This window comes from Apodemus sylvaticus, chromosome 12, assembly GCF_947179515.1.
Source record: "Apodemus sylvaticus chromosome 12, mApoSyl1.1, whole genome shotgun sequence".
Classification (NCBI taxonomy): Eukaryota; Metazoa; Chordata; class Mammalia; order Rodentia; family Muridae; genus Apodemus; species Apodemus sylvaticus.
The window spans coordinates 74,431,157-74,503,245 of NC_067483.1; the positions used below are offsets into that span (position 1 = coordinate 74,431,157).

The window sequence follows — 72,089 nt, forward strand, 5'->3', positions numbered from 1 at the left end:
AACCAATGTCTCCCTGTGGGCCCTCCTAGAGGTCTATAGGTCCAAACATGCTTAGACTGTTGTGGCAGATTGAGTAGGTTTGGCCTCCGTAGACTCAACGCTTGGCCAACAGGAAGTGACAATATTAGGAAGCGTAATCTTTTTTGGAGTAGGAGTGGTCTATTTGAAGGAAGTGTGTCACTGTAAGGGCAGGCTTTGAGGTCTCCAATGATCAAGCTCTGCCCAATGTGGGACACAGTTCCCTTCTACTGCCAGCCACAATTACCTGTTTTTATTTATAAGAACTGCCATGATTATAGTCTCTCTTCACAGCAATAAAACCCTAAGACAACTCTCCTCTGTGTATGCTACACTACGAGTCAGCAAGGGTCTGACTTGGAGAAGCATCCTATCTTGGAGATTCTCTGAGCAGTATATTCAGGTGACTACTACATTGTACAGTTGGAGATGAATACCATTTTTGTGAGAGAGAAAAAACCACCCTGATTTTGATGACCTACGGGAGTCTCTGGCTGATGTGGTCTTCAAGGCCTCTGTTAGGAACCTACAGAACAGTGAGACTGAACCACGGGTGATCCCATTCTTGCAGAAGCAGCTCAACCTCTAATTTTCTCAAACTGAAAGAGGTTTAAGGAGTCTTCCAATTGCCCAAGTGCCTCAGAGAGCAGATGCAGGAGCCCATTAAAGGAAGAAGAAAAAATGGAGTCTCCACCCTGGCAATGGGCAAAGAGATACCTTATTTGATGATGTTCCATTTTTCTTTTATTTATTAGATATTTTCTTTATTTACATTTCAAATTCTGTCCCTTTTCCTGGACTCCCCTCCAAAAACATACTATCCCATCCCCCCTTCCCCATACTCACCAACCCACCCACTCCTTCTTCCCTGTCCTGGCATTCCCATATACTGGGGCATCCATGACCAAGGGCCTCTCCTCCCTTTGATGACCAACAAGGCCATCCTCTGCTTGAGTTTAGTTTGGTCTGTGAATTGTATCTTGGGTATTCCAAACTTCTGAGCTAATATTCACTTCTCAGTGAGTGTATACCATGAGTTCTTTTGTGATTGGATTACTTCACTCAGGATGATATTTTCTAGTTCCATCCATTTGCCTAAGAATTTCATGAATTCACTTTTTTAAATAACTGAGTAGTATTCCATTGTGTAAATATATCACATTTTCTGTATCTGTTCCTCTGTTGAGGGACATCTGAGTTCCTTCCAGCTTCTAGCTATTATAAATAAGGCTGCTATGAACATAGTGGAGCATGTGTCTTTATTTTTTTTTCTGGATATATGCCCAGGAATGATATAGCTGGGTCCTCTGGTAGTACTATGTCTAATTTTCTGAGGAACTGCCAAACTGATTTCCAGAGCAGTTGTACCAGCTTATAATCCCACCAGCAATGGAGGAGTGTTCCTCTTTCTCTATATCCTCACCAGCATCTGTTGTCCCCTGAGTTTTTGGCCTTAGTCATTCTGACTTGTGTGAGGTGGAATCTCAGAGTTGTTTTGATTTGCATTTCCCTGGTGGTTAAGGATGCTGAACATTTCTTTAGGTGTTTCTCAGCCATCTGGTATTCCTCAGTTGAGAATTCTATTTTAGCTCTGTACCCCATATTTTAATAAGGTTATTTGGTTTTCTGGAGTCTAACTTCTTGAGTTCTTTGTATAAATTGGATATTAACCCTCTATCGGATGTAGGGTTGGTAATGATCTTTTCCCAATCTGTTGGTTGCCATTTTGTCCTCCTATTGACAGTGTCCTGTGCCTTAGAGAAATTTTGTTAATTTTATGAGGTCCCATTTGTCAATTCTTGATCTTAAACCATAAGCTATTGGTGTTCTGTTTAGGAATTTTTTTTCCCTGTGCCCATGTGCTCGAGGCTCTTCCCCACTTCCGTTTCTATTAGTTTCAGGGTGTCTAGTTTTATGTGGAAGTCCTTGATCCACTTGGACTTGAGCTTTGTGTAAGGAGATAAAAATGAATCAATTTGCATTCTTCTGCATGCTAACTGCCGGTTGAACCAGCACCATTTGTTGGAAAGGCTATCTTTTTCCACTGGATGGTTTTAGCTCCTTTGTGAAAGATCAAATGACCATATGTGTGTGTGTGTTCATTTCTGGGTCTTCAATTTTATTCCATTGATCTACCTGCCTGTCACTGTACCAATACCATGCAATTTTTATCACTATTGCTCTATAGTACAGCTTGAAGTATGGGATGCTGATTCCCCCAGTTCTTTAATTGTTGAGAATAGTTTTAGCTACCCTGGGTTTTTTGTTATTCCAGATGAATTTGATAATTGCTCTTTCTAACTCTATAAAGAAATGAGTTGGAATTTTGATGGGAATTGCATTGAATCTGTAGATTGCTTTTGGCAAGATGGCCATTTTTTACTAAATTAATCCTGCCAATCCATGAGCATTAGAGATCTTTCCATCTTCTGAGATCTCCTTCAATTTCTTTCGTCAGAGACTTGAAGTTCTTGTCATATAGATCTTTCACTTGTTTGGTTAGAGTCACACCAAGATACTTTATATGGTTTGTGACTATTGTGAAAAGTGTTGTTTCCCTAATTTCTTTTTCAGCCTGTTTACCCTTTGAGTATAGGAAGTCTACTGACTTGTTTGAGTTAATTTTATATCCGGCCACTTTGCAGAAGTTTTTTAATCAACTGTAGGCGGTCTCTGGTGGAGTTTTGGGGTCACCTAAGTATACAATCATATCATCTGCAAATAGTAATAGTTTGACTTCTCCCGTTTCAATTTGTATCCCTTTGACCTCCTTTTGTTGTCTGATTGCTCTAGCTAGAACTTCAAGTACTACATTGAATAGATATGGAGAGAAAGGGCAGCCTTGTCTAGTCCTTGATTTTAGTGGAATTGTTTCAAGTTTCTCTCCATTTAGTTTGATCTTGGCTACTGGTTTGCTGTATATTGCTTTTAATATGTTTCTGTATGGGCCTTGAATTCCTGATCTTTCCAAGATTTTTAACATGAATGGATGCTGAATTTTTCAAATCCTTTTTCAGCATCTAATGAAATGAGTGTGTGATTTTTTTCTTTGAGTTTGTTTATGTAGTGGATTACATTTATGGATTTCCATATATTGAACCATCCCTGCATCCCTAGGATGAAGTCTACTTGATCATGGTGAATGATCATTTTGATATGTTCTTGGATTTGGTTGTCAAGAATTTTATTGAGTATGTTTGCATCAATATTCATAAGGGAAATTGGTCTGAAGTTCTCTTTCTTTTTTAGATCTTTTTGTGGTTTTGGAATCAGTGTAATTGTGGCTTCATAGAACAAGTTGGGTAGTGTTCCTTCCATTTCTATATTGTGGAATAGTTTGAAGAGTATTGGCATAAGGTCTTCTTTGAAGGTCTGATAGAATTCTGCACTAAAATCATCTGGTCCGTGCATTTTTAGGTTGGGAGACTATTAATGACTGCTTCTATTTCTTTAGGTGTAATGGAACTGTTTAGATGGTTTATCTCATCTGGATTTAACTTTGGTATTTGGCATCTGTCTAGAAAATTGTCCATTTCATCCAGATTTTCCAAATGTGTTGAATATAGACTTTTGTAGTAGGATCTGATGATGTTTTTTGAATTTCCCCTGTTACTGTTGTTTTATCTACCTTTTCATTTTTGATTGTGTTAATTTGGATACTGTCTCTGTGCCCTCTGGTTAGCCTCGCTAAGGGTTTATCTATTTTATTGATTTTCTCAAAGAACCAGCTCCTGGTTTTGTTGACTCTTCATATAGTTCTTTTTGTTTCTACTTGGTTGACTTCAGCCCTGAATTTGATTATTTCCTGTCATCTACTCCTCTTGGGTGTATTAGCTTCTTTTTGTTCTAGAGCTTTCAGATATGCTGTTAAACTGCTGGTGTGTACTCTCTCCAGTTTCTTTTTGGAGGCACTCAGAGCTATGAGTTTTCCTCTTAGCACTGCTTTCATTGTGACCCATAAGTTTGGGTATGTTGGGCCTTCATTTTCATTAAATTCTAAAAAGTCTTTCTTTTCTTATTTCTTCCTTGACCAAGGAATCATTGAGTAGAGCATAGTTTAGCTTCCATGTATATGTGGGCTTTCTGTTGTTTTTATTGCTACTGAAGATCAGCCTTAATCTGTAGTGATCTAATAGGAGGCATGGGATTATGTCAATCTTTTTATATCTGTTGAGGTCTGTTTTGTGACCAATTATATAGTCAATTTTCAAGAAGGTACCATGAGATGTTGAGAAGAAGGTATATATTTTTTTTTAATTTAGGATGAAATGTTCTATAGATATCTGTTAAATCCATTTGGTCCATAACTTCTGTTAGTTTCACTGTGTCTCTGTTTAGTTTGTGTTTCACTAATCTGTCCATTGATGAGAGTTGGGTGTTGAAGTCCCCCAAAATTATTGTGTGAGTTGCAATGTGTGCCTTGAGCTTTAATAAAGTTTCTTTTTTTCTTTTTTTCTTTTTTTTTTTTTTGGATTTGGTTTTTTCACGACAGGGTTTCTCTGTATAGCCCTGGCTGTCCTGGAACTCACTCTGTAGACCAGGCTGGCCTCGAACTCAGAAATCTATCTGCCTCTGCCTCCCAGAGTTCTGGGATTACAGGTGTGCGCCACCACTGCCCGGCAATAGATGGGTGCCCTTGTATTTGGAGCATAGATGTTCAGAACTGAGAGTTATTCTTAGTAGATCTTTCCTTTGTTGAGTATGAAATGTCCTGTGTCTTTTTTTGATGACTTTTGGTTGAAAGTCGATTTTTATCTGATATTAGAATGGCTACTCCAGCTTGTTTCCTGGGACAATTTGCTTGGAAATTTGTTTTCCAGCTCTTTACTCTGAGATAGTGTTTGTGTTTGACACTGAGGTGCATTTCCTGCATGCAGCAAAATGCTGGGTCCTGTTTTTGTATCCTGTCTGTTAGTATATGTCTTTTTATTGGGGAATTGAGTCCATTGGTGTTACAAGATATTAAGGAATAGTGATTGTAGCTTCCTGTTATTTTTTATGTTATTTTTATGTTTGTGTGGTTATCTTCTTTTGGATTTGTTGAAAGAAGATTACTTTCTTGCTTTTTCTAGGGTGTAGTTTCTCTCCTTGTGTTGGTGTTTTCCATCTATTATCCTTTGTAGGGCTGTATTTGCCCAAAGATAGTGTGTAAATTTGATTTTGTCATGGAATATCTTGGTTTCTCCATCTATGGTAATTGAGAGTTTTGCTGGGTATTATAATCTGGGCTGGCATTTGTGTTCTCTGATGGTCTGTATGAGATCTGCCCAGGATCTTCTAGCTTTAATAGTCTCTGGTGAGGAGTCTGGTGTAATTCTGGTAAGTCTACCTTTATATGTTACTTGACCTTTTTCCCTTACTGCTTTAAATATTCTTTCTTTGTTTAGTACATTTGCTGTTTTGATTTTTATGTGACAGGAAGAATTTCTTTTCTGGTCCAATCTATTTGGAGTTCTGTAGGCTTCTTGTATGTTCATGGGCATCTCTTTCTTTAGGTTAGGAAAGTTTTCTTCTATAATTTTCTTGAAGATATTTACTGGTCCTTTAAGCTGGAAAGCTTCACTCTCTTCTATACCTCTAATCCTGGTATCGTGTTCTGGATTTCCTGGATGTTTTGGGCTAGAAGCTTTTTGCATTTTGTATTTTCTATGACTGTTGTGTCAATGTTTTCTATGGTATCTTCTGCACCTAAGATTCTCACTTCTATCTCTTGTATTCTGTTGGTGATGCTTACATCTATGACTCTTGATTTCTTTCTTAGGTTTTCTATGTCCAGGGTTCTCTCTCTTTGTGATTTCTTTATTGTTTCTACTTCCATTTTTAGATCCAGGATGGTTTTGTTCATTTCATTCACCTGTTTGTTTGTGTTTTCCTGTAATTCTTTAAGGTTATTTTTATGTTTCCTCTTTAAGGGCTTCTACCTGTTTACCCGTGTTCTCCTGTATTTCTTTAAAGGGAGTTATTTATGTCCTTGAAGTCCTCGATCAGTATCAGGAGATGTGATTTTTAATCTAAATCTTGCTTTTCTGGTGTGTTGGGGTATCCAGGACTTGCTGTTGTGAGAGAACTGGGTTCAAATGATGCCATGCCACCTTGGTTTCTGTTGGTTATGTTCTTACATTTGCCTTTCACCATCTGGTTATCTCTGGTGTTGACTGGTCTTGCTGTTTCTGACTGTGGCTTGACAATCCTGCAAGCCCATGCATCAGTATTCCTGGGGGACCAGTTCTCTCTGTGTACACAGGTGTATTGGCACTCCTGGGAGACCAGCTCCCTTGTGGTGATATTTGTGTATGTAGCTCTGTGGCCCAGGATCAACTCTGGGTGCAGATGGAAATCAGAAGACTCCTGTCTCCTGTTGCCCCTGGGTTCTTCTGTCCTGAGGGTTTCGGGCCGGTTCCTCTGAGCAGCAAGGTTGGTCCTACCTGCACTCTCAGGCCTGTCTACACTCCTGGGAGGCTGCTATCTCCCAACACCACCTGGGTATGCAGCCCTGTGGCTGGAGGATGGTCTATAGATGATCAAAGATCTATGTTCCACCATGCCACTCGATGCAGGTAGGAAAAAACTCCCACAGACCTACTCTCTGCCCATGGTGTGGGATGGGGTGGGCCATAGACACATAGAGCCCCTCTTACCACCATGCAGCACAGCATGGGAAGAGGAAGAATGGCAGAGACCTTTGGACCACTGTGCCACCCAGAGACCTGCCCTCTGGCACACAGCACCGACGGGCTGTAGACACCTGCTTGCTGCCACACCACATAGCACAGACTGAGGTTGTTACCCAGGGACCTGCCAGCCTCATGACCAGCCTGTAGCGGGAGCCACCATAATGTGAGACTATGGCATAGACAAACAGAAAAGAAAGAGAAGTGGAGAAGCTTGAGTGTTATGAAGAGAGATGGAACTGGAAACTTGAGGAGGAGAGGAGTAGCCTCTTGTGAATGTCCAGCCCTGCTACCTGGGGCCATGGTGAACTTCCAGCCCAAGCTGCCACTGAGAGCCATGTCTGGGTCTGTGGCTTTGCAGTGGCAGGGGTCTGATGTGATTCTCTATTGGTAATACGAGCAGATGTCCATGGCTTATATTACCAGTAAAGAACAAGGGGATGTCCCTGATCAGGATAGCCATGGGGGAATCACGTGGATGGCCAGGGGCTATGCAAAACAGACCTTGCCCACACAGGATGCTACACTCTAGAGAGCTGGCCCATCTCTCACCTGCCTGCCACGTGACTGCTGTGAAGTGGCATGTGTGCAGGGGTCATGCCCTTCCCCTCACCCCCTTACCACCAGAGGTAGTTGGGAGAGTTGGCACAAGGGCAGGAGAGCAGGAGAGCTAGGCCTGCCACCCTTACTGCCTGTAGTGCTCATAAAGGTGGACCTCAGGCCTTGTAACACAATGGAGCTATCCCTAATGGCTAAGGCATGGGTGAGCCAACCCCAGGGGTGTGAGAGTGTGAGAGCTAGCCCTGCCCCATCACTAGCTGCAGCCTTGGGAAAGTGGGCCCTTGGTAGGGCAGCACAGTAGAGCTGGCTCTGGAACATGGGTGCAGGTAAGCCAGCCCAAGGGCAAGAGAGGAGGAGAGCTGACCCTGTCATCTGCTGATAGCGGCATTAGTTGGCCTCTCTGGAGCAGTGCTGAAGAGCTTGCCCTCGTGGTGTTAGATAAAGGGTCAACAGGGTGATGAGCTCAGCTAGATCCAGGTCCAGATCCAGAGCTCTGAGTTGGTCCACCCCAAAATATATACCATCTGCAAATGGTTGGGACTCACGAAAGGGCCAGTCTTACTGATCCAAAGCTGTAGGGTCCCTATGACACTGGGGAGCAATAGGATTAACTGGGAGGACTCCAGGATCAGGGGCAGGGTGGGGTGCGATGAGGATCCAACATTGATGGTGTCACAGAAGCCATCAATGCAATGAGTACTTGCAATGTTTGCAGACAGAGGGATATTCTGTGGGACACACTGTGACATACTACAGCTTCCACGATGAGTAGTTTTTCTATGTTTTTTGTTTGCTTGTGTGTGTGTGTGTGTGTGTGTGTTATTTTTTGGAGAGGTTAAGTTGACCTAGGGTGCATGATGTGAAACTCACAAAAAAAAAATCAATAAAATATTTTGAATGGAATTAGAATAAAGGCATTTTCAGATAAACCAAACCAAGGGAATTTGACACACACAGGCATGCATTAGAGGAAACTTTGGAGTGTTCCAAACTGAAAAGAAATCATGCCAGATGAACTGACATAGATGAAGCAAGAGAAAACATGGAAGGAAAAGTTAAAGTATGTGTGCAATATTTGGGGACAGAAACTAATCATAAATGTGCCTTGTACAGTTTAAAGTATGCATATGCCAAAACCATGACGATGACCACAGCATGTAAGTCAGCAAAGATCAAGGAACACATTATCTGGGCCAGGGTAAGAGTATCAGTGACTTCTGGGCTGTGCCATATCAAGGTGCTCAATAACATAATGATAAAAATCTCTAACTTCAAAGCTAAAAGGGGGGAATGAATTTTTAAAAGTCAATCTAATAGAAAGGAGGAGAAGGGTGGGGGAAGGAATTTGAAGCAGGTAAGATGAAGAAAAACAGACGGTAGAGATACACCAAAATGGATCGTGATCATATTAAATGTGAGTCAGATGAATCCTCCCATCAACAAAAATCATCCAACTGGAGATAAAAATGGGCACGGACATGTCCTCTCCGCAGGAGCTTCAATGGGAACAGGAGGGAACCGGGAGACTGACGTAGAACACTAGGACAACTCACATCACCCAAACACTTCTACAGAAAAGGCTCATGAGCCCTGTTACAGAGCCGGCAACAAGAAGCACTAAGAGGCTACCTCACTGGGATAAAAGGCTTAATTTTCCAGCAAGACATAACACTTTAAAATTTATATGTACTTAATAACTTAGCCTCGACATAAATGAAGCAAGACTCTGACTCAACTGCTAGAAGAATAAACGGATCTATAAAAGCAGTGGGAGATTTAAGTACACCTCTCCCCGAAATTGATACTACAAACAAGAAGAGATGATCAGGAGATGGAAAATCTGAGCAGTGTGTGTAACCAGCCTAACCTAACTGACATATTTAGAACACTGTACCGGCAACCGCAAATCACACATTCATGGCAAGCACATTCAGAACACTCTTCAAAAACTAACCATATGTTGCGCTCTAAAGCAAGTCTCAACAAATTTCAAAGGATAGAAATCAACTGACTATCTTTAACTACCAGGCAATTAAGCCAGAAATCAATAAAAAGATTACTAGAAGCCCCATATGTCTTGAAAATTAAGAAACACACCATCTAAATACCTACTAAAGAAATCACAATAAATATGAGAATACAGTCAGCCTTCCGTATCTACAGGCTGTGCATCCACAAATTTAGCCAACCAAAAACTGCAATGGCTCAATGTACACTGATCATGTACAGGGTTTGTCGGGTCATTTTTCAATAAGCAATGGCATTTGTATTATTATTATGTATTCTAATAATCTAGAAAGTATTTAACATATATGAGAAGGACTGCATAAATTATATAAAATATTACATTTTATGTAAGGAATATTTGGCTTGTTATTCAGTAAACAATAGCATTTACATTGTTACTAGGTACTATAAGTAATCTAGAAAGTATGAAACACATACAGAGATGTATACAGACTATATTAAAATATCTCATTTTATGTAAAGGACTCGAACATCCATAACAGGTCCTATAACCCATTCCCAGAGGACACTGAGGGACCACTATATAGTTTAAAACTATATAAAAACACTATAATTAGTTGGGCAGTGGCAGCACATGCCTTTAATTGAAGCACTTAGGAGGCAGAGGGAGGTGGATCTCTGAGTTTGAGACCAGCCTGGTCTACAGAGCAAGTGCCAGGACTAGGCAGGGCTACACAGAGAAATCCCATCTCTAGTATCAAGTATTCACCTAAATCATTACTAGAAAAGAAGCTGAGGCTCCATGAGTTCTCAGTCATGCTTTGTAGTGTCGATGTTTACCTTCAAAAGGTCCTTCCACACCTATTAGTCAGGTCCCAACCCTAATAGACTTTGTCAGTTTCCTAGATTGAACCTACCACATCTTCAGTCTTATTTTTTTTTCTTTTTTGAGGACAGCCTTCCATTTAAATGAAGCCTACCTTCAAGAACTTTCTGAGAAGGATTGTATGAAGTATTACATTTTATAGTTCTTAACTGTATCTTCAGTTTTTACTTTGGATAGAGAATTTTAGCTTAAAAGATATGCATACCTATCTACCTCTCACCTCAGCCCTCACACACATATATACACATACAAAAGAAAAAATGCTAAGGCTGAGCTATACAGCTCAGTGGATAGTGCTCACCTAACATGCATGAGGTCCCAGATTCAATCTCCAGTATTATTAATTAATTAATTAATTAATTAATTAATTAATTAATATAAATAAGCAAACAAACAATATATGATCATCTCAATAGATAAAGGAAAAGTCTTCAATAATAGTCAAGAGGTTAGAGAGATGGAATAGCAAGTAAGACTGACTGTTGTTCTTGATCTTGCAGAGGACCTGAGTTTGGTTCCCAGCATCCCAGTAATTCCATGTCTTCTTCTTACCTCCACAGGCAATAAAGGAAGAAAGGGAACTTCATGACATTCAAAGGCAAAATGAGTGGATTAAGTTAGTCCTAAGTGTAGATGACATACCTATATACATCAAAGCATTAAAACTCTTCCAAAGGTGATCAATCCTTGTACTGGTGAGGCAGAAGCAAGCAGATCTCTGAGTTCAAGGCTAGCCTAGTCTGCATAGTGAGTTCCAGGACAGCCAGTGCTATAAAGAGAAACACTGCCTCAAAAAAGAGAGGAGAGAGAGAGAGAGAGAGAGAGAGAGAGAGAGAGAGAGAGAGAGAGAGAGAGAAGAAGAAGAAGAAGAAGGAGGAGGAGGAGGAGGAGGAGGAGGAGGAGGAGGAGGAGGAGGAGGAGGGAGGGAGGGAGGGAGGGAGGGAGGGAGGGAGGAAGGGAGGAAGGCCATTGGTCAGGCAAGGCGAGCCCCCTCATGTGATAGGGGAGAGACTGTTGTGGAGTTAGCCAGCTGTTCCCTGATGGAGTTTGTCCATCTCCTTATCTGGGAACTCATAGGCCCTAGTGAGAAAGCTTCCAGTGTTGTGCTGAACCAACATGATGCGACATCAAATTACCTTCTAAATTACTATGTCTATGGCCATAGGCTCATGCTGCTGTAATCTTCAGTGAAAGACGAATAGCTTTTACAGTGCTCTGCAGAGATGCATACTGGCCAAAATCCTGAGAATAAATGATTGTTGAGCGGCCAGCCATAGATAGGATTGTTCTACCCACCTCCTCTGAGGCTCAAGAAACATTGAAGAAAGGGTGGAAAGAACTCTAAGAGCCAGAGGAAGACAAGGAATGGGGAGGAACACTGAGTTCTGAGCATGAAATGGCTTTTGCACCTTGAACTTACAACTGTGATCACCTGTATAGGATTGGACCGGTCACACCCTGTCATGGAAGGAGTAGAGGCTTATGGGGCTCTATCTCTTCCCGAGGATTTATATAAAATTAATGATTGCTGGCATGCAGAGAGACATTTTCTTCAGTGGTATAGAAACTTATTAAGTACACATGCTTCTGTTAACACCCTAATGAAACTGGTAGGGGAACATACACACACACACACACACACACACACACACACACACACACGTAATAGGAAGATGACTAATTGGGGAGAGAAAAAGACATTTTATGAGTGGAAAGGAGGACAAGAAAGAGGAATAGGGAATGAAAGTATCAAACTGTATTATCATGTAATGAAAATGTCACCATGACACCCATCATTACATACAATTAATATATACTAATAAAAAATTTTAAAACACACTACAAAATGGTAGAAGCCAAAATAGCACAGTTCTGGCTTAAAAAGTCACATAGATAGAACAGAGAAGCCAGAAATAAACTGTGTAGTTGTAGCCAACTAATTTCCCACAACAACATTTGAGAAAGTCTCTGTAATAAATGGTGCTGAAGAAAAACCCAGGCCTCTATTCATCAAGGTCAAAAGTCTACTTAAAATAGATTTTAAAAACTTACATAAGTTCTATCTAAGCCTTGAAACTAGAGAAGGAAACAGACAAAGTGCTTTGGGGCACTGGCCTGAAAAAAAATGTAGTGAAATTCCCAAGATACAGGCAACAGATGCGAAAATTAACAAATGGGATTACATAAGACCAGAATGTCCCTTATAGCTGGAAAGACAACTACCAGAGTGAAAAGACAACTGGAGAAAAGGAGAAAATGTTTGCAAACGTTTGACAAGGAAATAAATTCAAAATGCATGAGAGATTCGACATCAGAAGCTATAAGTATTAAAAATCCAAATAATCTGATCTTAAAAATGAATGGATAACCTGAAAAATTGACATTTCTAAAAACAAAAGTAAAAAAAAAAAAGGCTAATAGATATGGCTTTTTAAATCCTCAACATCACTAACCAGCAGAGAATGCAAATTAACCAACAATGGGGACTCAATCGAACCCAGTCAGAGCGGTCAGTTAGCAACTAAGCTACCCATGTCCTGTCATGAAAGAAGTCTGTTGAAATTTCCCATTCTTTATATTGCTGAGAGATTACAACTCCCTTACGGTTGTACTGCATCTGTATAGGGCAATTTTACCTTTTCTCGCACAGAGAGGCTGTATCCACGGCTCCTCCGACTTGGAAGCTGAGCTTTTTTTAGGTCATTATCTGTTTGTACACTGTGGGGAGCAAGGAGCAAAGTCCGGTGGGTTTCTTCATCTCTAACTTTAGTGCCATGATGCAGAGCTAGCCATGAAACACCTGCTAAGTTTAATAGAAGTGTCAAACTGATTCAACTATCACATCCTCTGTGGTAATTAGGATGAACCAGTTGCCTTTTACACAGTAAGCACACACGATACCATTCACTACACCAACAAAAACCAAGGTGCCCAGGGTCTGTTACATACACTCTCTCTCCCAATGACAACTGCCAAGTCTTTAAGGAGACTTGTAATGACAATTTTATGATAACCAGTCTCCAAGCCAGTGAGGATAATATTTCTAATGGAGGTCTAGTCCATTAGCGAGAGCTGTTTAAGTTAACACTTAAATGTGGAAAGGTCTAAGAAATTTAGGACTACACCTGATACTATGTGGACACTTGAACAACACCTTCATATACAAAGATTCTACTAGAGTCAATGTTTTTTTTCTTTCTCTTATATGTATGAGTGTTCACATGTGGGTGCACACATGTGAAAGCTCAAGGTTGGCATGGAGAGGCTCTTCATTCATTGAGGCTAGGTCTCTCAGTTGAACCCAGAGCTCACTGGTTGAGCTAGCCTAGCTAGCCAGCTTCACCTCCCACATTCCTTGTCTCTGCCTTCCAAGCACTGGAATTACATGCAGGTGACTACATCCATCTGGCATTTATGTGGGTCCTGAGGATTGAACTCTGTCCTCAGACTTGGGAAGCAAGGACTTTAGCCAGACAGTCATCTCTCCAGCCCTGACAGTAATAAATAAAATTGGGAGAAATGTCTCTTACTTTAACTCTGACAACTTCAGGTTGGAAGCAAGATCTACCTGCTTTTTCTCATTGTGAGAAATGGCTGTGTACCATCCCAGACACTGCTGCTTTTATTTTGAATTGATAAACTCTAAAGATATTGAGGTGAATTAAGGGATTTTCCTTCTTATCAATGACTTAGAATCCAGCTAATAGCAGATGAAAGAGTTCAATGCACAGGAGATTGATTTTTTTTTCTAGGCATTTACAAGAAAGCAGCCACTCAAATGCTCAGGAAGAACAGCATCTCATTTCTCTCCCTTTGTCTGAGCGGGCTGGTAACCTGCAAGAATCCGAGAGCAGCCGGCATGGAAAGGTCAAGCCGGAAGGTGTACTTATCTCCAGAAGAGGTCACATAAATCTTTGAATTTCCTGAGATAACAAAAGCCCACCGGAAACATCAATGAAGTCACATGATTCCGCTGGCTCTGTCAGCTGCTCCAGCTACTCTGTTACAAGGCTGCCCCGTTCTGTAAAAAAGCAGAAGCTGTCTCTTGACTACATTGCCTGCCTTCAGATGCCTTTCCCCTTGCTGGACAGACTTTCTTAAATTCAATAGGAAAGGATGCTGCCTAGTTCTAGGGAAAGCTGATATGCCAACGTGGGGTTGACAGCGATGGGAGGCCTCCCCTTCTCTGAAGAGAAAGGGAGTGGGGAGGAGAGGAGAGGTGGAGGGGGGGACTGGGAAAAGAGAAGGGGGGAACCTGGGATCTGGATATAAAGTAAATTTTAAAAAATAATTAAAAATTAATTAATTAAAAAAAAAGCAAAGGCCAATCTTGGGAACTTTTTTTGGAATTTCCGTAAGTATAGGATTACAAAAGGAAATTTAAATGGTTTTGTAAATGCCAGTTCAGGCTTTGCTTCTACAGAAAGACGACAGCCATGGCACCATCCTATGAGGGAGCTGAGAGTAACGGACTCCACTTTGTGGAGTCTGCTCTATTGGACAGGGCTGGCCATCCGCGGGAAGATGGGAAGCTGGTAGTCACCGTACATAACCCGTCTGCATGCTACTCTTCCTTGTCATCTTCATGTTTTTCCTCTCTCTCTTGTTCTCTTTTCTTTCCTCCTTCTCAGTCCCAGCTCATGACACAAGAAAGGCTGTGTCAAGCAGGGAAAGTCAAAAGTGTAAACCGGGGAGGGGAGAGCGGGAGGGGGTGGGGTTGTGAAAGGCTGAGCAGACTGGGATCTCAAGCCTGCAGTTGTATCTTGTTCCCCCACTCACTCGGACACCCTCATCCACATCCTTTATCTCAAGGTAGACATTTCCTAGGAAGAATGCATCCAATCCACTGATCTCCAGGCCAGGCTGTTCTGAATGCTAGGCCTAAATACCCACAGCCATTTAAATCTCCACATCTGTGTATGTAAGTCCTTCAGCCTTCTCACTCCCAGTCTGACTCACCACTCCCCACCCACCCTCTTGCCTACCACCTGCTGGTGCTTCAGAGAAGCCCATTTTAAATAATGGCACCATTATCTACCCAGATTCCAAGGGCAAAAGAGAAGAGACAACTCAGCGCTTCCTGTCCATCAGCTCCCGCCCACCTCTGACATCCGGTTCTCACCTGCCCACCTCCACCATCATCTGCCTCCTCTAGGGTCTGCTGGTACACAGATCTCTGTTTCTCTCTCCTGACTTCTAGCTCCTCTTACTGCTTTTTTAAAAATGTGTTCCAAATATCTCTTTCACATGAACTTCCAAATCGTTAATTTTGTTTTCAAAACGATAAACTCCTCTTTGACTTTTAAATTTAAAAATCACCACTTCTGTTGGTTTTGGTTTTCTGGTTCTAAATCTTTGGTACATGTAATTGATTTTTTTGTTTTTTTTAGTTTGGGGCTTTTTGCTTTTGGGGGGGTTGTTGTTTGTTTGGGGGGTGTTGTATCGTGTTGTTTGTTGTTTAGTAATATCCAAGTTCATCTCCTCCATTAGCTGTCATCAAAGCAATTTCTTCTCAGGAGGTTTTTGCTGCCCTCTGAATTTTCCTTCATGAGCTCTTGACTCTGTTTTGTCCTAGATCCCAAGTCCAGCTGTAAAAATGGCAATGACCTCAGGAGCCCTGGAAAGGGTAGCATCCAAGGGTGCCAGTGAGGTGGCAGGCTACACACACACACACACACACCAGGGAGAGAGAGAGAGAGAGAGAGAGAGAGAGAGAATCTCTGCAAGAAGTCTGCTGCTCTCCCTCGACTCAAGAGCAGAGCCACAGTTCTCAGAAGTGAGGTGGCCCAGTTCATACCACATGTCAATACTTAGGATGTAGCAGAGGCTAATAACTCTCCTGAGGCCACACAGAGCTGTCTGTCCCTGGTCTCCAAAGCCCCTGTAGTGAGGGATGGTGTGATGGTGTGACACAGTCTTTCTTCCCTAGAAAGAGGAACAATGGCTCTAGACTAGGAATGCCTGAGTGTGATCCCACCTCCTCCACCAGCCAGCCGGGCTCACGTCATCTCTCTGGACATCTGTTTCCTCACTGGAAAAAAAAATTGTGATAAAATATGCTTTGCCTACTTCACAGGATTTTATGAGGTTTTAGTAAAAAAAAAAAAAAAAGTGTGTGTGTGTGTGTGTGTGTGTGTGTGTGTATAGTATAAAAATCAAACTGCCCTACTAAGCTATAAACGCAAACATCAGAGAGCCGGAGAAATGGCTTGGTGGTTAAGAGCACTGGCTGTTCTTGCAGAAGACCCAAGTTTGGTTCCCAGTACCCACATGGCAATTCACACATACCAGAAACTCCAGTTCCAGGGGCCCTGATGCCCTCTTCCGTCCTTCATGGGCACACCAAGCATATGGTGCTCTAACACACATCCAAGCAGAACATGCATGTGCATAAAATAATTACATCTTTAAACATAAGCATCACTCTGTCAGGGAGGACTACGGTTTCCACCACCAAAGCCCCACATTGGACTGAGGCAATAAATCCCCTCAGAGTTCACAAGACATGGAAGAAAGAAAGAGAGATGGAACAAAGAATCACTAAGTTCTCTGCTACAGGATGTTTTCATGAAGTTGCTCTGACAGGGGAATTCCAAGGGGTTGGGAAATGGGGTGGGCTATGGTTTTTAGGAGAATAAAGGAAGAAGTCCATGGGGATTACCCAGAGAGGATGCTCAGCCCACTGGGGACCAGCTTCCCTGACCACTAGAGGGTAGTGGGAAGGCCTCCAAGTGTGCCAGTATCCCTCTTAATTTTATATTGGTAAGATTCCCTTGCTTCACACAATTACGGACCTCTTCACAAAGCAAGCATTTCTTGGATGAGAGCTGGAAATGAGAAAACCCCATTCTTGCTCCTCGCCTCCCTTCAACCATGGCTGCTGTGTGACATTTTACTCTCACTCTTTATTAATCTAAGACACCATCAATTATAAGACACCACAATTTTATGTAATACTGAGAAGGAAACATTATTTCCAGTTTAAATTTTGACATATCAATGATGAGAAGTATTTCCACTTCAGAGATGATAAATGTGAAAAAATTGTTGAACTTAGAGCCCTGAAAGTGCAGTATCCATATGTTAGTGTCTATATGCTGATTGAGTTGCTGTATCAAAGAAGCTTCCACTAACTGTACCATCCATCTACAGGGGCCCGGATGGTACAGTGTAGAATTCTCCAGAACAGTGTCTGCTAGAAAGGATTATTGATACTGATCACTGTGATAATTTTTCTCCAGGGCAGGATTCTTCTGAAGGAAAAAAAATATGGGAGAAATAGTTACAGAATGGTTTTTGGAAAGGAAACAAATGCTTTATTCCCAGAAATGAGAAACAAAGTTGACCCTGACTACCATTTCTCAACACACAGATCAGGGCTCGCCTTTAGACCTGATGATCCTTATAAAGACCTAGAGTGCAGAAGAAGCCCAGACTTCATGGGTTACCGTGGTGGTTTGAATATGCTTGGACCAGGGAGTGGCACTATTTGGAGGTGTGACCTTGTTGGAGTGGGCGTGTCATTGTGAGTGTGGGCTATAAGACCCTCATCCTAGCTGCCTGGAAGTTAGTATTCTGCTAGCAGCCTTCAAATGAAGATGTAGAACTCTCTGCTTCTCCTGCACCATGCCTGCCTGGATGCTGTTATGCTCCTGTCTTGATGATAATGGACTGAACCTCTGAACCTGGAAGCCAGCCCCAACTAAACATTGTCCTTGATAAGAGTTGCCTTGGTCATGGTGTCTGTTCAGAGCAGTAAAACCCTAAGACAGAGAGGACTGGTCATACATAGTACAGCCCCTGGGACCTTCTCACCTATTCCCAGAGAGAGGAGCTCCCTGTCCTAAGGGTCCTCATGTAACCTAGGGGGATTTACTGAATCCACCCTTCGGTGAATAATGATTGTTTGCTCAGAATCAGGTAAGAAATAAAAAGGAAATTGATTGTCCACTCCCTGCCCTAGTGTTCCTGACATCTTTCTCATTGTTATTATTTCCACGTGGTTCCTCTTTTTTCTTCCTTTCTCCCATTTTTTTTTCTTCATGTTTAACAGGTTTTGGGGTTTTTTTGTTTTTACAGTATTGTTTTATTTTAAACTTTCTATGTTTTTGTTATTTACTTTTATATAATTTTTATGAATTTTCCATTCTTGAGTAATATTTTTCTTTAGCTTCATATTTTTTCTGATGCTGTTCCCACACACACATTTGGTATTGTGATTTTACCTTCTTAGCTTAAAAAATGCTCTTACAGCGCTGTTGGGTTTTTTTTCAATTTATTTATTTTATTTTACATATATGTTTTGTTTGCATGTGTGTATGTAAACCACATGCATGCCTAGTGCCTATAGAAGGTGAAAGATGGCCTTGGAGCCCTTATAACTGGAATTATGGATGGTTGCAATCCACTGTGTGGTGCAGAGCACTGAACCTGTGTCCTGTGCAGGAGCCACACGTGCTCTTACCCACTAAGCCATCGCCCCAGCCCCCACATTTTTCTCTTTTATTCCTAGTCTTACATTGATGCAGTTTTGCTTTTAAACTTTCTCACTATTGGGAAATCTTTGTTTTGTTTTGTTTTGTTTTGTTTTCCTATTTTTCTTACTTTATTTGTTCTAATTGCTAGGTTATTTTTCTCTTCCATTCCATAACATTCTTTTCTCCCCTCTTCTTCTTTCTCTTTTCATCAATTTTACTTTGGTTCTCCTCTTTTTCTCTCCTTTTTCTGTCTCCTTTATCTCTTTTATAACTAGGTCCATATTTACCCTAAATCATTTCTATCTTCATCAAACATTCTACAGTATTAGTTTGCTATTCAGTTCTGTAGTTATTGGTAACAAATTAGTGGGTTGTAATTGATTTTAAGTGTATTTCTATGTTTTGTGTAGTCAATATTGTCACAGCTACAATAGGCTGCTTCCTTCTCCTCCTTCTTCTCTTCTTCTTCTTCCTCCTCCTCCAACACCTCATTTTCCTCCTCTTCCTCCTCCTCTTCTTTCTTCTTCTTCCCAAATGGTACTAGATGCTGAACCTTCAAATGGTACTAGGCATTGAGCCTTCAAGAGTAAGCTGTTTAATAATACACACACACACACAGACACACACACACACACACACACAAAACCTAGAAGAACCAACAAAAACCAAGACTTGCCCAAACCACAATGTAGGAACACAAGAAGCACGAAATAAACATCAAGGCAATGTGCAAACTCCAAGACATTGAAATAGGTAAAATGCCAGGTGAATATTTCAAAGTTTTCTGCTAAAAGAATTTCAATGACATGAAAGAGGATGCAAACAAACAAATAAATTCAACCCACGCCCTAGAGAGAAAAGACGCCGTCATGGAGGAAAGAGTCAAATGAATGAGAAAGTGAGCAATGGACAAAAGGGAGTGGGCAATGTGGAAGAGAATTTTAGCAAGGAAACTGAGATTTATGGGGGAAAACAAATATAGACGTTAGAATGAAACATTCAACAGATCAAAAAACAATTAGTGGGAAGCACCACCAGTCCACTCAATCAGGGGCCAAAAGGAATAGAAAGGATGGAGGGACACAGTTAGTGAAGTACTGCTTTCAGGCACTAACAAGGAAAAATAAAGAAAGGAGCATGACCACAATGTCTAAGAACTCTTATAACCAAGTAACTAAACCTCAGACTCAGCCGAGAAAAACACTAAGCACATTAGAGAATCTACTCAATGAAGTTAAAGTAGAAATTTCTCTAAATCTATAGTGGAAAAAAAGACAACAAAACACAGGAAACATATAGAAGCCCACATAGACATGATCAAAGAACTTCCACAGCAGATTAGAGCCAAGATGTCAAAAATACAAAGCAAGGAAACAGTATCAAAGCTACCAGAGAAATACATCCTACAAAGACAGAAACATGAGCGCAATATCAACTTTACATCAGCTCAGCAACACTTGAAGCTGAGAGAGCATGGAAAGATGTATTTCAAGCCCTGGGAGTAAATGACTACCACCCAAGAGTACTACAACCAGCAAAGCTATCTTTTAGCACTGATGGAGAATGAAGGACATTTCAAGACAAGCTCAAAGTAAGGCAGTTCACAAGCACAAAGCTAGTACTGCAGACGATACTTCAAGAAATATTATACTCGGAGGAAGAAGAAAAACAGTCTCAATTACAAAAGCACGGGAGAATAGATTTCATGAGAGGAACAGTTAAACAAAGGAGAGACAGGAAGGAATCTGTCATGTCCAACTCAGTAAGCCAGAAAATCTTGGTTTTAGTAGGAAAGAAAATAACAAATAATAATCCAACCAAAAATACATGGGCTACAAGGAGCTAACATAAACTCATAGTTTAGACTCATAGAGAATCTAGTCAACGAATTGCAATGAAAAATTTCTCAAATCTAGAGAAACAAACAGACATCTAAACACAAGAAATTTTTAGAAATCCAAATAGACAGAGCACGAGTAAGGGACATCCAGGAGCAAGGGTGACCCTAACAAACCAGAAACGCAACCAACAAAATAAAAGGGGCGAGTGCACATCTGTCAGTAATCACTTTAAAAACATATGATCTCAACTCACCAACAAAGAAACATGGACGTCTGACTTGCATTACATCCAACCTTCTATCCATTTCAGGATGTGCCCTTTTACTGGTAAAGACACCCAGAAAGAAATAGGAAAGGTAACTGTTGTAGCTATTCAGGTAGCAGATTGACTTCGAATCAAAGTTAGTCAGAAGAGATAAAGAAAGTCACACTTCATCAAGACAGTGTAGCAACTGACAAATACATACAAAAATATGAATCAGCAAAGCTTCTAAGGCCTCACTTGGCTCTTGCAACCTCTTCAGTGTGAGTTTCCACAGCCAAACATTGCTCCACCAGTGATCAAAACATGTAAAGCCCAAACCCAACCCTCACAAACAACATAAGATTGAACCTAGAGCCTGTGAATTCATCTATGGCCTGAGATGTTTTCACCATAATGTGACTAAAATTACTATTCTCTTTCATCATGTTGTAGGATCTGACACACGGTATTTTTCACATGAGACTTTGAGGAAACTTAAAAAAAAATACCTACTTTTAAGAGTTATGTGGTTATGATGAGAATCAGGAAGTCACTGCATCTAAGAGATTTGCTGTTAAAGAGATTTAAGGTTAGAAGACTACATGCAGGCACATTCTCCCAGAGTCTCCAGGGAATGAACTGGGAACTGGGGAAAACAGGAAAACAGTTACCAGAAGAAATGAATGGCAGCCAACAATTCCTAGTCTGATAACAGAGTAATTAAGAAACTTTACAAAGCAGAACAGGAAAAATACAGCATGTAACCTGGAGGGACTAAAACAATTTGAGAAAGTCCTCATTGCAGAGAGGGAGAGAGACAGACAGACAGACAGACAGACAGACAGACAGAGACAGACAGACAGAGAGAGACAGAGAAGAGCCATACTTAAGCAGAGAGCCTCAGAAAAGCATTGTGTTCCTTCACTCCCATAGACATTTAAAGAGGAAAAAATGATAAGAGACAGAAGGTGTGCAGCAGCAGAGTGGAAGGACTCCATGAGAAAGCCTTTCCTCTTGGAGAGCCTGCAAAATGCCATTTAAAAAAAAAAAAAAACAACAACGAGTCCAAGATACTCAAATTACTGCACTATTAGGAAACTCAAGCAAGCATCAAGAGGATATCTGTTGAAAACCTGAAGCCAGGCCAACAGGCTTCCTCTCTATGGAAAGTGTTCTGGTAAGTCTCTCCCTGGGGAGACATAAACAAACGTCTATCCCCTCCTTCTAAGATTCCAACAACAAACTAAAGTACAACTCCACTGGAATCCAACTAAGGGAATCAATGAGTTCATGGGTGTTGCTTACAGAGGTGTGAAGGGTTGCTTCCAGGAGCGTAGGAGAGTCCAAAGCAGCTTTACCACCAGAAAGCCTAACTCCTGCCTGAAATGATGAAGCTACATAGATGGAGTTCCCACTCCCTCCAATCGATCTTCTCCAGCTCACATGCCCCAGCACCTCCAAAGGACCCAAGACCACATGCAGTTAGGGAGAATTGCATACAAATGGCTGGGAGGAGCAGTAGAGGCCAAAATCTCAGAAGAGGATCTAATGATCTTCCTTACACTCTCCTTCTCTAAAGGAATGTCGACAGTCAACAAACCTGATTGATCTCCAGTGTTATATCAATTTGAGGAAGTCCCCACTGCAGAGACAGATAGACAGACAGAGACAGAGAGTTGTCAAGTTGTTCTGATGCAAACAGTGGCTGCTTGCTTGAAGGACCATGTTCTACAACAGGGAAGAAACTTCACACCAGAAAAAAAACAGCATTCTGTGACACAAAAACCTACTATGTAGAACCAAAGTCCACAGATTCCAAGTGACATGCCCAACAATGGGAAGGGCAGCCATGATGCAGGGCTGGCATTTACAATCCAGGTTCTGAGGGATCACTCAGAGGCATGCTCCGCATCAGTGACCTGATTCATAAAGTGCTTGGAAGATTTTAAGCTCTGAAAGATAACAATGGTAAGTCTAGACTACAATACTTTATCAATTTGCTTTGTCAAGTTGGCAAAACAACAACAAAAACCAAACCAGCACAAATACTCAGCAAAATTATCTGTCAAAAGTGATAAAGAATGAAAAACATTTAATAATGGAAACATTATAGGGTGGTGGAAAGATAGCTTAACGGCTGAGAGTACATACTGCTTTTGCAGAAGATCCAGGGCAGATTCCCAATATCATCAGACAACTCACAAACACCCACAACTCCAGCTTCAAGGAGATCCTATGCCTCTGACCTCAAGCACCTGCCCCAAGTACACTGACACATACGCTTAATTAAACATAAATCTTTCTAAAAGCACTCCAAAGTAAGTTAAGATCACGAAATCAGATCTACAAAGGATACTAGAAGGAACATTTTGGTGTGAGGAGAAAGACAAACATAACCAAAAGGATGCAAGACGTAAATGATGCCAGGACAGGAGTTAAGCAAGTAAGGATTAGGAAACTACCAGACACTATACAGTCAATAAAACTAGATAGATAGATAGATAGATAGATAGATAGATAGATAGATAGATAGATAGATAGATAGATAGATAGATAGATAGATTAGATAGATAGATAGATAGATAGATAGATAGATAGATAGATAGATAGATAGATAGATAGATAGATAGATAGATAGATGATACATAGGAACTCTAAATGTAATGGCTTCAATTCTCAAATCAACAAATGCATAGCAGACTGGATTATAAACAGCATCAATCAATATGCTGCCTCCAAGAAACACATCTCACTATCACATAAACATGGCCTTACATTGAATGGATGGAAAAAAATATTCCAAGTAAATGGACTTAGGAAGTGAGCAGGTATTGTTATCCTAATGCCTGACAAAGTAGACTTTGAGCCACAACTACTCCAAAGAGACAACGGTGACTTCATATTAATTAATGGAGCAATCTATCAAGAAGTCACTACAATCTAAGCATACACAAACCTATTTGTGTACCTAGTACTCACTACTTGCGCACCCAATTTCATTAAACACTACTGTCAGTCAGCGTCCACCCACCACCCCACCCCCAGGCCTGCAATGCACCACTAGGAGTCACAAAAGACCAAGAACATAGTGAAAGCATCTAGCCCAGGGCAGGGAAAAGGGGAGGTCTGGCTTGTCCTGTGGAGGGTGATAGTCCTTAGCTTGGCAGAGGCAGGCTTGGTGGTGCTTGGGGCAGGCTTTGTGGTGCTTGATGAAAGAGACAGTCCATGGTTCTAAACAGTTTGTTGGTTGTTCATGGCAATGAACATGGCAAACCAATACATACCATACCATACCCACTTCTCAGGGTAGACCTGAGATTAAATACCTTTTGCAGGGAGGAATGTCTGGGAAGGGAAGCTTATTGGCTAAGCCCACTAGACCTCTAGGTACCTCACTAGCATGGAGAACTCTGTTTTGGGCCTACATGATCATAAGACACATTTCTTTATGAGTGTGGCATGTGTTCCAGGCCAAGAATCTGGCAAGAGGCGGGGAGTCACCTACATCTCAGGTGTGTGCCCGCCAAGACTGCGGTTCTCAACCTGCTCTACCTTACCAAACTTCTTGGCATGGTTTTACATCCTACATGACTATTAGATATAAAGTCACAGATCAATGCCAACACCATAATTAGTGGATGACTTCAATACTAGTCTCTCACCAAAAGACAGGGAATCCTAACAAAAATAAACAGAAACATTTGAGTAAAGAAAGTAAAGAATGAAACGGATCTACCAAACCTCTACAGAATATTTCACCCACTGCAGAGTATACATTCTTCTCAGCAGCCCACGGGCCTTTCTCTAAAATAGAACATATTAAGACACACTGTTTAATAAATATCTCATCAAAGAAATAAAAAATTTTAGAACTGAATGAAAATGAAGACACAGTGTATCAAAATCCCTAGGATAAAATGAAAGCAGCCCTATGAAGGAATTTTATAGATAGAAATGTCTACTTCTAAAAGTCAGCGTTCTCTGGGCTGGAGAGATGGCTCAGCCCAATTCCGTTCCTAGTGCCCATATGGTGGCTCACCACCATCTGTAACTCCAGTTTCACGGGATTCAATGCCTTCTTCTGACCTTCATGGCGACCAGTCATGCACATTGTCTTATGGGTTTACTGCTGTGAACAGACACCATGACCAAGGCAAATCTTATAAAGGACAACACTAAATTGGGGCTGGCTTATAGGTTCAGAGGTTCAGTCCTTTATCATCAAGGTGGAAACATGGCAGCATCCAGGCAGGCCTGGTGCAGGAGGAGCTGAGAGTTCTACATCCTCATCTGAAGGCTGCTAACAGAATACTGACTTCCAGGCAGCTAGGAGGAAGGTATTAAAATCCACACCCACAGTGACACACCTATTCTATCAAGGTCACACCTCAAAATAGTGTCACTCCCTGGGCCAAGCATATTCAAACCATGACACACATACACAAAAAATACACATAATTCTTTTTTTAATTAATGTTCTCTAAAAGAATAAAGAGGCTGAGAAAGAAATTATAGAAACAACACCTTTCACAATAGTCACAAATAATATAAAATACCTTGGTGTGACTCTAACCAAACAAGTGAAAGAGCTGTATGACAAGGACTTCAAGTCTCTCAAGAAAGAAATTGAAGAAGATCTCAGAAGATAGAAAGATCTCTCATGCTCATGGATTGGCAGGCTTAATATAGTAAAAATGGCCATCTTGCTTAAAGCAATCTACAGGTTCAATGCAATCCCCATCAAAATTCCAACTCAATTCTTCATAGAGTTACAAAGATTAATTTCCAAATTTATCTGGAATAACAAAAAACCCAGGATAGCAAAATCTATTCTCAACAATAAAAGAACCTCTGGCAGAATCACAATCCCTGACCTCAAGCTATACTACAGAGCAATAGTGATAAAAACTGCATGAAATTGGTACAATGGCAGGCATGTAGATGAATGGAATAGAATTGAAGACCTAGAAACAAACCCACACACCTATGGTCACTTGATCTTTAATAAAGGAGCTAAAACTATCCGGTGGAAAAAAGACAGCATTTTCAACAAATGGTGCTGGGTCAACTGGCAGCCAACATGTAGAAGGAGGCAAATTGATTCATTCTTATCTCCCTGTACAAAGCTCAAGAACAAGTGGATCAAGGACCTCCACATAAAACCAGATATACTGAATCTAATAGAGGAGAAAGTGGGGAAGAACCTGAAGCACATGGGCACAGGGGAAATTTTCCTGAACAAAACACCAATAGCTTATGCTCTAAGATCAAGAATTAACAAATGGGACCTCATAAAATTGCAAAGGATACTGTCAATAGGACAAAATGGCAACCAACAGATTGGAAAAAGATTTTTACCAATCCTATATCCAATAGAGGTCTAATATCCAATATATACAAAGAACTCAAGAAGTCAGACTCCAGAGAACCAAATAACCTTATTTAAAAATGGAGTACAGAGCTAAACAAAGAATTCTCAACGGAGGAATACCAGATGGCTGAGAAACACCTAAAGAAATGTTCAACATCCTTAATCATCAGGGAAATGCAAATCAAAACGACTCTGAGATTCCACCTCACACTAGTCAGAATGGCTAAGTTCAAAACTCAGGGAACAGCAGATGCTGATGAGGGTGTGGAGAAAGAGGAACCATTGCTGGTAGAATTGCAAGCTGGTACAACCAATCTGAAAATCATTTTTGCTGTTCCTCAGAAAATTCGACATAGTACTTACTACATGAGGACCCAGCTATACCACTCTGGGACATCTATACAGAAGATGCTCCAACATGTAGTAAGGCCACATGTTCCACTATGTTCATAGCAGCCTTATTTATAATAGCCAGAAGCTGGAAAGAACCCAGAAGTCTCTCAAGAGAGGAATGGATACAGAAAATGTGATACATTTACACAATGGGGTACTACTCAGCTATTAAAAACAACAGATTCATTAAACTCTTAGGCAAATGGATGGAATGAGAAAATATCCTGAGTGAGGTAATCCAATCACAAAAGAACACACACTGTATGCACTCGCTGACAAGTGGATATTAGCCCAAAAGCTCAGAATACCCAAGATACAAGTCACAGACCACATGAAGCTCAAGAAGAAGGAAGACCTAAGAGTGGATACTTTGATCCTTCTTGGAAGGTTGGCTCACAGCCAATCAATAGACTGAGCATAGGGTCCCCAGTGGAGCAACTAGTGAAAGCACCCAAGGAGCTGAAGAGGTTTGCAGCCCCACAGGAGGAACAATAATATGAACCAACCAGTACCCCGGAGCTCCCAGGGCTTAACCCACCAATCAAAGAGTACACATGGAGGGACCCATGGCTCCAACTACATATGTAGCAGAGGATGGCCATTTCAGACATCAATGAGAGGAGAGGCCATTGGTTTCATGAAGGCCTGATGCCCCAGTGTAGGGGAATGCTAGAAAAAGCTTCTCAACTTCTGGGCCTGATGGCCAAAGACTGCCTCTGGCCTTGGTGCCATGGAGACCACAGGAGACTGGGACAACTTTCTAGGGAGCAGACTATGGACTAGTGTGCCATTTCAATTGATGCCTAGGCTATTGGCATTAGAATATATCCTTCTCTGCTCTCTGGTAACATTGATGGCTAAGCTAACTGTAACTCTAATCCAGAGCCCAACAGACAACTAGCTCCTTACCCCGAGATAATCCATCACCCCATTAGTTCATTAGTCAATTCATTAGCTAGTTAAGACTACCAGGTCTCTGATTAAAAGAGGCAAACAGTCTCGCCTTGCACACAGACTTCATGTTAAAGATAAACAGGTTTCAAAATTAACTTTCTACTATTCCTTTATCTAAAGGAACTCACATTACAGTGACTGCTCCCAGGAATCAACCATCTATGACTCATGGTGAATCACTAGATAGGAAAAAGATGTAAAGTTTGTGTAAGGCTGAAGAAAGAAAAGCTTAAGTAGTGATGACCTAAGGTGGTGCCTTAATATTTTAAGGTTGGTTAATGCAAGTGAAAGCTTAAATGGTTATAAAGTGGTTTAATGTATATAAAAGTAATTAAGAAATCTTCAGATTCAAAAAATTAATTAATGTTTCAAGGAATCAATGATATGCTTTAGGACTGCACACATCAGGGATTACCTTCAGCCCACTTATCTTCAGGTCTGAGGTTCTCATTGCCAGATGACTGATAAGTAAAGTCCCTAACATTATACTATAGCATCTTCTTCCCAGAACCACGGCTAGTACAAAAGGTCTTCAATTGTGTTTCTAGGAAGCACAGATAGACTATTGTATGTGTAAAGTTGTAGCTACATTCTCACGGTGATACAATGATGAGGAAGACAAAATGGAGCAGGGGGAGACACCAGCCCTCAATGAGGCTACCAAAAAGACTCTTAACAGTCTAACAGAATTCTGGAACAGGTTGTCATGCCACACTGAAGCAGAGTCGCTATTTGCCTTCATCAACTGCTTGTCGACTGAGCACCATCTCCTTGGAAAGAGCAGGACCTGAGAGAGGCAGCTCTGTGTGGACCAGAGCAAGTCTCTGTCAGAACTAGAGCAACTGTTGAGCCACAGAAGGCAGGAATGACTGTACTACACCTGAAGAAGACCTGTGGACAGAGCTCTGCTGTGTTCACCGCACAGGTGTGGGACCCAATCAAGAAAAGGGATCAAGGAGTCAGAAGGAGTTTAGAGGTGGGGACATCTTAAGCAGAGGAAAGAAAATGCCCCAGAAAGGGACAGCAAATGGTTTTCAATGAGGATCATAAGGCTTAAATGAGAGATTGGGAAGGATCCAGGCTTCCCACCTCAGTAGGAAACCTGTCGGGGATCATGCTTGGATTTCATATTTCTAAGCTTTGGTGGCAGTGAGTCACTATGTCCCCCATACTCACAAGAGTCACTTTGAATAATTGAGGCTTTTGGACCAGACAGAAAGAGAGAAAGAGACAGAGACAGAGAGAGACAGACAGACAGAGACAGAGAAGACAGAGACAGACAGACACACACCTACACACACACACAGAGAGAGAGAGAGAGAGAGAGAGAGAGAGAGAGAGAGAGAGAGAGAGAGACTTGGCAGCCTAAGAACATAAGAGCATGCTTCGGAATGCCTCGTGCTACTGTCTGTAGAAGAGGCTGCAATTATTTCCCTTGTCAATTGCATCCAGTTGCAACCAGATGGTCAAAATGGGAACTTGTCCTGATTCCCCTGGAACAATGTGGGACTAAAAAGCCAACATGATACAGCTTCAGGACACACAAGGCCTGCACAAATAGATACATAGTGGCACTAAGAAGAAACTGCACAGGAAAATGACGTAAGTTCAAGGCCTGGCTCTCATGTGGATTGGGCTGGACTCAGGCATCCATTCCTGATGTAGCCGTCCTCTGTGCTCCGTGGATCTCAGCTTCTGTATTTTGTAACATTTTATAAAAAGTAAGAAACCACTTTTTGATGTCAGAATAAATCTTGAGTCTTCTTTTGGGCAAGATTTTTGGTAATGAAGCAAAAGAGAAACAGGAATCCCAATAGTCCTGGGTTGACTTCCTCTCAAAAAAAAAAAAAAAGAATTACATCGAATTCTCCTGTCATTATCTTCATTTCTCACACTGGCAAAAAGCTACCCTTTCTAATCTCATTCTAACTTCTTCCTAGGACTATCTCCCACTCTCATGTCATCTCTGCTCTGCAGGGAACGTCATATGAGTCACAAGCATACTGACTTCTTCACCCAGGGACACATGGCAAGCCTTTGTCTAAGCAATAGACAGACTAATACTGAATTATAGATTCAACTTCATAAAACAAAACATCAATCCATTATTTATAACTAAGGAGAAACCTACTAATGCCCTGTCCTCAGTTTACTATAGAGAACACCTAGGCCTTAGATAGGTTGACTGTCTTAATAATGTTAAAGATTGGCTTACCACAGGGTGCATCAGAGCACATTAGCAGATTATACGTATTACTTATTTAACTGGTGTACTTCTTCAGTGGGTCAACTAACAATATATTAAGATGTAACATCAATTTAGCAGGTGTTCACATGCATTAAATATTTATTGCCAGTGGTAAATTTGCTTCAGAAAAAAAAAACAGTCTCCCCCACTGACAGTGATTCTGGACCACTAAATAAGCAACAATTGGCAGTATCTCTTGGTCAAGGCATCAGGGAGATTCCCACATGGACTGTGTTCCTAATGCTCTCAGTTCCCATCCTGCATCCTATCAACAAGCAGGTGATGTGCATCTACTCTGTGCCTGGGCTGGGCATGGGCAGGGGATGCTATAAAAGACAGTGAAAGATCACAGGAATCTGGAATCTCCAAGATTCTCTAGTGAGAATCCCACTGCTACCTCTAGCAAATGGTATGAGCTTCTGCAAAGCTATTCACCCCTTTGAACTTTAGTCTCTTCATCTGAAGAAGGGTGCCACCCACAGCACTACGGCGTTACCATAGAGAAGCACATATATGTGCTTGGTAAAGCTTAAAGGACTCCCTCAGGCAGTTGTCACTAGACACAGGACAACCTCTGCTAATGTGGCTTTCTGTAGGGCTTTCCACTTTCAATTATATCACAGATACTGTCCCATTCACCTTCTATCTTCATGACATGACCAACCATATATACGTGTATGTGTTTGTGTGTATGTATCCATATACATATGCATATATGTATATCATGTATATATGACGTATATATATATGATGTATACATTATGCATATGCATATTATGAATATATGATATATATATATATACATACATATACATATATCTTCAACCTGGTTTGCAGGCTGAAGAGCAAGTAGTCTAACAATAGTCATCCTCCTTTGAAAAGGTCAACAATTCAGTCCAGTCCACCATACTAGTTGTCTCAGCTGCCCCAATCTGATGCTGGAGTCCCAGAAGATTACTAGAGAGCTGATGGTCTTCAGTCTACATTAGAATTCTGAAGAAGCAGGTTCTAAAAACACCTAAAAAAAAATGTCTCAGGAACAGGTTAGAGGAACTCGCCAACAGGAGTGAGTGCAAGCAGACAGAAGGCAAAGCTTCCTTCCTCCATGTCCTTTTACATGGGTTGCCACCAGAAGACAAGGCCCAGATTTAGGGTGGGTCTTTCCAGTCAGGAAAATGAATCATGTGTATGCCCAGCTGTTTGCATTTTACCTTATTCCTGATGTGATCAAACTGACAACCAAAGTTAGCTATCATATTGATCATAATATTGTTTTTCTTCCTTTTCATATAAGTGTGTGGTGTATATGCACATGTTCATATACATGTAGGCATAAATATTTACGTGTGCCTATGTGTACACATGTACTTGTGCATATTGATGGAAGGATCTTCCACAGTCACTTTCCACCTTATTCTTATTGGCAGAGCCCTTCAGTCAAACCCAGAACTGACCCATGTGCCTGGCTTCCTGGCCAATTGCTCTGGGGATCCCCTGTCTCTGCCTTTTAAAGCTGGAATTATGGGTGAGTTATGTCAAGTTGGCACTTATGCAGGTTCCAAGAAGTAGAACTCCAGTCCTCTTGCTTATGTGGCCAGTGCTTTAACCACTGGTCTATGTCCCCAGTCAGTTACGTTTAGAGTAGAATTGCTATAAGAGAAATGATTTTTTATTCTGTTTTGCTTTCTGAGTCTCATGTATCTGAAGCTGGCCTCAAACTCACTATGTAACCAAAAGTGGCCTTGAACTTCTGATCTTCCTGCCTTCACTTCCTGCAAGCTGAGTTTACCCAGAGATTCCAGTATGGGAAGTAAGTACTCTACAACCCGACTTATGTTCACAGCCCTCAAATCATCATGTTTAATAGAGAGAGCACCATTTTGGCAAAAGATAAATGAAATATTTACTGCAGACACATAAACTCAATGTATTCAATAAATATATACCAAGCCCCTACTAAATGTCACGGGCTGTTCTAGGTAGTAGAAGCAAAAGGAAAACATAGCATTCAATGTTTCTGTCTGAATAGTCAGTTCAATAAAAGGGAGTGAAATAAGTAAAGACACAGGCATCGAGGCAGTCCCAAGAGCTGTGATCCATAGAGACAGTTCAGTAGCTTAAGGCACTTTCTGCCAAGCCTGATGACCTGAGTTCAAATCCCCAAGACCCACGGGTTGTCCTCTGATATCCCCATGAATTCAGTAACATGCCCACTCAACAAGCAAGTGTAATGCACTTAGAAATAAGAATTTTAAATAGGGAAGTTCACAATCAGTAACTGCTTAAAGCAGGCAATAGTTTAGACAGGCACTCAGTTTTGAGAGTTACAGAGCCAAAGCGTTCCAGCAGAAGAAATAAGAACAAATGGTTTCAGACATGAGCAAATTGATAAGTTCAAGCTCGCAGGCTGTGAGTTAGTGTGCCTGCAGTGACGTGAACGGAGCGTGTAAGGCAAAGTCTGTCCCATTGAGCTATATTAGGAAAGCAGGATATTAAATGGAATGAGATGTGAGCAGAAGCCTGTGATCTACTTCACATTTTTAGAATTTCAGCCTGGCTAATGTGCAGAAAAGATTCATGGTGGGGAAGAAGCTATTTCAGTAGCCAGAGTCTTAGTCTGGATTCTTTACAAAGCATGGGAACAAAGATCCAAGCAAAGTTAATGTCCTAAGGAAATAGAGACACCTTGGCCAAAACATGGAGAAGTGATTCAGAAATATTATTATTATTATTTATATTATTAACCCAGCTACAAGGGAAGTGTCTGGAGTTTAAAATACACCTTGAGCTAGTTCCTGCCAGAAGGAGCTGGGATGTTCACACACCCACTTGCAAAGTCCTTGGTTGAGCTTCTGCTGGGAAATAGTGGGTATTAATTCTTCAGTGCTTACAACCTGCACTAAGTGGACAGAGTGGATTTTTAAGATTGGAAGAGAGCATCCTCTAAGTCTAAGGCACAAGCATGAGCCCTGGAAAGTTGGATGAGAAGAACCTGGGGAATATGAGTGGACACTGCAGTGCCTGCTATTTCTTGTCAGGTATAAGAGAAGCCTGAAGGGGTCATAATAGCCAGGGTGAGACATGGGTAGATTTGGGGTCAGGCTGATAAACCTTTAGGATGTACTCAGAGTGATGAAAGAGAGAGAAATTAAGGATGTTTCTAAGCCCAGACCTTGATCTGCTGGAAAGATAGTAGGCTGATGTTATGAAAAGAGAAATAAAGGAGGGAAAATCACTCCTGCGGATGCATTAGTAGTTTTGTCAATCTGACAATATAAAGGATGGGGCTGTTTTGTTTAGCCTTCGGTGTCAAAGGTTTGGGTCCATGGTAGGAGGGATCCATGTTTCTGGACCTACTGTGCGGTAGTCCTTCATAGAGAACGATGAGATGGGAGAGGGCTGGTCAGTTCCTGGCAGTCAGGAAGCAGAGCAGTGCATAAAGAAGGCTTCCTTCTTCTTCCTGTCACTCTCACAGCCCGTTGGATAATGCCACCCATGCTTGGGCTGGGTCTTCCCCTCCACAACTACATTTCTCAATCAATTTGATGATCAAGCTTAGTCACAAGATGAGACAAGGAATCTGAAACTTTCGTTAAGATTCCTATTAAGACTCAAAATGGTACACCATTGGATTTAAGTGTTGAACTCATATATTATGTTGGATGAATAAATTCTAAGACTCAAGGAGTGTAGCTATCACTATTATTCTATTGCCCACTTAAAAACTTAAAATAGATTCATGTTATAGGTTTTTACTATAGTAAGATAAAATTCAAAAAAAAATAAAAGTTGAAATCATAGACAATGTTCCTGGTTCTTAGCATGCAACCCCTGCTTGCTAAGAATAATGTGGGTTATGCCTGATGTGTGAGCTGGCTTCTTTAGACTATTTCATCTAAATTAATTATTATACTACGTTCAAAGTTTTGCAAACCAACTATGAGTTAAAAATAGGCTAACAGCAGAAATCTTAGACCTGACATTTTCTGAGAATCTATGAAATGGACTAAGCTGCCACAAAAATTTTCTCTTTTGAACCTCTAATAAACCTTTCAGTAATGACTCAGATTTATTACTTCCACCTTCAACCAAACTGATCTACCATCATTACACTGCAAAGGAGATTAGATCAGTCCAGTTCCAGCCTCACGTCCATGTTCATTCCCTTACAGCACATGGCCTGACTCAGTGGCTGAAGGCTGGTCTTGCACTCCAGCTTGAGAGGTAGATCCTAAAGGGTTTAGACTTCACTTTCTACTATTTATGAGAGACACTCCACCTAAGGAAATTAGAAAGGACGGTAGCCCCATGAACATTTCTCGGGCTGTGTCTAAAAGGTAGTATCATCCCCAAATTGCCAACCTGAGGAAATACCATCTGGTATGTTTCTCTTGGAAGCATGTCAGACCTTTTATGAATGTGGTTATTTTCTTTATGACAATGATGATTTTGATATATGTCAAAGTGCATCAAACAATATACTTTGCGTAAACTTGGTTGTATATTGTGCCTTAAAAATATCTTAATAAAACAATAGAAAAGATAAATAAAGCAAAACAAAAAAAATCAATTGCCATGCTGTTTTGAATAATGTGGTTTTGCAGTATGTTTTGAATTTATGTAATAGAATATCTCGTGCTTTATTCCTTTTTATTGGGATTTTGTTGACTATTTGCTTTGTGCTGGCTAGTCTTATGTCAACTTGACATACAAGCTAGAGTTATCTGAACAGAGGGGACTTCAATTGAGAAAATTCCTCCATAAGATTCAACTGTAAGGCATTTTCTTAACGACTGATGGGGGAATTCCAGCCCATTGCAGATGATGTCACTCTTGAGCTGGTGGTCCTGAATGCTATAAGAAGCAGGAGCAGGCCAGTAAGCAGCACCTGTCCATAGCCTCTGCATCAGCACCTGTATCCAAGATCCTGCCATTTTTAAGTTCCCATCCTGACTTTCTTCAGGGGTGAACAATAATGTGGAAGTATAAGCCAAATAAACCCTTTCTTCTCCAGCTTTTTTTGTCACAGTGCTTCATAACAGCAATAGCAACCCCAAGTAAGACATATTTCCATACAGGTTTTAGCATTATTCATCTATTTTGTGAATTATTTCACTGGTATTTTTGATATTGTGTCTAAATATCACTTTGAGTAACATGAACATTTTAACAATACTGATTCTTCCAACTCATAAAAATGAGATATCTTTCCATTCTTTCAGATTCTTTCAAGGTTTTGTGACTATAGACCTCTTTCACATTTTGGTTAAAGGGTTTTTTGTATTCTATATTTGTGTACTTATTATAAAATGGGATTGTTTCCTTAATTTCTGATAATTCTCTATTTGTATATAGAACTGATGTTGATTATACTAATATTAAGAATATATAATATAAGTGAGGTAACCCAGACTCAAAAGATGAATCATGGTATGCACTCACTAATAAGTGGATATTAACCTAGAAACCTGGATTACCCAAAACATAATCTACACATCAAATGAGGTACAAGAAGAAAGGAAGAATGGCCCCTTGTTCTGGAAAGACTCAATGAAGCAGTATTCAGCAAAACCAGAACGGGGAAGTGGGAAGGGGTGGGTGGGAGGACAGAGGGAGAGAAGGGGGCTTATGGGACTTTTTGGGAGTGGGGGGGGGGCTAGGAAAGGGGAAATCATTTGAAATGTAAATTAAAAATATACTGAATACAAAAATTAAAAAAAAAAGAATATATAATATATAAGAACCTTCAGAAATTAAATAACATAAAATAAAGCTAAATCATCCAGTGCTAAATAAAACAACATAACTAGGCTGGTAGCCTCAGTACTTAGAAAGCTGAATCAGAAAGATTTCCAAGAGCTCAGAGTGAGTTCCAGGCTGTCAGGAGGTACAGAGTAAGACCTTATATTCAAAAGAAAAAATGGAGCTGGGCAGTGGTGGTGCACACCTGTAATCCCAGCACTCTGGGAGGCAGAAGCAGGCGGATTTCTGAGTTCGAGGCCAGCCTGGTCTACAGAGTGAGTTCCAGGACAGCCAGGGCTATACAGAGAAACCCTGTCTCGAAAAAAAAACAAATCCAAAAAACCAAAAAAAAAAATGGAGAATAAATCAAAATAGATATTTCTGAGAAGAACACATACAAATAGCTGACACACTTAAGAAAAAAATACCAATGATAAGAAAAATGCAAATGAAAACCACAGTGAAATATTACTCCACTCCAATTACAATGAGTATATCAAAAAGACAGATGATAATTAGTGTCGGTAAGGAGGTAAAGAACAGAAAGCCCTGGCATATTGTCAGGAAGAATGAAGACCAGGATGGCCACCAGCAGAAGGAACAACATGGAGATTCTTCCAGAAAAGTAGAAATCAGACTAGTATCTAACTCGAGGACTCCACTACTAGGTAAGTACACAAAGGAGACTCATTTAGCACATTGAAGACCCATGTTCACTGTGACAGTATCTGCCTTAGTCCAGAAACCAAATCAACCCACATGGCCATCGACTACAGATGGATGAAGAAAATGAGATTGTATGTACTGGAGAATATCATTCAGCCCAGAAACTTGATGGAATCTTGTCATTTGCATTGAGGGAACTACAGGTGCTAGACATACAAGCTCACACAGACAAAAATCACATAATCACACACACACACACACACACACGTGTGAATATCAATCTAAGAATTGATATCATAAAAGCTAGTGGTAGAAGAGTGCTTACTAATGGCTGAGGAGAATAAAAGGAAGGGATGGATGAAGAAAGATTGGTCAGTGCATACTAAGTTAGGGTGAGATAGGAGAAATAAGCTTTGGTGTCACACTGCAAACTAGGATGACTGCAGATCAAGATAGCGTATTGAACATTCCAAAAAAGCTACAAGAATATTGAACATCTTTATCATAAAGAAATAGGCACACTTACCCAGATTTGAGCAATACACAATATATACATGTGATAAAATACCACTTGACTCACATGAGGTGGCACATACCACTAGTGAGACAGAGACAGGCAGATCTCCATGTCTTCAAGGCCAGCTTGCTGTATATTGTGAGCTCCAGGCCAGCCAGGGCTACATAGTAAGAACCCAACCCATCTCAAAAGAAAAAGATTATCACATGATCTCTCATAAACAGATACAATGTCTGTGTTGATTAGAGGCATAGCATGTGTGAGAAGATACTTGGATATACATGTTTTACTCTTCACAAAACTGTACTTTAAGATTTTAACACCAACTGATATTTTTGCCTGAATCAATCATTACTGTAATGACTTCAACAATAATTATCCTAAGTTTATTTTCATTATATCATGCCAACTGAACCTGGAAGCCAGGCTGGATCAATAAGATTGTGTGGTACCTTTTGTACCTATCTCTGACATCTGAAATCCATTCATTATCTTTTGCCATTTCTTTAGCCTGCTGTTTCAGAAGAGGGACTGCGAGGGATGTACGGCCTAGACGATAATTTCAAACATTTAGAATTAGTCTGTGTCTGCCCTGTTCTAGCTCTAAAAACATGCAAGAGTGAAGTCGGGGCTGTTGTATGCCCTTCCAGTTCTTCAGCTCTGAGCTCATTAACCTTGATCCTGGTCTTATTGCAAATACTCAAGAGATCTCTTTTTAGTTTGGAAAAAAAAAATCTTTGGGTTTTTTTTTTCATTTATTTCATGAGCATTTTGCATGTGTGTATATCTATATAACAGGGTATCAGACCCCCCCCCCCAGGACTGAGTTACAAATGTCTATGAGTCACCATGAAAGCGTCTGGGACTTCTGGATAAGCAGTCAGTGCTCTCAACTGTTGAGCCATCTCTCTGACCTAAGCTTTGACTTTTAAACTGAATTTAGACTTCTGGGTAAGAAACCCCCAATTTCTTTACAAGGTTGCCTTCTGAAATCAGCTCCAAGGCAAGGTTGTTCTCAAATGCCTTGGTGAGAGTGTGTGGTTGGTTAATTTATGTCAACTTCACACCAACTACAATCACCTGGAAAGAGAGAACCTCACTTGAGGAATTGTTACATCAGGTTGGCCTGTGGGTATATCTTTGTGCCACTTTGTTGATTCGTGGTTAATGTGCAAGGGCCCAGACCATTCTCTGATGGGCCACTTCTGAGAAAGTAGTCCTGGATTGTATAAGAAAGCAAGCCATAGAGAGGAAGACAATAAGCCATATTCTCCTGTCTCTGCCTCAATTCCTGCCTTGAGTTCCTGCCCTGTTCATAGCAGCTTTATTCATAATAGCCAGAAACTGGAAGCAATCTGGGTATCCTTCAACTGAAGAATGGATAAAGAAAATGTAGCACATTTATACAATGGCGTATTACTTAGCTGTTAAAAGCAATGTTATCAAGAAATTTGCAGGCAAATAGATGGAACTAGAAAAAAAAATCATCCTGAGTGAAGTAACCCAGTAAGAATATAGCAGATTCTATAGAAAGACCTAGAAAGCCAAACATGGTATATATTCACTTATAAGTGAATATTAGCTGTAAAGCAAAGAATAAACATGCTATGATCCACAGAGCCAGAAAGGCTAAGAAACAAGGAAGACTCAAGGTGGGGGTGCTGGTTCTCCCTGGAAAGGGGAAATAGAATAGATACTGCAAGTGAACTGGGGGGGGGGGTAGGTGTGAATGGAATAGGAAGGATCAGGTGGAGGGAGGATGAAGGGAGAGAGTACTGGGAGAAACAACTAGAATTTAGCGGGGAGCGGGGAGGGGAAGGGTGCAATTTGGAGATAAAGTAAAAACCTAGTGTAATGGAAACTCCCAGAAATGTATTAGGATGACCCTGGGAAGGACTCCTGGTAATAGGGGATGCAGAACCTGAACTGGCCATCTCCTGTAACCAAGCATGGCTTTCAGAGGAGAGACTGGAACACCAACCCAGCCACAAAACCTTCAACCTGCAATATGCCCTGCCTATAAGATGTGTTGGAGTAAAGGTGACACAGGAACTGTGGGTGTGACTAACCAATGACTGGGCCAGCTTGAGACCCATGCCAAGAGAGGGAGCCCACCCCTGACACTGCCTGGGGGACCAGAAACTAGAGACCAGATGATCTAGAGACCAAGAATAGGACCAAACACTGGCAAAGCAACAACAACAAAAAATGTCAATGAAATGATACCTAATAGTATTCTGCTATGCTCATAGATTGGTACTTAACCCAAAGGCTTCAGCCATCAACTGATGGAAACACATGCAGAGACCCACTTCCAAACATTAGGCAGAGCTCAGGAAATCCCAGAAGAGGAAGGACTGTAGGAGCCAGTGGGATCAAGAACACCACAAGAAAACACAGAATCACTCCTCCAGCAGAGCAAGGTGCCCAAAGGAAAGAAGACCAAGAGGAAGAAGGTGGCCCTAGCCCCTGCTATTGTAAACAAACAGGAGACCACAGAGGTAGTCAATCCTTTGTTTGAGAAAATACCCAAGAACTTCGGCAGTGGGCAGGACATTCAACCCAAAAGAGATCTCATTCGCTTTGTCAAATAGCCCCGCTACATCAGGCTGCAGCAGTAAAGAGCCATCCTCTGTAAGCGGCTCAAAGTACCTCCTGCCATTAACCAGTTCACCCAGGCCCTGGGCTGGCAAACAGCTACCCAGCTGCTTGAGCTTGCCCACAGGTACAGGCCAGAGACAAAGCAGGAGAAGAAGCAAAGGCTACTGGCCCTTGCTGAGAAGAAAGCCACGGGCAAAGGGGACGTCCCAACTAAGAGACCACCTGTCCTCTGAGCAGGAGTCAACACAGTCACCACCGTGGTGGAGAACAAGAAGGCTCAGCTGGTGGTGATTGACCATGATGTAGACACCATCAAGCTGGTGGTTTTCCTGCCTGCCCTGTGTGGAAAGATGGGGGTCCCCAACTCCATCACCAAGGGGAAGGTCAGGCTGGGGTGCCTGCTTCACAGGAAGACGTGCATCACTGTTGCCTTCACCAGGTTAACTTGGAAGACAAGGTGCTCAGGCTACCCTGGTGGAAGCTGTTAGGACAAATTATGACAGATATGATGAGATCCACCGCTACTGGGGACGCAACGTCCTGGATCCTACGTCTGTGGCTTGCATTGCCAAGCTGGAAAAGGCAAAGGCTGAAGAACTCGCCACTAACCTGGGTTAAAGGTTCACTGGTAGTTTTTCTGTACATAAACATAAAAATTACAAAATTTAAAAAGACAACACACAGAATCAATAAACCTGGACTCACAGGTGCTCATTGAGACTGAACTACCAAACAGGAAGCCTGCATTGGTCTAATCCCAGCCTTCTGCAGATATGTTATAGTCATGTAACTTGGTATTTTTGTGGGACCCATAACAGAGGAAATGAGGCTGTTTCTGACAAATGTCCCTGCTTTCAGGACCCTTCTCCTCCTACCAGGCAGCCTTGTTCAACATTAATATGTGGGGAGGTGACTAGTCTTACTACAACTTGATATGCCATGTTTGGTTGTCCTCATTAGGAGGCCTGCCCTTTTTGAAGGGAAATGAAGAAAGAGTAGACAGGGACGGAGGAAGTGAGGGGAAGGAACCAAGAGGAGAGGAAGGAGGGGGAACTGTGGTCAGAATGTAATAAATGAGAGAATAAATTCATTAAAAAAAAGTAAGTTAATGATTAAAAATGTTCAAAGAAAATATGAAATATAGACACAATGGAATTTCACCTAGCCATAAAGAAGAATAAAATTATGTTGTTTGTAGAAATATTAATGTAGTTGGATATCATTGTGTCAAGTGAAATAAATCAGTCCCATGAGTTAAATGCCGATTATCTTCTTTCAAGTGTGGAAGCTAAGGTGCTGAGAACACAAAACCAAAAGCAGACTTCTGAGTGTCTGAGGAAGGGGAAGAGGAAAGAAAGGGGTGGGGGTAAGGAAGATGAAGAGAGGGGTGGATTTTGAACTAAGTACATAATATGCATGTATATAAATATGATACTGAAAGAACTTTGATTATCTACAACATTTTAACAAATGTAAACAAAATTACAACTACTTTTATTTCATTCATTTCCTAACTTCCTCTAACTGCACCCTGATTTCATGAGATCCCTATTCCCATCCTAGGGCGAGCATTCCAAGAACAACCAAGTCCCAAACTGAGCTCAGTCAGCACGACTCTGCCCTCAGCCTTGGACTCCAGCCTTTAGCTCGCTGCTGTCTGGAAGCCAGCCTCGGCCTGCTCAGGGTGGCAGCTTGCTGCTCCTCCACTCCGCTCACACATTGAGATGGTGTCAGGACCTTGGCTAGGGCTGACTGCTCAGCAGAATAAGTTGGCTCAAGCCTCCACACTCCTGCTGCCTGCCTTCCAGAGGAGGAAGCTTCTGGCTAGCTGTGAGCATTCTCTTTTATAAGAATCCACTCAAGGCCTTTACTAAAACAAGCTGAAAATATACATACTATCATTTGTCTCCAGCTAAGAAGCAGCCCTGGAGACAGTTAGTTGTGTATTTTGTGAGGTTACCACAAAGGAAAAAAACGCCAAGCCCTTATTCAAAAAGCAAAGGGAAGGTCGAGAAAAGGAATCTGTCTGTAAAGTGCTTGGTGTACAAGCCTACCTTCAGCACTGGAAGTTTATTTACTGGAAGTGTCAGCCTATGAGGCCAGCTTTGAGGAGGCAAAGACAGGAGGGGCTACTAGACCAGCCAGGCCAGCCAAGTCCACAAGCCACAGATTCAGAGACAGGTCCTGTCTCAAAAACTAAGATAAAAAGCTTTTGAGGACAATCTGACAGTGACCTCTGTATACACACACACACACACACACACACACACACACACACACACACACCTGCACACCTGTATGGTCACACACACAAATACACAAAAAAGCAAGCCTAACTATGCTAAGATAGAAAGGGTTTTTTTCTTTTAAAATATTCTACTATCCATAAAGCATGATGAGGTGATAGTGACATACAATGTAAGTAAAGTTATAAACTTACAAGAATATACGCTATCATGATTATGTGTAGCACAGTAACTAATCCCTTATTAATGAGCCGTTGTCATGATCCTAAGTTTTCTGGCTTGTTTTTCTGGAAATTCAGTTATTAAATTATCAAGATGCAGAATGATTCACTTCCTCTTTAAATACAAAAGAACGCTGTCATCAGCACTCCAATTTCACTGTGTGTACTTACAGGGTAGAGGACATTTTGATCCACACGTATAATACATATTGGCCAAATTGAAATGATCGGGGTCTGCATCTCACCGTCGCTGTGTCTGGTGCCTCCAAGCTCCTTCTGCGACTTATATTCGTCAGATATGTACCAGGCGATTATCAACTGCAAGTGGCCCGCTCTACTGCATGACACCAGAACTTATCACTATGCCCCTCCCCTGCCTCCCTCCCTCACATCCCCTTCTGACACCTGGAGCAACTCTCCTACCTTCAGACTGACTGTGTTAGCTCCTGCGTGTGGATAAGAGCATCTAATGTTTGTCTTTCTGCGTCTGGTATCTCATCTAACAACGCCCTCCACTTTCATCTGTGTTGGGGCAAATGGCAGGATACCATTTTTATGTTGAATAATACTCCCCTGTGTATAGTCCTTGTTTGTTTTCTTCAGTCACCCACTGAAGAGCATCTAGGTTAATCCGAGGCTGTCCTGCTATAAATTGTGTAGCAAATAAACATGGCCCTACTGGTATCTCTTTAAGAGAGCCAGTTCCTCTGGCTACCAACCAGTGCGGGATCATGGGATCATACAGTAGATCTATCTGCAACAACTGAAGGCTCTCCATATCATTCCCCATAAAATTAATTTACATTCCCGCTAATAGTACCTAAGGGTTCTATTTTTCTATATTTCTATATTTGGGGAGCTGGCAAGATGACTAAGTAAATGCACTTGAGTCAAAGCCTGATGACCTGACTTCAGTCCCAAGACCCACATGATGGGAGAAGAGAGCTCATTTCTGCAAGTCACCCTCTGGCTTCCACACGGGCACACGCACACCACACGGACATACACACAAACTCATACAAATAAATAGATGCAGTTTTCTCAGATGATACCCTATTCGCCACATCCTAGCCAACATCTCTATTATTTATCTGTTGCAAACGGCCATTCTAACCAGTGTAAGAAAATCTCGTTGTGGCTTTGATTTGCATTTCCCCATTGGCTAATGGGAGAGAGCGTTTGCCCATAAATTTAAACAACTTAATTTTCAGTTGACACAACTGCAAGGGACAAGGCCACATTGGCAAGTGAAAGAGCACAAAGGATCTTGGGTACTTTCTAATTTTAACAAGTGTTTTTCCCCTGGTGCTATTGTTTCTCGGTTGTCAAGAATACTCTACAGATTGTGACAACACTAGGATACATTTCTAATAAATTACCCCAAGACATAACTTTCGGCTTACCTAAAAAAGACCATCCTTACAAAAACAATTTTTCTAAAAATACTTAATTCTTTGTGCAGTTCAGTTTTGTGTAAATCTGGATTTATGCTTAAAAGCAAATTCTCGGGATGACATTTTAATGTCTCCCTTGCAATTCCCTGTGACTTGTGGAGGATGCACAGGAAACGGAGAAGAGCACCATAATTCAGAACATCCGAGACACCAGACATCTGTATCTCCAACTATAAAGAAAGGTTTCTTTAAATTCCCCTCATTAATAATCAGATCATCCAGAGCATCATGTAAAAATAATGTGTTTAGGGGGCTGGAGAGATGGCTCAGCAGTTAAGAGAACTGACTGCTCTTCTGGAGGTCCTGAGTTCAAATCCCAGCAACCACATGGTGGCTTACAACCATTGGTAATGAGATCTGATGCCCTCCTCTGGTGTGTCTGACGACAGCTAGTGTAATGAGATCTGACGCCGTCTTCTGGTATGTCTGAAAACAGCTACAGTGTACTTACATATAACAGATAAATAAATCTTTGAAAAAAAATATGTTTGGGCTGGCACAGAGGAGGTGGAGACAGGAGGATCTCTGGGCTTGCCAGAGCCAGTCTAGATGAACCGACAAGCTCTGTGCTTGGTGACAGGCCCCATCTCAAAAAATAAAAATGAAATACAGAGAACAGTTAAGGAAGACATAAGACATTGACCCCTGGCCCCCGTGTGCATGGGGATGCGGGGGAGGGTGCCGTAATTATTTTATCCTCGGACTTTCATTTTGTAGTTACAGCTCACAGTACAATGAGGCATGCTTATGAGCAGAAGCAATGTGTGTCAGAGCCTCTTGAGCAGGTTTTAGCCACTGAGTCACCTCTCCAGCCCACACCTGGCATCTTTATGTGAGTGCTGCAGATAGAACTCCGGTTCTCATGTCTATGCAGCAAGTGCTTTACCAACGGAGCCATCTCCCCGGCCTCAAAATTATTAAAACTTTCTAGAAGGTGAAGGCAGAGCATGAACCCAAATAGCTGGTACCTCCTGAAAGAAGAGCCCTGTGTGCCGCATTCTCTCAACCCACGGGTCCAGCCCTGCGTGAAGCATTACCCTGAGCAGCTTCCGTTCTGCAGACCCACTGTGTGAGCCCTCCCTGCAGAGCTGTGCTATGGCACAGACCTTTGCCTACGTCAATCAGGTCTCCCTCCTGGTTTCTTCAGATCAAAACCTCAGCTGTCTTCCTTTGACTTCTAATCCGTGTCCCTCCTCAAAGAGTCCCTGCTTTACTTTCGAACCCCTCTTCTGATGAGTCCATCCTTGCTTCTCCTACAATCTCTGCTTGTCTGACTTTGCCGGGTTCCAACTCAATGTTTCCAATGGCAAGAGATTTGGGTTTAAAAATAAAGGGAGTCGTGGCTGTGATAAGAATTAGCCAGCGGCACTGACTAACGGAGGTGACTGTGGATCCAGTGACTAAGTAGAGGGTGGGCCAAGTCGCTATTATAAGACAAAGTTCACAGAGATAGCGAGAAAAGTGCCTCGCTTCTCTGGCCCTGTTCCTGCTCCAGCGCTTGCTGCTCTCCGCCTTCCTGGAAATGTCAAATTATACATCAGAACTTTGATAATGCCCCTGTAAAATAAACGTGCCTTGGGAAAATAGCAGCTACCCTCTCCGGCACTCAGTCTATGTCAAACGCATTGCAGCACAGCTCCCCTAAAAACGTTTACTCCTGTAACAGTCCTGTGAGGTGAGCCATTAGATCCCCTCCCCAAAAAAGTATAGGCCAGAACATTCAGAAAGAAATCCCAGGTCATAATGACCCATGATGACTCTGGGCTTGCTAATAAGATAGCTTAGGATGCGTGGTCATAGCCAAAGTGTCAGGTTATGTAAGGTCACCAAATCCCACGAGAATGATCTAGAACAAGCTGTCCAGCCAAAGGGTGAGTGTTTCAGGAAACCTTCCATAGACCATATAAGAGAATAAAAGTCAGCAAGCAGCCAGGGCCCCTAAGCTGGAGAGCTACGTGTAGTCAGTGTAGTCCGGCGGTAGCCACAGCCGCTGATGTGGGCAGGCTGCCAGCAGCTAAGCGAGCCAGCACAGGCATTCACTTAAGAGTAGCTTTACAACTCAGGAAAGGACTCAAAGGCTAATCAGATTCTTCAAGGCAATACAATGGAGCTGTATTCCAACTGAGCCAAGCGCAGGCGGCTCCCACCTTTAACTGGTTTTGACGCTGGAGTTCATTTTTAACTCACCACATGGTAGCCGTGAGAACATAACTTCACAGTGATCCGTTCAACTAAGCCGAGCCTGCCAGTTGAGAATTTCCAGTATTCTGAGTTTAAAGGAGGAAGAGGAGGAGGAGGAGAGGGGGTAAGGGGAGGGAAAGGGAGGGAGAGGGGGAGGAAGGAGGTGGGGGAGGAATGAGGAGGGGGAGAAGAGGAAGAGGAAGAAGAAAAGAAAACATTTTTTAGTTAGGCAGCAGGGCCACACACCTTTAATCCCAGCACTTGGGAGGCAGACGCAGACAGATTTCTGAGTTCGAGGCCAGCCTGGTCTACAGAATGAGTTCCAGGACAGCCAGAGCTACATAGAGAAACCCTGTCTCGAAAAACCAAAAAGAGAAAAAAGAAAAAGAAAACATTTTTTAATCCGAGTTAGTCAACTTATAAATAAATAAAAACACGCCAGCTTTTTGCTCTGGACCCCAATTTATGAGCTTTTTTCTTGAACACCAGTTTGCAGACTATTGTCTCCCGTGGTCCCTTTTCTAGCCCCCGGGCGTCTTAAACTTTTCCATCACAACCATTGTTGGCCAATAATTTTCTTTTGTGACTTCAAACATCTTGGTATATAAAACAGGCACACACATAAAATGTTAATTGATTTAAAAAATCACAAGTATATTTATTTTAAGATAGCTTTGGTACATGTATATTTTGTCATAGATTAAAGATGAAAGTAAAGTTTCATAGTAGTAAGATGGGGGGGGTTGTTTAGTTTACATAAAGGATTCAATCTTGGAAGGAAGAGATGGATCAGCACATGCTGTTCTTCCAGGGGGACCTGCGGTTCAGTTCCCAGAACCTGTGTTGAGCCACTCAGTCATTTGGAACTTACCCTCTCCCAGAGTCCACATGCACACACATATACACTGTATAGACACACACACACATACACACACACATACATGTACATGTACATACACACACTCACACATACACACACACTCACACACACACACACATCTAAAAGTAAATCATTGTTTTTAAGAAGTTAGACCTTGGGGGCTGGAGGGATGGCTCAGCGGTTAAGAGCACCCACTGCTCTACCACAGGTCCTGAGTTCAATCCCCAGCAACCACATGGTGGCTCACAACCATCTGTAATGAGATCTGATGCCCTCTCTGTTGTGTCTGAAGACAGCTACAGTGTACTCACATGAATTAAATAAATAAATTTTTTAAAAAGGAAGTTAGATCTTAACTATTGGTACTATTCCCATACTCCAGTGGGCAGCCTCACAGCCAAGCACATATATATGGGCAGAATTAACTGGAGTTAATATATTTATTTCTTTAAATTCATTTATTATGTATACAGTGCCCTGCCTGCAGAACAGAAGAGGGCACCAGCTCTCATTACTGATGGCTATGAACCACCATGTGGTTGCTGGGAATTGAACTCAGAACCTCTGGAAGAGCATCCAGTGCTCTTAACCTCTGAGCCATCTCACCAGCCCCTTAATAGATTTTTTTTAAGACATTAAGTTAGAAGGGGGAAAAGGTAAAGAGAGTACATAGGGAGTTGGAGGGGGAGATAGATCATATTTCACTGTACATAAATATAAAATTTCAAGAATAAAAATTTAATAAAATAATAGATAATATTAACAAAATATTAATATACAATAATCAGTTATATTATTTATTATAATATAACATAATGTTATATATTGTGTTATACATTATATTACATATATAATAAATATATTAATATATAAAATCTATTATAGTATATGTCATAGTATAATCTTGTATATTATATTTTAAATATATAATAAGTAAATATAATAAAATAATAAAAATATTAAGTAAAATAAACACCTTACTAAATGAATAATGAAAGAAGCAGAAAAACAACGAAATCCTGGCTGGGCATTTGCTGCTGCAGAGACAGAGAACATTAGCTTGTAATGATTTTCTATGACACTCAAGTCAACAATTCAAACGGTTTTTAAAATCATTCTAAGTAAAATACAATGCAGGGCAAAGTTAAAATAATTTAGTACATGCTGAGGGAAGAGAGTAGGACAATATCAAGCCTGTTTTCCACAGTCACACACACCACCTCCTTTCTGTGAGAGCGAGAACTCTGTATTTCAGCAAAAGTCCTGCAGTGCTGGGCACGGAGTGGCCTGGAAGCCGAACCACGGCGTCTCAGGCCACACTCGTGGGTGCCGTGAGGTTCTACAGAGTGCACAGTGCCACATAGGTGTGTGGTGTGCTCAGAGCTCAAGTGTCTGTCAGTGAGGGCACAAAGCAAAAAGATCAAGTGTCACCAAGACCCTTGATCTTCACATGTGTCACTGAGTCTTCAGAAACCTTTTACTGGACCCAGTTTTTCCACAAGCCCCACATCTGGTTCCACAACCCAATGTGGGTGTAAGAAGTTGGGTTATAACCTATGCTTGTCCCATTCCAGAAGTAATGGATCCCATTGATTCTATGGATGAGGACCTTGAGCAATTAGGAGCAACTAGGTCTTGCCAAGATGAAAAATAAATGGGTTCACCAAAATGCCAACATTATCACTCACAGAGCTAGAGAAAGCCATCCTCAAGTTCATATGGAGGCACCAGGGGCCTAGAATAGCCAAAGAAACCCCAAGGGGAAAAATGTGCTGAAGGCATCACAATATCTGACTTAAAACCATGCTATAATGTCAGGCATCGTGATGCACACCATTAATCCCACTTCTAGGGAGGCAGAGGCAGGAGGTTCTTTGTGAGTTCAAGGCCAGCCTTGTCTGCATAAAGAGTTCTGGGCCAGCCATGACTACATAGTGAGACTCCACCTTTTAAAAAAAGTACAGCTTGAAACACATGTGTACATGTGTGTGTTCATTTCCATACTGCATGCGTGCAATAGAATTTTATCTATCCTTAAATACAAATGAAATGATATGATACCATTTACATCTGGAAGTCATCATGTAACTGAAATAAATCAGGGTCAAGAAGATAAGTGCTAGCCGGGCGGGCGGTGGTGGTACACACCTGTAATCCCAGCACTCTGGGAGGCAGAGGCAGGCGGATTTCTGAGTTCGAGGCCAGCCTGGTCTACAGAGTGAGTTCCAGGATAGCCAGGGCTATACAGAGAAACCCTGTCTCGAAAAAACCAAAAAAAAAAAAAAAAAAGAAGAAGATAAGTGCTGCCTGTTTTCTCTCATTGGTGGAGCCTAGATTTTTATAAAGATACATGAAGCGATTCCATATGTGTCATGAATGTAAAAGCAAGAATGGGAAATGAATGGGAATAATGGAATAATGGGAAGGGAGAAAGAAAAGGTTAGAGGTCAAGATGGGCAACCGGCATGATGCACTTGTATAAAATTTCCCTATGAAAGCCAACACTATGTACAACTAATGTGCATTTGAAATATTAAAGAAGAATGGGATAGAGTCTTTGACAGATATTCATAGCACTGAAGACTAATCTAGAATATATAAAAGACTAAAAATAAAAGAATAACAATCCAATCAAAAAGTGAACAAATCTCAGTAGGCACTTCTCAAGAGAAATCCAAGTGATCAATAAGTACACGGGGGCTGGGGGGGGGGAATGTTCAATGTCTTTAGCCACTGGGGAAATGTAAATCAAAAACTACATGAACTTCCACTTGCCAAAGTCAGAATGGCTCCTATAAAGAACTGTTGGGAGCCGGGCATGGTGGCACACGCCTGTAATGCCAGCACTTGGGAGGCAGAGGCAGGCAGATTTCTGAGTTCGAGGCCAGCCTGGTCTACAGAGTGAGTTCCAGGACAGCCAGAACTACACAGAGAAACCTGTCTTGAAAAAAAAAACAAAAAACAAAAACAAAAACAAAACAAAAAACCCCCCAAAACAAACAAACAAACAAACAAACAAACAAAAAACAAAAAGAACTGTCGGGGAGGATGACCCAGGTACTGCAGAAAGGCTTACATGCCCGTGTTTACCACAGTTCCATTAGCCTCTAAGGAATCAGTCTAAGTTGCCATTAACAACAATCCCAGCACTCAGAATGCAGAGGCAGGTGGATCTCTGAATTCGAGGCCAGCCTAGTCTGCAAAGCAAGTTCCAGGACAGTTAGGGCTACACAGAGAAACCGGATCTCAAAAAACAAACAAATGGCTAAGAATGGTGTATGATTTGACTGTAAAACACTAAGCCAGGAAAATCAGGAGTTCAAAGTCATAATCTTAATACACTGAAGACCAGCATAGGACATACAGAATCTTCCTTTAAAATCCTGCTACTTTGCCCTGCCTTATTGCTAATGAACTTTTATCTATTACAATAGCTACAGAGAGGTCACCATTTCCTCTGCTAAGCCTAATTCTAATACGACGATCTGGAATTTTGTCGATCATCATGGCCAAGACTTAGAGACCTGACTTTTCCTCGGGAGCACACATTATTGTTGCTCCTTCACTTCCTGTGATTCCTTCGAGTTTGTAGTGGCCTCTCTGTGATCACATCGACAGTTTCTCCCAGAACCTTTGCGTGTAACCCATCTGAATCCGAAGTCATATACACCCCTCTGCATCACTGCCTCCCACCCCTTAGATTTCAATCGGCTCTTAATCATGTTTGTTGCACCCTTTCCAGTTTTAAGGTTTCTCTGTTTGATCGAGAACATAGAGGCAAAATAGACCTGTCCTTGTTGGTGTTCTTAAAGGTTATTCCGTCTGCCCCAGCACTAAATCCCCATTGCAGCTTCTCTCAAAAATAACCTCAACCCTAATTTCTTTCTTCCTTTTTGGTTCAAAACAATTCTTGCATGCTACAGCTCATCTGGGCTTTGCACATTCTGATAGTATTGTGTACATCTGTACCTCTTAGCTTTCCTTGATGATCAGGTTGTCTTTATAGCTCTTACCTGTGGCCTTTAACATCTAAACTATAGTTCTGCTGAATGACTCTGTCAGTATGCTTGCCGAGCATGTACAAAGCTCTCAGTTCAATCCCCCAAAACCCCCTAAACCAACAATGGCAGCACACACCTGTAATCACAGTGTTCGTGAAGAGGAGACAAGAGGACCCAGAAGCTTAAAGTCACCTTGGCTACACAGAGAGTTTGAGGCTAACCTGGACTACAGGAGACCCTGGTTAGACAACCAAATAAGTTTCTGCATTAGTTTGGCTTCTGTTGCTGTGGCAAAACACTGATTAAAAGTAACTTAGAGAGAAAAGGTAATGTTTGGCTTGTGGGTTTCATCCCATAGTTGTGGAATATCAAGACAGAAACCTGGAGGCAGTAACTAAAGCAGAGATCGTCAAGGAACACTGCTTCCTGGTTTGTGCCCATAGCCTGCTCAGCTATCTTTCTTATACAACCCAGGACTACCCGGGGCAGCACTGCCCACAGTGGGCTGGGATTTTCCACATCAATCATTGATTACAAAAATACCCATAGCCAAGCAGTGGTGGCACATGCCTTTAATCCCAGCACGTGGGAGGCAGAGGCAGGCAGATTTCTAAGTTCGAGGCCAGCCTGGTCTACAAAGTGAGTTCTAGGACAGATAGCCAGAGCTACACAGAGAAGCCCTGTCTTGAAAAAAAAATGCCCCCTGTGGCATTCACATGGGCCAGTTTGATTGAGGCAGTCCCTCGGGTGAGGTTTTCTCTTCCCAAGTTGCATCAAGTTGACAAAAACTAACCAGAACACCAAACAAGTGAATAAACAAACCAAGTCCACCTAGAACCCCTGTGTGCGGTTAGCTAGCATCCATGGGCATCACCTGCCTCCTCCCCGCCTCTTCCTCATCCAGGTTCTTCCCGATCAATATTTCTCAGAGGCTCTCCTGCCAAATCACTCTGTGTTAAAATGTCAGCACTGCCTTATTTCTTCTCCACATTGCCAGATGTTCATCGACTTCTGTGTGTATTCTCTTTTGTCATATCTTCCTACTTCCCTCCCCTTTAATAACTGAACCCCTCCACTACACATTTTGTTTCTGCTTTTGTTTTTATTATCAGACTCTTTAGCCATAGTTAAAAACCTGAGAGACCGTTTTTTTTTCTCTTTGTCCTTAAACACCAATTTAAAACCACCTCAACCAGGTAACTACCATAAAGACTAGTTGACTCAAACAAATGAACCTAGTTCCTCATAATTCAAGATACTAGAAGTCCCAGACCAAGGTTCTAGCAATCTTAATGCCCTGATATTCATTTTTTATGATTACAGGGCTCAAGTCCTATACTGACTCTCCCTAGTTAAATGGCCTCAATATTTGAATATTTCTACGCTTCACTTTCTTTCTAAGTCAATTGGACATGACAATTAGTATTTTGTAGATTTGATATGGAGATTAAATAAGAATAAGCAAATAAAATAAAATAAAATAAGCAAAGCTAGCTGTGATGGTGCACTCCTGTAAATTTAGCACTTGAGAGGTAGAAGCAGGAGAATCAAGAATTCAAGGTCACCATTGGCTACTTGAGAATTCCAGGTCAGCCCAGACTCCATAGGACTGTATCAAAAAACCTAAAACATATAAATAAATAAATATATAAAGTACTTGGCATGTGTTTGTGCACATGCATACATGTGCATAAGGACACATCTACATGTGTCAGTAAGTTGATAGCTTCTATTATTCGTCACAGTGCCTAATAGGGAACATAGCACAGAGAAACATTTTCTCATTCTTTGATTCATGATTTGTTTGAGTCAACAAGTCTATGTCAGGTATCCTGTCCCCAAAGATCCAGCAGAGACACAAGTATGGGGGAGGAGCCCCTCACTAGCTTTGAGACTTGACCAGCATTGACACTCTAGAACAGAGAGTTGGGAGTGATGAGGGGACAGGGAAGCTCCCACTAGTCACTAGCACTTGTTGGGGACCAAGAAGTCCCCAGGTGGACATCCCTTCCCATACACCAGACTTGTTCAGTTGAGAAACTTGACGAACTGATGCCCAGAAGAAGGGTTATTAGGGAAGGCGAGTGGGAGGGTGACCTCAAGACAGTTCAGTATTTTCCATCACCAGGAGCACTGGAGTCTCCACTGAACCATCACTTCTCCAGCACAAGGGCATTGCATCTAACTTAGGGACAGAAAGGACCATTAGCTCGCAGGCTGAAAGGAAAACTCAGTGAGCCCCATGTGTTGTTCTCTTCCTACACAGGGGCCACATTGGGAGCCTATATTTCATTGTTTCCTCCAATTTATGGGACAAGCCTTGGCCCTAAAATCAGTGAGAGTGAGAAATGTCTCCATAGAGAAATATGTGGTTTGAATCCAACTGTTGAAATGTGAAGATTTGTGGGTAATTAGCTCATTTGCTCTGGGGGTTGGACTAGAAATGGCCAGGATTAAAGACCAGCTTTCACTATTTGTCCTGGGGCTCCAATTCCCTCTCCCAAGTCCTAGTGAATTTAATGTCTATATTTTAGTAAATCACTACCTGGTCCTCAGAGCCTCTCTCCTATGTCATTTGACACCCATGAATATTTCAAAGGAGAAGCAGTAATAAAAATTGTACCTACATTCTCCATTTATCCCTAGTCTTTTTTTTTAAACTCCTAAATACTTGATGAAATGATAACCTGTATTGACTGAGACTCTGTCAACTCAGGCATTGTTTTAAGTCATTTACAAGCATTAGCATTGATCCTCATAACAATCCTCTGAGATATATATCGCCAATAACCATTTTTAACAGATGAGGAAGCTAAGAGACAGAAAGCTAAATAACCTGTCTAAGCTCAAAAAATGGAGAGACCCAAAATTTGAGTATAGACTAGGTAGTCCACATTCCTACCAGCACACCATGTACCCCTGGACTCATTCTATGCTACTGTACCTCGGTACCTTTGTTTACTCTGCTCTCTCTCTCTCTCTCTCTCTCCATATATACATATATATACTCTTTTTTTGGATTTTTTCTTTTTATTGAATATTTTCTTTATTTACATTTCAAATATTTTCCCCTTTTCAGGTCTCTCCTTTGGAAACCCTATATCCCATCTCCCCTCTATGAGGGTGCTCCCCTATCCACCCACACACTCCGTCATCCCTCCCTGGTATTCCCCTACTCTAGGGTATCAAACCCCCTCAGACCCAAGGGCTGCTTCTCCCACTGATGTCCAACAAAGCCATCCTCTGCCACATATGTGGCCAGCACCATGGGTCCCTCCATGTGTATTCTTTGGTTGGTGGTCCCTGAGGAGCTCCAGGGGGTCTGGCCTGTTGACACTGTTGCTCCCTCCATGGGGCTGCAAACCCCCTCAGCTCCTTTAGTCTCTTCTCCAAGTCCTACATCGGGGGCCCCATGCTCAGTCCAACGGTTGGCTGTGAGCATCCATCTCTGTAATTGTCAGGCTCTGGCAGAGCCTCTCAGGAGACAGCCATATCCAAAAAAAGGCTCCAACATGTAATAAGGACACATGCTCCACTATGTTCATAGCAGCCATATTTATAATAGCCAGAAGCTGGAAAGAGCCCAAATGTTTCTCAACAGAGGAATGGATACAGAAAATGTGGTACATTTACACAATAGAATACTCTCAGCTATTAAAAACAATGACTTCATGGAATTCTTAGGCAAATTTGGATGGAACTTGAAAATATCATCCTGAGTGACGTAACTCAGTCACAAAAGAACACACACAGTATGTACTCACTAATAAATAGATATTAGCTAAAATTTTCAGAATATCCAAGATTCAATTCACAGACCATATGAAGCCTAAGAAAATGGAAGACCAAAGTGTGGATACTTCAGTGCTTCTTAGAAGGGTGAACAAAACACTCACAGGAGGAAATATGGAGACAAAGTGTGGAGCAGAGACTGAAGGGAAGGCCATCCAGAGACTGCCCCACCTGGGGATCCATCCCATAGACAGCCATCATTTCTGATTTATCATAGAAAGCTACTCCTTGAATTGTCAAGATGCTTTACCAGATAATGATGGTTGCTTAAAACCCTAACAACATGAGTTCAATCCTGGAGACCCACATGGTAGGAGAAGACTGGCCACCATATATGCACCCACATATGTATACAAAGGCACATACAATAAATAAGTAATGATATTTTAAAACTGTTTAATTACTGTTAAATCTTCACAATCATGATATATTTTTTGATATACTAATACAATTCAATCATTTCTCCTCTCCTTTTCTTCTCTAAACCCTCCCCTATACTCCTTCTCACCTTCCTTCACATTCAAAGATGACAACTTCTTTCTCTGACTCTGCTAGAAAGTCAGACTTGGCCTCTCCATTTTCTCCCGGAACATATTAGCACAGCCATGTTTCTTCTGCATGAGATTATAGCTTCACCTACCTGTCTGTCTCTACCACATCCTATGAGGTCAAAGAGCCTTAGAGGTAACCCCCAAACCAAGCACGTATAATTGCATACACACACACACAATTAAAAATTAATAAATACACATAGGGAAAAGAAGCGAGTTTCAGTAGTAATCTGATTGAGTTCAGCGAACAAAGAAAACTATGTGCATCAAAGATTTGAACCATGTACACCAGGTGTGGTGGCGTACATCTTTAGTTCCACCACGCAAGAAATTTAAAGCTGATGTGAAATCTCTGTGAGTTCAAGGCTATCCTGTGATACATAACAAGTTTTAAAACAGGCAGGGCTATAGAGAGAGACCTTTATCTAACAAAAAAACAAAAAACAAACAAACAAACAAAAACAACAACGACGACAGCAAAAGATTTGAACCTTGTATGAATAGTTGGGTCTAACTTCCAAAATGCAGATTTGCCAGACGTCAAATGAGATCCGTGTCTCACTTTTCCCTTACATCTCTTTTAGCATAATGCCTGAACAACTTCAGAGGGTCCTTCCTGCACTCCTAGCCTCTTGTTTTATCCCATCTAATTTACACATGGTCAAGATGGAAGGAACCATCTAAACAGATTCCTCCTTTGTGATTTCACATCAGCTTTAAATTTCCCTACACCCACCTCTACTTCACGCAGCCAAAAGCGAACATCAAATTCTCGTGGTGCATGCAACCCTAATTCCTTAGGTGAAGTGATGCCTTTTAAATATTTAAATAATACTGTGTTTCCCCCATCAGAATGCACAGTTGAGGAAAGATGCTGAAGTCATCTTACAGACTCAAAGCAGAGAAATGTTAAACTCATTGGTTTTCCATGCTGACCAAGTTCTATTTGGCTGGAAGCAAATAAATCAATCGCATCATTTTTCACTTAATTAGCCTTGAAGCTGCTGGCTTGGGCATTCTCACTGCCAAGCCAGCACAAGGCATGTCTGGGTCCCCTTCCCCCAGCCTCTGTTCATTAGTCAGTAGAAGGTGCCACTCACAGTTAAGTCTAAGACCTACAATTACTTCCTCTGGGCTCCCTGAACCCTCTGCTCACATTGGAACTGAAAGATTCCTGTATTTCCCTTCACGGAGCAGGTATCTGTATCCCCACTGGGCTCTGAATCCTGAAACGGCACAGATGATGCTCACTTCTTATTTGTCTTCATGTTTTGGCATTGAGATGGTACTTGAGTTTCAATCAGTGATGTCACTTCATGGAGGGGAAGTCATAAAAGCACACTTAGGAACTAAATCTAAACCTCTTGTTCTACTTATAACTGGATGGACATCCTGCTATCCAGCAGTACAGTGCAGCCCTCCAACTTCCTTCCCTTTAGCTATGCATTCAAAATTATGTATGTATCCAGCTGCTAAAAGTTACAGTCAGTCCCTGGCAACGGATTGATGATCTCTCCCTGGTCTATGTGGATACATTTACTATTTATTGGGCTTTTGAAAATAAACTGTCCAGCCTAATGTCTTGCTAATCTTATAGGCATCCTGAAAGTCAGAAAACAGTGATTACATAGTGGTAAATATGATTTTTCTTGTTGAGTCAAGAGTCTTTGCACGGCCCTAAACAGAAGCCACCTGCTGCCCCTCCATCATTGCATTTGCTCAGGAATCAGTAGCTGACAACAATAACCCCCACTGTGCTTCTAATCTGAAATGGACCCCTCCAGCCATGCACAGGATCCCAACCACCCTGTGGTGCTTAATACTGACAGGCAGAATCTAAAATCATCTAGGAAAGAAGCATCAAGTGTACCTTCCAGAGATTATCAAGATTATCAAGGTTGGCCTCTGGGAATCCCTCTGAGGAATTATCTAGCTTGTAGGTTAATGAGGTCAGAAGACCCACCCTAAACATGGGCAGCACAAGTGGGGTCCCCCACATCGTACTCAGATGAATGTGAGCTGAGCATAAACATTTCTCTCTCTCTTCTTCCGACTGTAGCTGCGAGGTGAACAGCTAGCTGCCCTCTGCTCCTGCTACCACACCCTCCCAACCACAATGGCCTGTGCCCTTAAACTGAGAGCCACAATAAACCCTCCTTCCTTAAGTTGCTTTTGTCACAGCTCCCCAGCAGTCTCCTAAGTGATTTTATCCATTTCCATGGCTTTAAATACATATAGTACTACTGATTCCCACGTTTGTCCATCTCTTTCTCTATTACCGCCCTTAAACGTTAGAGCCAAACAATAATTAGCACCTCAAGGTATGTGATTGTTAGTAGCAGACTTAAGCCAGGTAAATCATACACAGTAATTTGTTTCTTTTGATGAGTAACAGTAGCTGCCACTATAGAAAATAAAAGTAAGATGCTGTGATGGTTTATATAGACCTGGCCCAGGGAGTGGCACTAGTAAAGGGAGTGGCCTTGTTGGAGTAAGTACGTCACTGTGGGCATGAGCTTTAATACCCTAGACCTAGCTGTCTGGAAGCCAGGATTCTGCTAGCAGCCTTTAGATGAAGATGTAGAACTCTCAGCTCCTTCTGCATCATGCCTGCTCAGATGCTGTCATGAACCTTGATGATAATGGACTGAACCTCTGAACCTGTAATCCAGCCCCAATTAAATGTTGTTCTTCATAAGACTTGACTTGGTCATGGTGTCTGTTCACAGCAGTGAAACCCTAACTAAGACAGATGTCCTCTCAGAACTCACCCTAGGCTATTTTGCTCACCATTACTGTGGTTGATCCCCAGATTATTGATAAAAAAATCACTGATGATCACTCATCACCTTAATCACTCATACAACAGCTGCTAGCTCCTCAGTCTACATCTAATGGAAAGTATATCCCCTGAGTACTGAGGCAGGTCTGTGCTGCATATTCATCTGTCAGCAAAAGCTTCCATAGCTCCTAGTCCTTGCATCAAAACCTCAAGACTGAGGTCTGAAGGTTGAAGTTCTCCAGCTTAAAAAATGAAAATGATGAGAACTAGAGCAACTGGAGACCTTGCAGACCAGGCCAATGCAGCCCCCTCTCTGTCTTCTATGCAGAGGGATGCCAGGTAAAATACAACTGAAGAAAACATGAGTATACATGCCAAGCCAGGGGGAGGATGGAATCCTTGAGTGCTAAAGCAAAAAAGAAACAGAGAGCAAAAATGAAAAGGCATCATGAAAAGGACTATACGTCCTTCCCTGTAGATGTGGGCAAGGGATTGAGAGATGGAGACTTGAAGCTATTATAAGGATAGGAGAGAGATAAGACTTTATACTCAGCCAAGACAAGAAAATGCAACTGGGATATGCAAATCTGGGATGCTGGGATGCTTGTGAACATGGAATATGAAAGCTCCCACATTACCTTCGTAGTCTTGGTCTAAAGAAATCATCAGAAAGGCTGGCTGTGCCTTTTACTCGGTGTGGCAAAGAAAAAGCCACTTAAACATTTCAATCATCTGACAGGGCATGAGTTAGGATGGGCTAGGGTACTCAGACTGCAAATGCCAAAGGCTTTAGGGCAAACAAACCTTAAAACTTAGGAAATGTGGGATGGGTGAGGTGGTCCAGTGGTTAAGAGCACTTTCTGATCTTCCAGAGGACCCAAGATTGTTTCCCAAGTCAGACAACTCACAATCACCTGTAACTCCATTTCCAGCATGGAAGCCAGTCCTCTTCTGGCCAGTTTATGGCCATGTAAATAAAAGTAAATATGCTTAAATGAAACTTTTTAAAAATAATTAAACCAGAAAATGCATTATCTCTAACGACCAAAGATCTAGACAAAAGAGTAGATTTCAAGTCATATGGTCAGGATCTGGTCATTGCACTGTCCGCTTACTCAAATCAGCTACAACCTTAATGATTTCTGTGTGATTTAGTTACCTACTTTCTCCGTAATTATGTCAACTTTTTCTTTTTCTACCCAAACAGTTCAGGATTATTGTATTTTCTCATAAACTGCTCCGTTTGTCACTCAACAATGATGTCTAAAGCTCCTGAGTGGGACCTTTTTGCTTTGATGTCTACTTTATCTTATTAATAATCATTATCTAATGATTATTATCATATTGCTAAACCAGCTTTATATTAGTAACTGCTTTCCTTGTAGAACTTTTGCAATCTAATTGCTTTTAAATTTTCACTGTCATTATACTTAAGTATTTTGTACAAGTGAAGTGGGGGGGTTCTTGGAGTAGTTATGTTTTGTTTTCTCTTGTTTCTTTTTGAGATAGGATCTTACCGAGTTGCTTAGCCTGGCTTCAAATTTGAGAGTCTCCTCAACCTCATTTTCATCCTCTAAGTAGCTAGGATTGCACACGTGTGTGCAAGGATGCCTTACTGAAATATAAGCTCAACAAGCAGCGGGAACCAGGAGGCCTTGTTCACAGTCAGGCCTGATGCCTAACAGACAGAACATTAGTTGTTGAGTTAAATGAATAAAATTGTTCTCACAGCTCAGTCATGACTGAAGAATTAAAATGGTGACAAGTGGGGGTCACCATTGTTGTCATCGACAGAAGTGCCCTTCCCAGATCACTCTACTTAAGCTTCTAGGACATAGGCAAAACTGTTTTGATATGCACAGAGTGCACAGATGTGCACACACATGCACACACAGAGAGATATACACACATGCACACACCCAGAGATACACACAATTGAGAAAGTGCTGCCTGTGGCAGAATAGTGGACAAGAGCAGACAAGATCTTACTGATGTTTAGCCCAAGATTGGGGACAAGATGAAAGGACAGTGAGACACCTCCACCAACCTTCTGCCTCCTGAAATGTACGCCTTATTACACCAAATAAATTATCTAAGGAGTCATCTTCCATTTTATCAAGTTCTAAAATATCAGTCTGTATGAAGAGAGGTATGCTCACACACACACACACACACACACACACACACACACACGCAGCTCCAGCAAGGTTGGGAGCAAGCACAGTGCTTAGTGGGCTTGGTTGATCTATTCTGCCCATCACCAGAACAAAATCTTCACCTAGGGGTTTCAAAGCACTGAATGCATGCCAGATGGGTCCATTCAACTCATTCCATCCCACGCACCTGAAACAGGCTGTCCGCACTCTGTCCTTCGGGCTTTACTCCTTCCTTGATACCCTCTCTAAATTGCCAACCAGTCTATAAACTTCTAAAGATGTACTCAACTACTGTGACATATCCCCAGCCCCTTTCTCTACGTTTCTACCGGACCAACTACTGAGTGGTCCTGCATAGTTAGATGTCCAGCAATGGACCAGTGCAGCTCAGCCTCATGACTGCTGTGTGACAGCAGCCTCCCCTTTACCACCATGATGACCTATGGTCTTTCTTAAAATGAAAACCAAAATAAACACCTTCTCTCTTAAAATATAAAGCTAATGCTTCTCCTCAAACTTTCCTGCTAGTCATATGACCAAATATGTATGTGCAAATTGCATAACAATAACAACAACAACAATAGCTAATGTACCTGAGCATCCACTGTAGAACAGTTACTTTGCAAAGCACTTTGTATGCTTTGGCTAATTTAAATACCTCAGCAACTCTGTGAAATAGGTATCATTGTTATCATATAAGATGAGGAAATTGAACTTTAACCCAAATTTGTGCTTTTAACCCATAAACTAATTCCATAGGTATGTAAGTATTTATATAATTATATGTATGTATACATGCAATTTTATATATATATACTTTCCTACATAGGCATATGTGTATTATAATATTTTAAGGCAAGATCTCACCATGTTTCCTTCCCTCTTTGGTCTCAAATTCTTGGACTGAAGTGGTCCTCCCCCCTCAGCATTCCATGTGGTGGCAGCACCCTGGGCACATGCCCAGCTTATAAAAATTCTAATAAGTCATTCTGAATCTTATTAATAATTTCCACCAAAGGATTTTAGCCCTCAGCTACCCCAACCATCCTACTTGAAACAAAAGAGGCAATACCAAGGCTGGAACATGACTTCCCCAAGACTAAATATAAGTCTACAGCTATGAGGCTCTTACTTCTGAGGTATCTGTATGGTTCCTGTTACTCTCAGTACCCCAGTCCCAACCTTCCCCCTCCTCCACACCAGGTGAGCATCTTCAGATTTCTTCTCTAGTAGACTCAGTTCAGGGCTCTCATGTCTTGGGCTGTTAAATTGTCCCACTGGGTTGAGCTAGACTCCTAGCAGCCCCCAGTTTCCTTTCCTTCTATCCATTCCCTGACATTTACTCTTTGTACAGTCCTACCACTGCATCAGGACTCCTGACCAGACTGCACTGTCCCCTTGCCAAGCAGAAATATTCTAATGCATCGTGTGCTGTGGTGAAGCAGACAGTAGCTCAGACTGCAAAACCGAGGACCTAAGAGGACTAATGTCAAATTATCCTCCATGTGTGACAAAGAAGACCTTACCCCCCCCATTCCCCTCTGGCCCTGCATAGCAGCCCCTCCCTGTCCTGGGTAGGGAATCAAGAACTAACTAATTACACTGGAGACTCTAATCTACTCACAATCCAGCCAAGCTCTCAGCTGTCGATAACAAACAGCTTTCGAGACTTTGATCTCCTTAGTTGTCATTGTCAATGCTGGCCACATCAGTCTTCCTGGAGAAGAAGCAGCCAGACCCCTGTACTCATCAGACCAGGAGCTAGCGAAAAGACCTGCGTTCTAACACGATCAACAAGACTGGATGTCTCACTCGGTGGGGAAACTGGATGTAGGTTCAGAAGAGTGTGATGGGCTACAGAGATGGCTCAGTAAATTAAGCCAGGTAAGCCTGAGGGCCAGAGCCCACTTAACGCCAGATTCAGTAACGGTATTTGTAATCCCAGAACTCTGACAAGGATATAGGAGACAGAGAGAGACTTCCTGAAAGTTTAAGGACTGACTAACCTGACATATGCACCAGCAAACAAAAAGAGACCCTGTCTGAAGGTAGAGGGTGAGGACAGACATTCTTGATTGTCCTCTGATCTTCACACATGGTCTGTGGCACGTGTGCCCAAAGGACAAACATGCACACAAACACACACAAACACGCACAGAGACATATACATACACAAAGGTTTTTTGGTTTGTCTATTCTTTTAAGATTTAGTTAGTTAGTTAGTTTATGAGTATATTGTAGCTGTCTTCAAACACACCAGAAGAAGAGGGCATCAGATCCCATTACAGATGGTTGGTGAACCACCATGTGGTTGCTGGGAAGCTGCCTGGAAGCCAATCTTCCACTAGCAGCCTTCAGATGAAGATGTAGAACTCTCAGCTCCTCCTGCACCATGCCTGCCTGGATGCTGCCATGCTCCTGCCTTGATGATAATGGACTAAACCTCTGAACCTGTAAGCCAGCCCCAATTAAAAGTTGTCATTATAAAAGTCCCTGGTCATGGTGTCTGTTTACAGCAGTAAAACCCTAACTAAGACAACATTCTTAAAGAATGGACTGGATAGCTGGCCATTTATTCGTCCCTGTTCCTATCAAAGCTATAGCTGGCTTGAAGGGCTCCATGGCCTTTGGGTCCCATATTCAAGACAGTAGTTGAGGGCTATCAGTCTCACTGGCTGAGATACTCCTGAAAGCCCTCTCCCCCTCTTCCCCCTCCCCCTCCCCGTCCCCCCCTCCATAAATCATTTGCCTTATTTCTCTGTAAAGAATATGGCAGGTTCTTTATTTCTAACATCATGGAATCATGATGGAACCACTGCTAAATTCAACCTCCAGTGTTTATCTCCGCTTTCTATTTCCGGCTCACTTTGTGAACCCTCTTCGCACTCTTTTCCTACACATCCTCGGCGCCAGTTGGCTTTTAAAGTGTACGCATGCGCAGTCAGCAAGCCTCTTTCCCCACCTGAGAGTTCCCTTTTGCTCAGCACCCCATCCCCACCCCCATGATACAAGTCAGCCTCTACAACCCCATAGACAACTGTGGGGCCCCATGTTGTCCAAGAACAGCTGGAGTGGTGAGCAGTAAATACCGAAGCTCCTATCTTACAGGGTTCCTGTGAAACTTAGAAACCGGCACTCAATAAATGGTCACATGTTTGCTGAGGTAGAACACATGAGGATGAGCCTGCCCTGCAGCTCCCTTCCTGCCAGCTCATCCCCCGACCTTACTCCACATGGATCCACACAGCAATTCCCCTTCCCGTGTCACTGACGCCAAAGGAAAATACCAGCAATGTCTCTTTTGTAAGTTGGTAGAGGAAGAGTAAAAAAAGGGTTTTCACTATGTGCTTAAAACCATTGCAGGCTGAGGATGCAGCAGTCTAGGTTTCTGATTCCGGTTGCTAGCCGGGATGGCAGAAACTCTGATGCTAACACAGCAGCAGCAGCAGCAGCAGCAGCAGCAGCAGCAGCAGCGGGGTGGCGGCCTGCTCGCCCCCCCCCCACACACACACACACATCTGCGCTTGGGCTCCAGAAGGGGGAAGGGAGGCCCAGCACAGGAGGCCTCAGAGCAGATGGCATCTCCACTCCCTGTGGATGGCTGCATTTGGGTAATTATGCCAGATGAGGAGGCAGGGAGGCCCCCTTGCCGATGGTAATTATCCAGGATAAATAAACTGAGCCCTGCGTGGAGATCCGGGAGAAGATAAAAGATTAATACTAGTGGCTGCTGGTCACAGGACACCTACTTAGGGGAGCCCTTTGATCGGTCATTTGTATTAACCCTCCCACAAGTCTATGAGTGTGTGTTTTATGATCTCTATTTTACATTTTAAAAGAGAACAAAAGCCTAAAGTTTAGAAAACGTGAAACACAAGACTCGAAATCTAGGAGGAAAATAAAAATTTATATCAATGCCATTAAATAGCAACCCTTTGCGGAGAGGTGATCACCCACATGGTTTGGGCTGCTGGTATTGCTACCTTCATTTTCATTGTTCCTACATCCCTAAAAGACCATAGAGAGTGAAACAGTTTTGATAGTGTGGAGGAGGGACATAATAATAAATACTATGTTGTAACTCAATTGCCAACTGCATGAGATCCCGAGATACCTGGGAAATGGAACTCCGGAAATCCTTGTTAAGGGTTATCTTAATTAGGGGATCCTGAGCTGTAGAAAAAGGAGACCCTGGGCTGAATATAGGAGTGGTGTTTTGAATAAGAATGACTCCCACAGGCTTGTATGTTTGCATACTTGGTCCCCAGTTAGGAATGACTAGGAGGTGTGGCCTTGTTGAAGAAGGTGTGGCCATGTTGGAAGGGGTGTGGCCTTGTTGGGGGAGGTGTGTCACTGGGGGCAGGCTTTAAAGTTTCAAAGATTCACACCATTTCCATTCTCTCTTTCTCTGCTATCTACTTGTGGATCAAGATGTGAGCTCTGACCTATTCCTGCAACCACGGCTTCTTCTACCATTATATATTCTGATCCTGGAAACCTATAAGCCCAGTTAAATGCTTTCTTTTATAAGTTGCCTTGGTTGTGATATTTTTGTTACAGCAACAGAAAAGTAACTAAAAGAAGAGGTGTTCATCCCTCTCTGCTTCCCGATTATGGCTGTGGTGTGGCCACCTTCTTTAAGCTCATGCTGTCTTGTCTTCCCTGCCACAGTGGACTGTACCTTGAACAGTGAGTTTCCTTCATCGAGTCATTTTGCCAAGGTTTATTACCACACCAATAGAAGAAGAAACTATGACACACAGGAAAGACAAGGAAAAGTCAATCCTCCACATACCCAGACTCTGAATTCAGCCAACTGATAGGAAGGACGGTGAGGGAACCATTTCTCTGTTAAATATGTATGGACTTCTCATTGTCATCATTACCTAAGCAATACAGTGTAATAACTGTTATAGCATATTTATATTATATTGGGTATTCTCAGTAAATCTAGAGATGCTTTGAGTATATAAAAGGATATACAGAGATTCTATGCAAATGTCATACCCTTTTATGTGAGGGACTTAAGCATCTGTGGACTTGAGTATCTGTGAAGAATCCTGGAGCTATTTCCCTGCAGATGGATGCCAAGGCATGACTGTATCCACATGTCAGCACAGGAATCTCCACGCTGAGCTGAGAGTGTACAATAAGGAGCTTCTGGGGAATTAACTACCAGTGACCAGAACTTCCTTCCATAGCTCAGAGATGGAGTCAGACATCTGCCCCTCTTCTCTGTCAGGGGACTCCGCAGCTTACCAAATGTCTTCTCCCTCTTGATCTCAAATGTCATCAGGCCTCCTGTGGCCATTATCATCCTTCCAGAACAGTAAAGATGAGGTCATAGGGCTGAGACTGGGAAGAGAGGCACTCCATAGTCACGCCAGCTCTGCATGGACGGCTCTGCAGTTGTTCAGTATATTTCCTAGGTTGGGACAGGTTTCCTGCCCCTCTCTAAGGTCCTCTTTCACTGTGAGAGGCCTGTGCTGTGTGAACTAGTACCATAGACAAATAAAATGAGAAGATAACCAGATAATGCTTTGAAGTTAAACTGGACAAAGGATGAAAAACAAAAAGAGTAAAGAATGTAAGCCAACCTCTCTGGCTATAGTTAGTTAAGTTCCCATAATCATTAGGCAACGATTCTTTAGAGGCAGTGAGTAAAATGACCAAGAGGCATCTACATTACAGGAAGAAGAAAAAAATCAGCACATAAAGAAGCGTAATAAGATGGACCTGGGAGATGCCCCAGTGGTAAAGTCTGTATCAGAAAAGTCTAAGTTCCGTCCTCAGCATCCACAGAAATGCCATGTGGGTGTGGTGGCTGCCCATAATCCCAGCCCCCAGGATGTGGAAACATAGGCTCACTAGAACCTATGGAGCTGGTCATTCTGGGGAATTTAACTTTCTGCTCAAGTGAGAGACCCTGTCTTAACACAGAAGGTGGAACAAACACACACATGCATACTATATACACAGATGCCTACAAAAACAAAAAGATGCATTAAGTTAACCTTAGATATTGGCAAGTTCTGAGCATATGTAGAAGCCATGTGAATATATGCACATCTGTGTGCATGTGCACTCACCTGTGTGTACATGTGGAGAAGAGGGGGGCAGCATCCATCGTCTTCCTCTATCTCTCCACCATTAGTTTTCAGACAAGGTCTCTCACTGAACCTGAAAATCACCACTTCAGTGAGTCGGACTGGCCAGGGAGCCTCTGGAATCTGTCCATCTCTGCTCCCCACAGCACTGGGCATAAATTAAACAGAGGGGTGATATAACATGATTTATGCTTTAGAAGGATGAGCATGGCTGTTGTGTAGAGTTCAGATTGGAAGAGTGGAAACAGGAGGGCACGTTAAAATATTATGAATGGGCCTCAGTACATTAAAAATTAATCTTAGGAGATGAAGCAAGGTTTACCCCATAAATATAAGACTAAGCCAACACTAAGAAATCCATGGGAATATTTTCACAGTTTTGAAATGACAAAAGGACGTGGTTATCTCAGTAGGGGAGGTATAGGCATTTAATAAAATTCAAATGCATTCCAAGTAAACAACATTTTTAAATGTGAAAATAGACAGCTTGCTTCTCAACATGATAAAGAGATCATGTTTCCCACTGATATTATTTTTGGCTGTCAGGGGTTAGAGGCCTAAAGCAAAGACGCCTGCCATTCCCATCATGCTTTATTGCTTTGTTTATGATGTTCCAGACAATCCAATAGGACAAGAAACATAAATAAGAAGCATCCGTCTGGAGAGAAGATTGTCCTTCCTGGGAACGAGCCAGATTCCTTTTTCCTGAGGATCTCTCTGTTGCCGTGAGGCTCAGTTGCATTGCGTGACGCCTGTTCACCACTGTGCAGGTCCCGAGGCATGTTAGAGAGACACCTTTCTGTCGAACAGAGACCCTAACATTCCTAGCTCTTAAACTGGGAAGCTGAGACCTGGGAGTGAGTTCCTACTTACAAAGCCTATGTTCTTATAATTCTGTAATTATATTTATGTACAGAAAACTTAGCAGTGAACACTTAAGTGGTGAGTTCTTTAGCCTTTGCCTTTTCCAGCTTGGCAAGGCATGCTACAGACTTACTCTGTAGACCAGGCAGACCTCTGTCTCACAGAGATCCACCTGCCTCTCCCTCCTGAGTGCTGAGATTCAGGGCCTGTGTCACCACTGCCAGGCCCAACTTGCTTTGTCTCAGACCTGTGGAAATTCCAGACCACATCCGGATGAAGGCAGCACCTAGAACTCATTAGCATCTCAATAGTCGTGGTCCTAGAAGGAGGCGATGCTGTGGGCAGCTGCCACCTCCCCATTCCCACCACCACCACCACTCTTGGGACATTCCCACTGGGAAGGGGCCTCAGAGCCTCAGATGATAGCCTAAAAACATGCTAAGAACCCTGTACTTCAGTATGAACCTTAGCTCTTCCAGGAAATGCTTAAATTTCAAAATAAGAAAATGTCTTACCCAGTTGAACCTACAATAATTAGAGCCATGGCAACAATATTTTAAGAGTGGGAATATGGCTTTTTTTTTTAATTCCCTTGCCCTTTTACCAGATTCTAACACATGTCACATTCCTTCTAAGTTGGAAGGAAACTAGGGCATTCTTACATGCCTCCAGAAGTGGACTGACCCCAACTGGAAGTTATCACTGTTTTACTGAGGTGGGAAGAATTAAAAAAAAAAAAATCTGGGCCCTTAAGCTTGACCTCACAACCTGATGGATACTCATGGGGAACTGCACTATCCTGAACCAAAAGCACTCTGATACTCGAAGCATCATGGTGAGACCATGAACCTTCTCCTCTCCTTTTGGACAGCAACATCAGAATAAATACATCTCCTCCCTCTTTCAGATGAAAGGGACTGAGTAGGCTGACATCTCTCTATATTTTCCTCATTACTCTTGAGATGCCAGCATCTTGGGCAGCGGGCAACTTGCCAGCTGCCTCTCATCTAGTGACTCCAAAGCTAGCAAGCCCAAACTGGCCTCTCCCCAGTTGCCAGTCACTTTGAAGTTTCTCACTTTCCTTTGGAGGTTTACTTTCATTCTGCCCTAAACGCACAATGTCCTTCTTGGAAGCAGCCTTTGTGGCCCTGCCCCCAGACTCAGTCCTCCATTTCTGAATAGGTGTGAAAGTCAGAGATGGAACAGGAGAAGGGGAAGCATTGAGAGATCAAAGATGAGAGATCTGAAGGAGGAAGTGAAAGGAGGAACACTTTGAGAAATTAAAAAGATGTTGCAAGAGACTGGACCTCGCTGGATGGGCATGGGGGAAGTCCCTCTCCTGATGTCTGAATCATTTTTGTGGCACCATGATGGACAAGCTTCCCCTATTGGTTTCAGCTTATATTCCAGGCACAAATCCACCCACCATGGAATGAGGCATCTCATTGTCTGGTACCTCAGGAAGTCTGGCCCACCCAGAGGGCTCTGTTTCCTGCTTTCTAAGTTTGCCAAGCACCTCAGAAGGACGGCCAGTACCTCGGACAGCAGCCCTCTTGCTGCCCTCCAGGCGGAGCTGTCCAACACTCCTGCCATCTGCCTCTCCTGGATTTCAGCCATACTGACAATAAACACTGGCTTTTTCAAAACAAAACTAGGGACTATCTAACGCACAGGCAGGAGTGGGTGTTCTACAAAACAGCAAAGCTCTTCCAACATGGCTCCCACCTCCCCTACAACTTGCCGGGTTTATCATGTATGACAAGGTGTTTATTAGCGGAAGAGCAGTAAACAGTGAACATCTGAAAACGGGGCTGTAAAATCCCGTAAATCACAACTCAGCGCAGGCAGTCCAGGCACTGGTACCACCTTTCAGTCACTAGAGACACGGCTGGTCTCTATCCACACAGACAGGTTTACCTTCGAGGATGGGGAGACCAACTCTCTCCTGTGCACTTTCTTTAGAGGGCCTACTATGTGCCAGATGCTGAATTCAGGGTCAAGCCTGAAACAATGCCATCCGTTAAGTTTAAAATCCATAAGCAAAGGGCAGGCAGGACGCCCCAGCAGGCTTGGCTTCCTCGGGGCCCTGGCCTTGCCAACACCATGGTCCTAAGCTCAAATTTTGGCAGGGTTGGACTGGTAGGGTGGTTGGTAGAGTGCCCACCTAGTATGTGTGAGGATCTAGGCTCAGTACTCAGCATGCATAAACCAAACCCAGTAGCACAAGCCTGCAGTCCTGGCACTTGGGATGAGTAAGCAGAAGGGTCAAAAGTTCAAAATCATCATCAGCTGTATAGGGAGTTTGAGGGCAGCCTGGGATACAGGACTTTGTCTCCAAGACAAGATGGGAAACGCTTCTACAGTTTGAGTGAGGAGTGTGTATGCGTTTTGCAGTGCCAGGAACTGAGCAAGGCAATGCTCTCCATGAATCTGCACATTCAGTCCAGCTTGTCCTTTTTTTCTTCCTGGTTCTGGGAATCCATGGTTCTTGTATAGGACCTGTCAGGTCCTCCCTGAACTCTGGCAGTTAGACAAAAGGCAGCATACCTCAGGCACTTAGGAAGCTGTTCCCAAGCCACTTCCCTTCTTATTAGCAGAAAGAAAACATGGCTACCTGTGGTGCCTATTAGCACACCGAACCACACACTGGACCCCAGCTCCCTCAGTATCACAAGAGCCTGTTACACATTTCAGAGTCCATGGTGCTCCTCCCCTCCTCCCCTGCTCCCCTGCTTTAAACGTCCACAGCTCATGGGCCTTCACTTCCCCAGAGACCCGTGTCTCCTTAGAACCCTGCAATTTCAGCCCTGTTCCCTCTTTTCTGACAGAATTCTCTCTCTCTCTCTCTCTCTCTCTCTCTCTCTCTCTCTCTCTCTCTCTCTCTCTCTCTCTCTCTCTCTCTCTCCTCTGTGCATGCTTCTCTCAAGGAGTAGCCATGATGTCCAGTCTACTCTCTTTCTGCTCTGGACTCTTTCAGTGTCCTCTCTCTAGCCTCTCTCTCTCTCTCTCTCTCTCTCTCTCTCTCTCTCTCTCTCTCTCTCTCTCTCTCTCTCTCTCTCATCTACAGAAAAAACCTTTCCCTGAGTCATATCATAGAGTGGTCATGTCATCAATTGATACAAAACCCAGTTTGTGTGTATTCCAAAATGGGCTTGGCCATAGGGTGCTGTTTGGTGTTAGCCTCGGCTCTCCTGAACTTGTGGGGATAATAAAGGACAGGGCCTGGTGGGAGGGCAGTGGGGAAGAGTCATTGGGTTTTGGAATTGGTGTGGCAGAGACCACATCATTGTAGTACTTGAACTGCACAGATAACTGGACCTGATGCTGTAACTTTTCCAATCTCCCCTGTGTCCCAGCCTCTCCAGTCTCCCAGATCACAGGGCGGCAGAGGACCTCATATGCCACTGGTGAGACACCCTGCCTCACACCTTCCATTGTGGAAGACCCATTATACTTTTCAAACTCATGTGCAAAGACACAAAGACACACACAGAGAGACAGACAGACACACACACACACACACACACAGGTTAGCCCACCAGGCCTCTGTTACAGGCTGACAAAGATCACTCCATCACCTATGGGTGGTATAAGACCTGCCTTCACAAGCAGCCAGGTGTACTGGCTGGTTTTGTGTGTCAACTTGACACATGCTAGAATTATCACAGAGAAAGGAGCTTCAGTTGGGGAAATGCCTCCATGAGATCCAGCTGTGGAGTATTTTCTCAATTAGTGATCAAGTGGGGAGGGCCCTTTGTGGGTGGTGCCATCTCTGGGCTAGTATTCTTGGGTTCTATAAGAGAGCAGGCTGAGCAAGCCAGGGGAAGCAAGCCAATAAGTAACATCCCTCCACAGCCTCTGCATCAGCTCCTGCTTCCAACCCTGCTTGAGTTCCAGTCCTGACTTCCTTTAGTAATGAACTGCAATGTGGAAGTGTAAGCTCAATAAACCCTTTCCTCCCCAACTTGCTTCTTGGTCATGATGTTTGTGCAGGAATAGAAACCCTAAGACACCAGGTAACGCAAGCTGGAAACACAAGGAGTTAGAGCCCTGTGGTGAGAACTCTCCCTGATCAACACAGGAAGGTAAGGAGGCAGCAATCACCCTTCTTCCTCTTCAAAGCATTTCTGCAAAGCCTCCTGAAGATGCCCCACATTGGGGGAAATAGCTATTCTTTTTCCTTATGTGATTAACAACACATGTCTCTGATACACTGTTGCTGAAGGAAGAAAAGATTTCTTTTGACACAGATTTGAGAGTACAGTCTTTCAGGGCAGGAGAGGCATTGAGGCAGGAGCACCAGGCCCCTACTCACATGTCATCTGCACTCAGGAGAGCAGAGAGATGGGTGCAGGGCCTCCAGGGTTTGCTCTCTCACCCCTGCCTCGGTTATCTTTCTCCAAATCCTCAGAGCCCTGGGGTTCCACTCTTGCATTCCATTTGCCCTGGGCTCTGTGTCTAATGGAATTCTGGTAATACTTCATCAGTGTCTCCTAAATTTCTAGGCACTGTCTGTCACTACCAGTGTTGGCCAACTCAGGGAATCACGTCCAGCTCCTGGGGAAAGCAGAAAGTATGAAGCATTTCCCAGAGACCCTTGGGACCTAACGGGTGATGGGTGTCAGCGTTCTTCCTTCCCAGATCGAAGCGTCACCGCCCCGACCCCATTCCTTCTCAGACGTGACATCGTTTTTCTCTCATGACAAGCAGCTCCTGGAGAAGAAAATGCCAATGCTGCGGTCCAAAAGCACAGTGCCCATCTCAGCGGTTGCTCTCAGCGATGCACAATTGGGTTCGTATCTGTTTCGTTTTTATTTTAACCTGCACATCACTCACTCCCGCCTCCAAGAGCTTCACCACACCCTTACCAACTGTGATCACCAAGGGTAGAAGATTAGGCTCTTCTCTTCCTGAACATATTCCCAGGACATATCCCAGCCAATACACTACTAAGCAACTGGGTACTTTTCAATCTCAATATCTCTCTGTGTCTCATCATGTGTATCTCTGGGTCTCTGCCTCTGTTCCCCACCCCTTACATACACACCTATATACTGCTGGCTACCTAGGGGGGACTCTGAGTACCCAGCATCTCCACGTGGTTGTTTTTCCTAAACCAGATGTACCTGGCAGCTGAGTGACTTGGGGTGGGGGTGAGGAGCAGCAGCTCTTTGTCACACACCTCTGCACTCCACCAGCAGAGAGAACCTGTGGAGACTGAGAAACAGAGATAAGGAAGCTTGCACTGGGGCTTCCTTTTTCCTAATAAAGTGGGGGACAGGACTCTGTAGCCTGCCTTTTCTATGATACACCCTCTTGGTTTCATCTCAGCATGAGGCAGGGCTACAGTCCGTCTAGTCTGATAATATTTTGTTAATGTGCAGATAGATACAGCATGGCACTTCTGTGGCAAAAAAAAAAAGACATCAACAAACTTCTCCTTCCTGGCAGCTAAGTGAACTCAGTGCCTCTTCAAGCCTCAAAAGAACTCACCTGACTCCCTTTTGAATTCTATTACATACTGCACAGGGTGTTATCATCTAGGCAAAACCAGGCATTATCTGCCAACCTCTGATTGTCCCCCTTTTGTAATGTTAATCACGCCCTCCCTTCCTCTGTATCCCCGCCCCTGCACTTTTAGGGTGCCTCACTAAACTTCCCGTCTTCCTTCACATTACACCTACTGATTGATTTCA

At 42.4% G+C, this 72,089-nt stretch overlaps 1 pseudogene; it reads left to right on the forward strand.

Moving 5' to 3' along the window:
* Positions 1 to 34,428: 34,428 nt before the first annotated feature.
* On the forward strand, positions 34,429 to 39,776 carry LOC127697071 (60S ribosomal protein L7a-like; annotated as a pseudogene).
* Positions 39,777 to 72,089: the final 32,313 nt, after the last annotated feature.